The sequence below is a fragment of the Orcinus orca genome, chromosome 4 (assembly GCF_937001465.1).
Source record: "Orcinus orca chromosome 4, mOrcOrc1.1, whole genome shotgun sequence".
In the NCBI taxonomy this organism is placed as follows: Eukaryota; Metazoa; Chordata; class Mammalia; order Artiodactyla; family Delphinidae; genus Orcinus; species Orcinus orca.
Genome location: NC_064562.1, coordinates 68,032,406 through 68,104,494, shown reverse-complemented (window position 1 = coordinate 68,104,494; position 72,089 = coordinate 68,032,406). Strand labels below are relative to the sequence as shown.

The 72,089-nt window shown below is 35.1% G+C and overlaps 2 protein-coding genes across 2 annotated transcripts; one reads left to right on the top strand and one right to left on the bottom strand.

The window, feature by feature from the left end:
* Positions 1–4,565: 4,565 nt before the first annotated feature.
* On the bottom strand, positions 4,566–13,010 carry CSN2 (casein beta). The gene is made up of 9 exons (XM_004268341.3): positions 12,923–13,010; positions 10,204–10,266; positions 9,438–9,464; positions 9,304–9,330; positions 8,246–8,269; positions 8,108–8,149; positions 6,247–6,744; positions 5,609–5,650; positions 4,566–4,886 (listed from the first exon to the last, which is right to left on the bottom strand). Exons 2-8 carry the CDS (start codon positions 10,252–10,254, stop codon positions 5,645–5,647), a joined length of 675 nt encoding a protein of 224 aa, XP_004268389.1. The 5' UTR covers positions 10,255–10,266; positions 12,923–13,010; the 3' UTR covers positions 4,566–4,886; positions 5,609–5,644.
* A 22,789-nt stretch (positions 13,011–35,799) lies between these two features.
* PRR27 (proline rich 27) lies at positions 35,800–63,831 on the top strand. Its single transcript, XM_012532496.2, has 17 exons — positions 35,800–35,850; positions 37,291–37,317; positions 38,085–38,108; positions 38,192–38,233; positions 38,625–38,651; positions 40,184–40,207; positions 40,305–40,349; positions 41,931–42,053; positions 42,553–42,585; positions 43,585–43,612; positions 43,658–43,674; positions 43,999–44,025; positions 45,484–45,507; positions 45,596–45,640; positions 46,519–46,638; positions 59,303–59,782; positions 63,826–63,831. The coding sequence occupies exons 1-17, from the start codon at positions 35,800–35,802 to the stop codon at positions 63,829–63,831; spliced, it is 1,143 nt and encodes a 380-aa protein (XP_012387950.2).
* Positions 63,832–72,089: the final 8,258 nt, after the last annotated feature.

Below are 72,089 nucleotides of genomic sequence, written 5' to 3'. Positions count from 1 at the left end.
TGATATTCTTGGCTTGGAACATATAGTCACTTCTTCATCCAAAAGCAATTAAAATATTCTAGCTACATTTTAAGATATACCAAATTGCAATTGTAGAAGTTCAAAATTAAATTTTGTATGTTATTTGCGATTTCATTATTTCAAAAAAATTTCTTCCATGGGGAATAAATTTCAATGTCTTCCCATTTGCAAGCTTTGCTCTTAATAATTTTAGTAAGGCAGAACTTTTTTGGTTCTCTACTTGTTAAATAATTTGATCAAAGATTTTCAGCTGATTTTTGAACAAAATATAACCAAATTTTTACATTTCATTGTATTTGTTTCCTAGGATTGCTATAACTCAAAAACATAAACTGGGTAGCTTAAAACAACAGAAATTTATTTTCTCAAAGTCTGGAGGCTAGAAGACAGAAATCAATGTATTGGTTAGGGCCATCTCCCCTCTGAAGGCTCTAGAGATCCTTCCTTGCCTCTTCGGAGCTTCTGGTGGTTGCCAAGAATTCTTGGCATCCATAATTTGTGGTTGTATCTTATAATTACATCATTCCATTTTCTGCTTCTGCCTTCTCATGGCTATCCTTCCTCTGTGTATATCTGTGTATGTCTCTGTCCAAATTTCCCTTTTCTTATAAGAACCACAGTCATTGGATTTAGGTCCCATACTCTAAACCAGTATGACCTTATCTTAACTTGATTACACCTACAAACAACCTATTTCCAAAAAACGTCACATTCACAGGTACCAGGGCTTAGGACTTGAACATAACTTTTGAGGGGAAAAAGTTCCATACACTATAGTCACTGATACAGAAAATTCAGTATTTTTGTAGTATAGTTAGATCAGTTTTCATATTGGTTCTCTCAAAGACTCAGGCATTTCTTCAATCTAACTGGTACTTATTAAAGAGAAAATACATTCTGTCATGTTAAAGTATTTCTTTAAATTCAGTATCAACTTTGTTACAATATTTTATGTTTATTCATTTTGTGTTTATATAATAAACATTTATAAATGTCTACAACTTCTGCTTCTATTTAGATTGATTGTTTACTGAAATTTGTTTGGAAGCAATTATAAATTATGTATATGCCTGTACCCTATGTAAATGGAGGTAAGGAAAGATGAAAGCAATGCAAGAACAACTTCACTACAAGTTGAAGGATAATCAGCAGGTGTGCTTTATCAGCACATAAGATTTTTCCAGAAAGGCTGTGCATACCGTGGGTTAATCTCAGCTGGTCTGGATTGGCTGTATGTTTGTCTTCAGAGTTACTGACCCTTGGCCAACACTATGATATTTAATAACTGAAAGTAAATTGTATTCTGTAACCATATGTCTGTGAGTTGCTTCCAGCAGGATATATCGGCCTGTCAACATTGTTTAGTAATAGTTGAATATGGTTTGCACCAGATTTCAGTGGAATCTAGGATTGGAGGAGCAAATTGGGGTTTGGCTTTCAACGGTTAAAACTAGTCATGTAGCTAGAATATGCCTGTATGACTAGCTTATTGTAAGAGATCCTCACAACAAATATTTTTGAGCTTCCTGGTATTGAGGTACTTTGCACACCCTCGATTATGGTTTAACATGTGAATATGAAACATATCTTTTGATACCAAGCAGTGGAAGGATAAATAAAGTTTGCTCCTTAGATTTCAGTGCATATCCTTCTACTGTTGTTGTACTCTATCTTCTGCCTGTAATAAAGCTGTTCTGTTAATATAAACTGTTTGGGTCCTCTGAATTGTTTTAGCTATTAAAAATGGAAGGTGATTATTGTGTAATGACCACCTCTGAATAATATACAGAAAATAAAAGAAGAGAGAATTAATGTGCAAGTTCTCTCTTACCTCCTGCTTCTCATTTTAAAAATTTCAGCCCAGTGGGGGCTAAAACTATGCATTTCACAGCAGCATTAACCAACTATTCCACAGCTTCTGAGGAAACCAGGTTTTATGCCCTAGTATGTAATTACATTCAAGTCCAAAAGCAAATAATTGATTCTGCATTGGTGAGGCCCCAACCACAGGGAAAAGGAAGAAGGTAGGCAATGTACTGAGTGCCCACATCTAAATGAATTACCACAGAGTACTCATCTTACAGGCTAAGGGAAAGAATTTCACTAATACCTGAGAGCACTTTCTCACATTCCCTATCAAGTACTACCTTCCCTCAGATAACCAATAGTCTAGTTTATCTCATCAGATATTAATTGCTCATAGATTCTAATAGATTCTATTTATGGGGTTGTACATTCCACTATATTTTGTGTCCAGTTACTGTCATTCAGTGTTATTTATATAAAATTCATCCACGTTGTTTTGTGTAACAGTAACTCATTCATGTTAATTACAGTATAATATCCCTTTGCATTGTATACCACAATTTATTTATACAAAATACTGTTAATTCACACTTATGTTGATTTTAGTTTGGGATATTAATAATAACGTTGCTAAGAATATTGGTTAAATGTTTTACAGCATATATGTGTATATGTATATATGTATAAATGTCTTTAGAGCAAACATATATAAATATATTTTATATTTATTTATTTATTTATTTTGGTTATATACCTAAGAGTGAAACTGCTAGTCATAAGATAAGCACATGCTGATCTTCGACAAAGACTAATGCAGGTTTCCAAGTTGCTTGTACCAGTTAACATTTATTTTAGCTCTGCTTTTCATTCCTTTTGTTTGCTTGTTTTTGCAAATACTTGGTATTACCAATTCTTATCATTTCAGTCATTCTGGTGGTTGTGTCATGATATTATTCAGTGTCTTTAATTTGCATTTTTTTCTGAGGACTAATGATGTTGAGCACTTTTTATATATTTATTGACCATTAAGATAACCTCTTTTGGTGAAGTGCCTATTCAGGTCTATTGCCTACATACTACTACATCAGTTGCCCTTGTTATTGAAATATGCCCAATTAAATTTTGAGCAAGTTGGGGACTGGATTCAGACAAAAATTTGTGCTTAGCCATATCACATTTGGGATATTAATTAGGTACTCAGATGTGGAGGCAAAGAATGCAGTTGAGTACGTGAGTTTGGGGTTCAGAAAAGAAGTAAGTTTGGAGACATACATGTGGAAGCTCTGAGCTCATGAATGGACTTAAAGCCTTGGAACTGAACAACATCAACAAAAGTAAGGCTAACTTCTAGGGTAGTCCAACCTTTAAAGTTTTGAAAAAGGAGAAAATGCCAAAAGGGAGACTGCAAACAAGCGGCTAGTGAGTTAAGAGAGAAACCAAGGGCTTATCAGGTTTAGGATTTCAAACGAAAAGAAGTGTGATATTTCAAAAAAGAAGGAATGGTCAACTCTACGAAATAGCACTGAGAGGCTGGGTAAAATGAACACAGATTAGTAAGATAAAAGTTATTGGTAATCTTCAAAAAAGTGGTTTCCATAGGAATAAAATCTTGATTGGAGCAAGCTAATGAGAGAATAACAAGTGAAAAAATGGACACAGCAGTTTGGATACTTCTTTTATGATAGCCGTCATAGAGTAACCAAAAAAACTGTCAAGGATGGAATTTTTCTTTAAAAATAGGAGATATTATGCCTAAGTACAGCTTGGACTTGATCCTGTGGTGAGGAAAATATTGAGGATGCAGGAAAGATGAAATTAGACAAGTCACTGTGTAAACTCAAGGGGATGGAATTGTGTATAAAAATGTAGGATTTGGTAGACAGATAATTCATCACGATGAAATAATTACTCCACAGACAGAGACAATGGATATCAGAGCTTCACATAAGTCTGCTCTCTTGTGTATTAATTGCTAAAATCACATAACTCAGCTCATTCTGATTGTGATACTGGCTCTTGCTGCTCTGGTGTAAGTGAAGTCAGGGACATGGGGCAACCAGGAACACCTATCATGTACCGTGTAGTGCACTATTCACATTACAACTTCAATAAAACCCCTTAAATTGACTATTTTATAGATGTAGAAATGGAACCTCTTAGAGACTAACATGCAGCACCATTTAGCTACCACATTATAGAGCTGTGATTCAGATATCACATTTGAAGCTTTTTTTTTTTTTAACATCTTTATTGGGGTATAATTGCTTTACAAGGGTGTGTTAGTTTCTGCTTTATAACAAAGTGAATCAGTTATACATATACATATGTTCCCATATCTCTTCCCTCTTGCATCTCCCTCCCTCCCACCCTCCCTATCCCATCCCTCCAGGCTGTCACAAAGCCTATTTATTAGGTCATAAATAAATTAGGTCATAAATTCCTAATTTATGACCATAAAATTTAACAGCTAATGCTGAATACTTCTGAAAGTGAAAGGCACAAGTGTAATAGTTCAACTGAAATAATAGGTATAAACCAAGACTTTCTAGAGTATATGCAGCATATGATCACCCTATCTTTTCCTCCACCTTTTGATATCCTCTGGTATTCAATTCAAAGCATTCTATTCAATTTCAATTTTTCCACGGCTATTTTTAATGCCAATAATAACTTTAAGTTAAAAATAAAGAGGCCAATTACATCTGAAAAATTATAATAAAGACAGGAAAGCTTAAATATGCCTAAGGATTAATTTATTGAAATGACTGGTTAGGAAAGAGATTCTTAAAGAAATAATAAACACAAATCCAGAAATTATTTTTATACATATTTTTGATATGTTTATGGTATTTCCCACTTAAAGTTGAAATTTTGTTGAATTAAACTTTTGAAAATATAGAGTTTATAAGTCAAATTCAAATTAAGATGAATGCCATATAAAGCATAAAATAAATAAAGGAATAAAGTTGCATATTTTTCCATGTTGATTCATTTAAAAACTATTTTGGTAGCATGATGCAAGGATTGAAATGTTGCCACATTTCCAGTCGCAGTCAATTCTGTGGAATAGAGAACAAATATAGAATTGGTTATATGGTATAACTCTTCATCTCTCCCCATTTGTAATTTTGGTGGGACTAATTCATAAGAGAAATTTTATTACAAATGCACCATGTTGTGCCCTATCTTGGAGGCATATAAAAGTTCCTCTAGGACCAAATATCAGCTCACTTGGAATTGTTTTATGTCTACTGGATCATGATCACAAGAGTATTCACATCTTAAGAATCTCAAAACTATATTCTATTCCCTTTTTAAGCCTTATGTCTGGAATAAGAAACTGTATTTTTACTCATAAATTAAAAGACAATATATAAATTTTAACTGATAACTAATTGAAGTTCATAAAGCCTAAGTTAGAAATGTGAATGCAGTTGGTCTTTAGAATAAGCTCTAACATGTTTACATAAAAGTAGAAGAAATTATTTTCAGTTTTTCCTAAAAATGATGATAATCAAGCATAAGGATATAGGCAATTGAAAGAAAAATAATCAAATCTGTCAACAGCACATACATACAATTTTGAATTATTTGAAATATAAAAGATACAAAATTTCAGGTGCATAATTAATAGTCAGTCATTGAGAATAAATTGATAATTAACAACTAAGTTGGTATATTGATGGAAGTTGCCACTATTTGGGGCTTATCCAGGAAAATGAAATGTAATAAGATATTAACTATAAAAATGATCAGTCTATCTGAAACTCCTAAAGCTTACCAAAAGTGAGGAGGGGGCATTAATTTTGAAATCCTCTTAGACCTTAACAATTAAAAAATAAATGAATAAATATACACTTCACCTTTTGGCAAGAACACTTTCCCTAAGAATTTCATGAGTATTGAAATAAACACCTCAGTATTTTGCCCTCATATGCTCATACATCAAAAACAAGATGTGAAATGAGGCATGTGGGGAAATAATTGTGCACAAGCAAAACTTCAAAATTGTAGAAAATAACAAACTTTCTTAGGTTTGTTATTCCCAACCAAATGAGGTTATCAAATTTAATTCTGGCTTTAGTACACCTTAATCCTCTTTATCTAAATTATCAACAGACCAGTTAAATCATAGTCCCTGAAATTATTTCTTCCCAATATTCAGTTTCTTCTACATAGAAAGAACAATTATATCAGAATCTCCATGGGTAAGCCTAGACATTGAGATTTAGGTGTGTGTGGGGGGGAAGTTCTCCAGGTTATTCTATTTGTAGCTAATGTTGAGAACCACTGATCTAAACTATACGCATTTTGGAACCATTCATTATTCATTTTCTCTTTTATTCTAGAGCTTTCAATTACTCTAACATCATAGAAACATCATAAGTGAAACAGCACAATTAGTAAATTTGGACTTACAATAACAGGGTAGAGCCCCCGGATAGGACCAAGTACAGGATCCTGGTACAGCAGAAGGGCCTGGATGGGCATATCTCTCTGGAGGTAGGGCACCACTTGCTGGGGAATAGGCAGGACTTTGGGCTGAGAAAGGGACTGCAGTGGCTGAGGAGGAAACATGGGGGTAGGAGGAAGACGATGGGGAGGCTGGTGCATCAAGGACTTGAGCAGAGGCAGAGGAAGGTGCAGATTTTCAAGATCAGTGAGAGTCAGGCTCTGGCTTTCAATAAAGGGCTCTACTGGAGATTTAGGGAAGCGCATTTCTTTATGCTTAGGAAGGATAGTCTCCTTAGCTTTGGGGACTTCCATTATTTCAGGCTGAGGGAAAGGCACCACCACAGGGGGCTGAGCAAGAGGCAGGATGTTTTGTGTAAGAATAGGGTAAGGGATTGGCCCAGTGTAGGAATAGACTAGAGGCTGTGGCTGGGAAAAGTGGTGGATTTTATCCTGGCGTTCATCCTGGAAAGAAGGAAAAATAGTCTTTGCGTCTGTAATTCAGTTATAATTGTCATTCATGATGAATTAACCTCCTCTCTTTTGAACAATAATTCAGTGAAAAGAGAGAAAGAAAATCTTTCCCTTACTTTGGTTAAGAAACTATTTGGGGTCCTGTGAAGATTAATGAGTAAAATGCCCACTAAGGGATTTCTCATTAAGCCACTTCCTTCATAGGTAAATCCACAGAGCCAAAAGAAATCAATGTTTGGAGATTTCAAGACTTGTTTCACCTTTTCCTGAGTTGCCTGCAGAGCTGTAGCTATATACTTTGGTCTTCAGAGGGTACAGACTTTTCAACAATGTGTTGATAATAGTCAAAATTGTTTTCATATAATGAATGAAGATCTATTTTAAAAAGACTTAAAGGGATAACGCCAAGGTTTATTTTTTTTGTTTTAATGAAAAGTAAGTCTTAGTTTGTTTTTTTAATTCAAGGAATTATTTAACAACAGCAAACTTCTAGCACTACTTCCCTTGGTAGAAGGTGGTAATCTTGAGTCTTTAAAGAGGCATCAATTTGTAAATTCATTTTGATTTAGCAAATATTTGGTGTAAGTTCCAGACAATCTAACTTCATTAGTAAAACAGGAAAGCTTAAATATCACAATAGAGTAAGTATGTTACCACAAAAGTAATTTATTTACATAATTTTATGCTGGTCCCAATCCTTATTTTTAAGCAAGCTCTGCTATTTAATAATTATGTGATATTGCCACACAACTGTGTACTCAATTGTTCTGTACCTCACTTCTCTCATCTGTGTAATGGAAATACTTTTAGGAACTTCACACATTCATAAATGTGAGTATAAAAGCTACAGAATGCTAATGTAAAATCACTGAATATTCACTGTGTGCCAGCTCATCAATCCTGGGGATTTATGAATATTCTCAATTTACAGGTGAAGAAATTGAGGTACAGATAAACTTGGAGCCAAGGTTATACAGCTGATAAATTAGGATTTTTGCCACATTCCTTCCCTCCTCTCTTTCCTCACCATACCCATCTTGAGAATAAGGGGATCACAGTCCCAGATCCAGAAATGTTCCTACCAATGTGCACTTATTGAATACAGGTATACTATTAGTAAAATGAATAAACCAATAGTTATTCTTAGGAATTTATTCTAAATTCTGGAAGCTGATTATGTGTTTAAAAATGTGTTTAAGTCTTTAAAAATATTTTCACCTTCTCAAAGTTTAATTTCTTCCACTGATGTTTATATTATTACCATTCTTTAGACTAGACATAATTATTATAAGTATGTTTTCATGTATTATATTTCATTATAATTTTAAAAATATACTAATCATTAAAAAATTACCTCTGTTTGCAGCTGTTCCTCATGTTTAAACTTCTCAATTTTCTGCTAAAAAACAATTACACATAAAGAATTGTTATTATTTGTAAAAACCAAACAGGAAATTTTGAATATATGTACATTTAAATATGACGGTTTTACCTCATTGATGTGCATAACAGATTCCTTTGGAAGAAAAAAATAAAATCACGTTTAGTTTTAATGAACTATTCTTAGTTGTCAACATACATCAGAAAATGAAGACATTTAATAGGTTAATGCAGACATATTGTTTGATAATATCATTATTTTAATTACTGAAACTTTATGTTACACTATTCTGAATAAATCTGTGTATAAAAGAACAGATGATGCAGTCAAGAAAGAAAAGAAAATTAGTGAGCATAATACCAAAAGAGGCATTTAACAGAAGCTAATTTCTCTTTATCACCCTGTTCCCTTCTTATGACAACAAATGATCTCTAATGCCCTCATCTAGTTCTAGAAGAATAGTCATTGAATATATATGATAATAACCATTGATGCATTTGTTAATCATTCTTAGTTCCCTTGTTATGTTTAGGTTTCAAATGAATTGTAAGAAATACATACCCTCCCCTAAGGACCTTATAACCTTTGCAAAGAGACAAAGTATATTGATGTACCATTTAACTAACAGGTGATAACAGACCCAAAAAAGAGTGGTGCAAGCATTAATTTCTACATGACTCCCCCAGGCAGATTTAGGACTACACTAATTCTCACTGCCTCTTATTTACTAGATTGCTATTACAATAACAAAATATGTCCATTTGCATGTCTCTCCACTCTTTACTAAGGGCATCCCTCTTTCCAGTTTGTACCACAGCTCCTAGTCAAAGTCTGATACAGAAAGTGCTCAATAAATGTCAAAACAGGGAAAGAGGTTAACATAGAGTTCAAGATAGAAAAGAGGACTGTATGTATAGTTCATCAAAAAAAAAAAAAAAAAGCAAGGCACAGTGACACAATTTAAGTAGCAGGCAAACTTAGAAACTGCTAGAATACTAAATCTTCTAGACATTTATTCTGTCTTTAAACATATACAGTGGAAATTTACATTAGTTACCTGTCAGAACATAGCTACATTGGCTTAACTGCCCTAATGTAATACAAAAAGAAAGTACAGTATTTTTTTGTTCTAAATTTGGGAAATTGCCTCCGAATGAAGGTTGTCTTACCTCACTGCTTGAAAGGCTTTTCACAGTCTGTAAAGGAAAAAAGAAATCAATAATCAGTTGAGTCTTCTACTAGATCATCAGAAAGTGTTATTACTTTATGGTTGGAAATTTTTCTCTGAAGAAAAATATCTTACCTCACTGGATACAATGAGTTCTTCTTTCTATAGAGAAAAAACAACACCATTTTAGTTCCCATAGCTAACCCATTATTAAACATTTTTCCTACTTAATTTTTACCTTCCTTATGGAGAGCTATTTCACAAATTTGAGAAATAAAAAATGTTATATGTCTTTTGAAAGACTTGTAATTGCTTTTACGGCTTTCAAATTTAGTACCTTTTTATTGGTAGATTTTTATTTTACCTTAATGAAGAGTCTTTTTTATGGGTAACAGAAAAGGAGTTATTTTAATTTGTATTGAACACTTTTTTATTATGATTATGAATATGTTTATGATTATTCATCTTCTGGAGTACCATCCTCTGTTGAATATACACAGGTAAGAATCAGCCCAGTTCCCTAGAGTAAGAGATATGTATATTTCATCACTGGAATAAGATATATTTATCAAGATTGCACATGCATGCAATTGTATTTGTGCAATATTACTCATGTTTTTGTTCTTATGTGTGTTTCTTCTTGTTTGTCTGCTGCTTATTGGTCTGTTTGCTTTTCCTTTAGGTACTGGTGGCACAATACTGTAGAAGAATTTGACCCAGATTTGTGGTCCTATAGGATTCTGTTGAGATAGTGGGTGAATGTAAATGATTTTCTTAGAAGTCAAAAAAAAATCTGGGATCCTGCATTATTTATACATTTAAAATGTTGGTAATACTACATTCTGCAAATAGGCAGATAGTACTATTTCTTAGTTATTTCAAGATATTTTTCTGTACTTACCTCTCTTGCAAGGGCAAGAGCCAACAAGCAGGCAAGGATGAGGACCTTCATGGCTATTAAGTCCTGTGAATGGGGAAATGAGGAAATGGTATATTACTTGTCAATCTAATGCATTTTCTTATTTAGGTAGGATTACTTTCCTTTAAAAGAAACCAAAGATAATGTAAAACAAAAATGTCTGGGGACTTCCCTGGTGGTCCCGTGGTTAAGAGTCCATGCTTCCACTGCAGGGGGTGTGGTTCAATCACTGGTTGGTGAATTAGGATGCCGCATGCCACATGGCATGACCAAAAAAAGAAAAAAAAAAGAAGAAGAAAATGTCTGTATTGTAGAAAAAATACTAATAGAAGTTTTATCGTATGACCAAGGTCAAAATCTACTATGGCTCCTTAATCTTACATACCAAGTTTATATTTCATTGCCAGCCATTCAGATATTTTCAGCTAACAGCCCTATCCTACTTTATTCGTTTTCATCTCATTCATGGTACTTATGAGGGCTTTTTAGAAAGACAGAAAAAAAGTTACATATATTTACAGAAAGATTAATTAGTTGATTCATTTATTCAAAAATATTTATTTAGGGGCTTCCCTGGTGGTGCAGTGGTTAAGAATTCGCCTGCCAATGCAGGGGAGATGGGTTCGAGCCCTGACCCGGGAAGATCCCACATGCCACAGAGCAACTAAGCCTATGCACCACAACTACTGAGCCTGCGCTCTAGACCTGCGAGCCACAACTACTGAGCCCACGTGCCACAACTACTGAAGCCCACACGCCTAGAGCCTATGCTCCACAACAAGAGAGGCCACCACAATGAGAAGCCTGCACACTGCAACGAAGACCCAATGCAGCCAAAAATAAATAAAAATAAAATTTTAAAATATATATATTTATTTAGCACCTTTTATTGTCAGACATTGCTTAGGTGCTGGGATTTTAGCAGTGAGCAAAATATTAAGGTCTCAGTCCTGTTGGAGCTTCAGTTCTATTGAGAGGCAACTGATCAAAGAAAATGTATACAAAGAAGAAGATCATATTTTATTTTTATATTATTCATATCTTATTCATATCTTTATTTCCAATAAGACCACCATTTTCATTTTAGCATTTCTTTTATTTGCTCCACTTATCCAGACATTTTCTTGGACTGATTGGACTATCTCTTCTCCATGTATATCCACCTCTCAATCTTCATCCCCACATGCCTAATGCCATCTCTTCTCATTTGTCGCACATAATTTTAGAGATCATACACTCTGTTTATTTTCTCTCCATAAAAATGTGTACTTATCCCTTGATGATTTACCAAGGTGTCAGGTTCTTTGGTCCAATCCCCACTCTAGGCTACTTCTCCTTGGAGCATAACATAAAATATGTTATCACTTTTCACCAAAATGTACTAAATGGTTGGTCTTGTTGCATTTCTATAAGTTCTTGTAAAAAATAATGTTTGTGTCACCAATATCCCTTGACACACAATCTTCAATCCCAGATTTTCAAACTAAATTAAAAAATTTTTTCTAGATTTTTCTCATGGGTGCTAATTCTATATTAGTTTTACTTTACCTAACACTTCTATAAATTTCTAAATAATTTTTTATTGTCATGACTCAAAAAAGAGTATGGTACTATACTAGAATTCATTACAAGTAGGAGAATATTATTACATTTTCTTTATTTTATAATTAACATTTTATATACAGATTTTCAAGCAAGAATTTTATTATTGACTAATATACTTTGAGCTATTCTTTCTTTCAGATCATATATTTCCTTAATTTTTGTTTCCTGGTCATCTCTGTCAGATCTAGAATTTTTGTACAAAGTAAAACACTTTGTTTCTTTTTAACTTAATTCTGTGTTTCATGTATCTATTTTAATATTTTTAAATAGTATAAACTAAATGATAAACTGGGAATTTGGATGTTCTAAACAATTTTGATAAATACACTCTTCTTCTAAAAATATTGTCCATTTCTTGACTACTCTATTTCTTGACTCAGTATGCTACTTCTATAAACTATTTGTTGGCTAACACTTTCTCAGTGAAGAACCTAGGGGTAAGACGAGAATAAAGACACAGACCTACTAGAGAATGGACTTGAGGATATGTGGAGGGGGAAGGGTAAGCTGTGACAAAGTGAGAGAGTGGCATGGACATATATACACTACCAAACGTAAAATAGATAGCTAGTGGGAAGCAGCCGCATAGCACAGGGAGATCAGCTTGGTGCTTTGTGATCTCCTAGAGGGGTGGGATAGAGAGGGTGGGAGAGAGGGAGACGCAAGAGGGAAGAGATATGGGAACATATGTATATGTATAGCTGATTCACTTTGTTATAAAGCAGAAACTACCACACCATTGTAAAGCAATTATACTCCAATAAAGATGTTTAAAAAAATTAAAAAATAAAAAATATTTACTTCAAGAAATAGATCTTTTAATATAGCCTGTTAACTAGTCATGTACTAAAGAAAATAGCAATCACTGTTACTACATTTTGTTAGACTCAAAAAACATATGCTGTCATTATAATTTTTATCAAATCTTTATAGGTACTTCTATTTTTTCAAGCTAAGTGCTAAAAATATTGTTAGAACTATCTTAAATACTCTAACGTTTAAAGATATATTTTAAGTAATTATATTCTTTCTATATCTCAACTTAGTTTGAAATAAATATGAGGAGAGGATATATTGAATTATCTGAAATTCTTACCTTTTTTCTGAAGTAGAGGAAAAGAAGTGAAGAAGGAGCTGAGTGGATAATGGTCTGCTTTTGTGGCTCTTTATATACAGTATTTAATGGCATGCTAATTTTGTGGTTGAAATAAAATCAATAGTGAGTTTGAATTCCAAGAAGTCTGCATGATTAGAAAATGAATTCTTCCTCTTATCTGTCCCCAGAAATTCTGGGGATCATTTTAACAAGGGAATAATTCACAATCTGATAAAGGAAGTGAAACTGTCCAGTATTTACAGACATTGGCTGGGGGACAGTGATGTTCTGGCCCAGTCCCCAAGTTACTGTAACCACAATAAAGTCTCTTAGTACTTGGTGGGTCTTCAAGATCTTAATTGTGGGGAAATCCTAATAGACACCAGAGAGACACAAGCCACACAAAGGACACAATTTCGTGCTAACGAGAATAGCTGTAGTGTTTTATGCTATAATGCAGAAAATGAAAAGCTAACAAGTCCATGACGGCAGCTTAGACCCAAAGAGGGAAGAGAGTTATAGGCTAAAAAGAAAGGAAGAATAGGGTCTTGAATATGAGAAAGAAGACACTACAATTAAATCAAGTAGCGAATCTGGGTCATGAATTGCAAGGAGTAGGGAGTAAATGGAGATGAGAAGAGAGAAAGAGGAAGGGGTCAGATAATGATGGGCAAAGCATACAATGATCCTAAGGAACCTAAATTTTATTCTCTAGATAGTGCGGATTTGTTGAAGGGTATTAAGACAGAAAGTAACATTTAGAGAATACTTCTACAAAATGAATGATAGTGGTACAAATTTATTAAAATGGGGCAGCCCAGGTTTGGCCTCATATCTTTTACAGTGAGTCAATATTTATCAGCTAGTATACATGGAAGGACAAATGAGGGAAGGAAGGAAGAAAGAAAATGAAAACCCAAACAGGAGGAGGGTCTTACCCAAAGTACTACAATAGAGTCTGAGCCAGACCTCAAAAGTACTTTTTAGGTGCCCATTTACAAAAGCAGTCTTCAAGTTTCTTTGCCTCTTTAGCAATTGATGTTCATAAATGTAGTTGTATTTGACACTACTCATTTTTAGAAGGTTTGTTTCTTCTATTCATTGCCTGTAATAGATATATTCAGGGCTTCAGGACAGATAGATGCCCTTCTAAAGTAAGCACTTTAGCATAATTAATAATTTTTCTTCACAATATACTTCGCATTCATATCATGCTAGATGTGTGTGGGAGAGGAACACACCTGACTGTCATACAAGTTTTGTATTGCTTAGAAAACCCAAGTCAGTGTCTGCTATGTATTTGAATTATTCAGCTAATCTTCATTTTAAGACTGTTCATAGGGAGCCAGGAGGAAGCCATGAAAAGAAATGATGAAATGACTTCAGTGTCATAGGTATAACTAAAAAAGGCCTTGGCTGCTCCATGTGCCTTTATGTGTTAGCTCTTGGTTGCCAAGGCCACAGCCAAAAAAGTGTGATTTCTGAGAAAAGGAATACAAAAGCAAGCATGCCCTACTCATTCAACACTTCCTTTTTATTTTCTCAGCAAGATAGTTTACATATTGTGCAATAAACACAGCATTGCCTTATGACTGTCTCTCACCAAGTTTGAATTATATTAATTGTTATATTTATGGACTCAATTGGGTCAGAAAAGTAGGTTAAAACCTTGATCAAGGAAATCACTAACAATACACTAGAGAAAGGAGCTTGTCCAAGGGAACATTAAAAAGACTGAGATTTAAGATGACATCAGGTACCACTGGCCAGGTAAGCTTCAGAACACAAAGACCAATAAGAAGCAAAGTGCCATGTGGGCAACTCAAGCTTTTGCAATGTATAACTTAAGAGTTACCATTTTTATAAGGCAAAATGAGAATTTCGTACAGGGAAATTTTATAAGATAATCCTGGGTGAGGAGCAAGATATAATCTAAGCAAGATGTTCTATTACTATTTGTTATAAGCAGAATTTGTTCAGCCAATGCTTTTTCCCATATTGAATGATGGATCTGAAATATGCAGTCATTCGTTTTGGATATATTCTAGCTGAAACCATGTAAGTAATACCCTCAAGAAAGAGAGCAATAGAAAAGTTGGATAAAGAGTACAATAAAGGGACCAAAAAATGTTCAGAAAATAAGAACTAGAAGAGATATCAGGAATTCCCTAGTGGTCCAGTGATTAGGACTCTGCGTTCCCATTGTGGCGGGCATGGGTTTGATCCCTGGTCAGGAAACTAAGATCCTGCAAGCTGTGTGGCATCGCCAAAAAAAAAAAAGTTAAGAGATATCATCCATATGATGTCTTAAATATATTTTAGAGAAGAGGAAAATGAGGACCTGGGAATTTGTATTATTTTTTCAGGATACTATAGCTATTTAGAGATAGAGCTGTTAACTAAAAACTTCAGTTTCCTAAAAAATATTTGAGGTACTGTTTAATAACTTCTAAAACATGGGGGCAGGGAGAAGGAAAATAAATAGGATTTATATAATAATTTAGACTTAGGAACAACAGAACACAGAATTACTTAATTCTGACAAATTATTAGGTAGGGATAGATAGTTTAGCTTAGCATTATTTATATAGTTGGAGTATTTTAATTCTTTCCATTTGATTATCCAAATATAATAAAATAACATCTTGTCTATGTGAAATATAGCTATTAAGATTAATTTATAAAGTTAATCAAGAATCAGGGAATAAGAAATATGTTCTGTGAGCAAGCAGACACCATGAAAGCATAAAACCCAGAACCCTGATTCATAGGACACACTCTTAATCCTAATTACTCTCCCTTTACATATGAATCACCACTCAAGTTCAAGATACATTTATTGAGCACATACTAGACCAGTATTTTTCAACCTTCATGCTATTGATATTTTGGGCAGGAGAATTCTTTGTTGTGGGGGTTATCCTGTGTGTTGTAGGATGTTTAGCAACTTCCCTGGCCTCTACCCATAAGAAGCCAGTAACACCAACCACATAGCTATTAGAACCCAAAATGTCTCAAGAAATTTCCAAATGTCTCCTGGGGCAGGACAGTGAAAAATCATCTCACATTTAGAAGCACTGTACTGGATGACTTGAAAAGTCACACAAAGAAAAAAGACAAAGATGGTGTGGTTCCATCCTGTCAGTGTTTCAGTGCCTTTGAATTCCTTATGTCTATATGCCCCTCTTTTCCCACTTTGAATTTCAAGGGAATTGCTATTATCACACTTGTATACAGATATTCAAATCCCCTACTTGTCTCTGATTTTACTATACTGTCTTACCTAAATCATATCCCAGGTTAATCCAAATTCTACCTTCTGCCCCTGTGAATGTAGCTGACAAAACATATTCAACCATGGCAATTGTTCTCACTATAAAATGAAGTGCAGCAGTCACATATTCTCCCCAACTTTCTTAGACTATTTAACATTCAAAGCAACAACACCTCTACATACTGCCTTTCATTGGTTTCCTGACACTCCCAGATTAAAATCCAAAAGTCATTACAATGACCTAAAATACCTTACATCATCAGGCCCCCTGTTGCCTCTTTGACCTCATGTTCTGTATATTCTCAGTCTAGTTCCTGCTCTGTCCTGCTGGCCTCTTTGCTATTCCTTGAGCACAGTAGGTGAGCTGCCACCTGATAGCTTTCCATTAGTCTTTTCCTCAGTCCGGAATTCTTTCCCCAGGTAAATGCATGGACCACTCCCCACTCTTCTCTTATGTCTCTACTTAATTTTTCTGTGAGGCTTTTCCTGGCCATCTTCCCCAGTACTCCTCCTGACATTTCCTACCCCACTTCCTTTACCTATTTTTCTTCTTTTCATATAATATAATGTAAATACTATACATTTTACTTTTTATCGTGATTTTTTTTTGCTACTTGTCCTCAATTGTTTGTGTTTCTGTAGCTCTGTACACTTATAAAACTGTTTCCCTTAAAAGAATGTAAGTTTCATGAGGGCTATATCCCAGGAGCCTAGAATAATACATCTAGTTACTTGTAAATAAGTCTAAGTAGCTTATGTAATAAAATTAAATTCATTTATTTACATAGTTTAAATAACTGTTGACTGAGTAAATGAATTAATTAACATGTGACTGACTAAAATACAGCATCAGTGTAAATACTCTCTTAAAGAACACACCAAATAAGCAAGCACTAGACCTACCCGAGGCTTGGAGGATATTGTCACAGAAATGTTCAAATTTCAACTTTGTCTTGGAAAATACATAGGAGTTTGTAAGTCAGAGAATGTGAAGAGAGAGCATTCTCTGTCAGAAGGAAAGACATGAAGACATGAAATTATGGAATGGAAAAGTTGTATATGAGACATAAGGAGAGGCAAGAAGTAAGGCCAGAAATATCTCCCCAGAAAGCTGTGAAATGGTCTTGAATGCTGTGTTAAGACCTTGGATATTATTCCATATATAATATGAAACAATTAAAATAGTTTTTGCAGTAAAATGGCTTCTCACAACAGTTTTTGCAAAATAATTCTGAGAATAATGTGGATAATGACCTAGAAAACTGTTAGGTTAGAAGTGGAAAGACCAATTAGGAAACAAATTACAATTACCTAAGAAAGAACAAAAGATGTGAATGAGGTGAAAGTTGAATGTACAAGTTATGGAGCAAAATCTACAAATGTAAATCTTTTCGGTTGCTCATCTAAGTATTTGATGGTAACTGGTAGGAGAAAACTGGTGATGTAGCTGAAGAAACAGGAAATTATGAGACAGTATTTGTAGAATATAGAATGGGGCAAAACTGATGGTTTGTCTAGGCTAAAGAAAGACCACTGGAAATGAAGCAAAGATGTAAGAGAGAAAAGGGATAAAATAGAATGGTGATGATCATGTAGGAGGTATTAAGAGCCGATCTACCCAAGACAAATGATTGATTCAGAGCTTCTCTGGAGAGTTAGAGAAATGAACAGGCATGGTTGTGAAGCCCCCAAACTAATGGATGGAGATGCAAAAATGATTAAAACAGATCAGATATCTTGCCCTCAGGAAACAAATCTTTTTAAAATAGATCCATACAAAACATTATGACTGATAAGCAGTCATAAAAATGCATAAGCAAAACAATATGGTTAATAGGAGACATAAAAATCAGAAACAGGAAAAAAAGCAATTTCAGGAAAATAATTTTATGGTGCTGAACTACTTTAAATTTGTCAATGACTGTAAATAACATATATATATATATAAATTCATTATATTTAGTGTTTCAGAATGTAGTAAGGTGTGGTAAATTTTAAAAATTCTTCTACATAAAATAATTAGGAAATTAAAAAATATCATTATGCTTAAAAGTTAATTTTTAACTTGATTCCACTTAGCTTGCCAGAATGATTCATTCTCCAGTAACACAGAATCACATTTGTGATCTCTTTATTTTAGCAAACCCAGCCCTTCAATGTGTTTTTTTGGCAAAGAAGATATTTTAAGGCATGTTTCAAATTTGTTGATAGGCTGTAAATATCAGAAGAATTCACATTTAAAAAACTCCAGACTTCTGATTTATCTCCTAAAATAATTTGCAGAATCTCGTAATACAGAGTAATAATTTTTCCATGTCAAAAACTGGCTGGAGCTGAATATTGACTGCTTTCTTTGACCCAGGCTCGAACTTTCTAGGAGGCCATAATCCATATTTTATCTTACCTTTTTTTTTTTTTTTTGTGCTACGCGGGCCTCTCACTGTTGTGGCCTCTCCCATTGCGGAGCACAGGCTCCAGACACGCAGGTCCAGCGACCATGGCTAATGGGCCTAGCCGCTCTGCCGCATGTGGGATCTTCTGGACCGGGGCACGAATCCGTGTCCCCTGCACGGACCCCCCCACCACTGTGCCACCAGGGAAGCCCTATCTTACCTTTTTTATGTCTAGTGCTGTTTTATTCATTTAAATCACTTGGTTGGTCTCTATGGTTATTTGAATTTGTAAATATTTTCTGATTTAGCATCTTCCACCTAAAAAATAATATTTTCTATTACATACACTATTGCTAAACTTTGCAATAATACACACACACACATATATTTAATTGACACCACCTTACAGATGAAAAACCTGAAGACAAAACTTATCTACTCAGTTTATAGTGCTAATAAGTAGTGGATACAAGTCATTACATTGTGTGGCTTGTCATTTAGGTAGACCAAGTTTTTATATTTGATAGATGGCTACCAAGCTTCAGTTCTTCATTCATTCAAATAATGAAGCACATTTATTTTTATAATAATGAAATTTTATTACATATCCAAATGTTTTTCAGATACGTGTTCAAAGAAAATAGAAAACAGATCTGCGAAATTCTTTTTGCCTGTAGCCAACTAAATTTATACAAATGAGAAAATGAGACTAGGAAAGACTTATGAACTTCCTTGAACCAAAAAACTAGACCATGGCAGAGGTGAGGCTACATAAAAACAGAATGTTAATAATCAATGAACGTAATAACGTCTTCATTTCCTCTAATCATGTTCTAAATCATCCTGTATGAAATACTCCTTAGAATATGTGGGTACAAAAATTGGTCAGAAAAACAACATGTGATCGTAGTGAGTTCTTCTTAGAATTCAAGTAGGTTACTTGTATTTTAAACCACAGAATTACCACATGATAGAGAAACAAGGTTTAAATAGTATTAAGATAAACTATCTTAGCACATTCACTGTCTGGACTTCTTTTCTTTGTTTTACAAAACAAGGTAATATTTTCATATATCCTTTCTCTCATACTTCTTACCTATGAAGAATATCTGTACAACAAATACTATTATTTAGAAAAAAATACAAACAGTATTTTAAAAGATAATAAAATGTTTTAAAGAAGGTTTCTTCTAATTAGCCCAAGACTCTTATTTATCATTCTTTACCAGGTTTTTCTTGATGAAACTGACATTTAGACACTAGAAACAGTTTATTGTATTTTTTTTATTATTATGTGCTCAGACCTTGCTTTTGATGCAGGTAATTCAAAATAAAGATTACAGAAACTCAGGAAAATCTTCATCTGTAAAATAGAAAAAAAATTATTCACCTTACATTACTCTGGTGCAGAAAATACACATAATATGACTAGCAGAGTGAAAATAGCAGATGCTGAGTGATTAGTAGATCTTTTGTTTTATTTTTTAAACCTACATTTTAAGAAAATTTGTTTCTCATTTAATTTTTTATGATACAATTTATTTCATTAATCTAAAGAAAATTCCTAACTATAACATATTGGGAACAGCTGTGGTGAATAAGCTTATTTCACATCATTAAATGTCACATAATATTAAAGATGTTCTAATGAAAATGTCCTTTGTTATATGAAATTTAACTTTAATGTGCAATGTTAGGGAAAATACAATTTTAATCTGTCTACCTAAATATAAGTAAATTTATTTATTTATATCAAAACTATGCAACAAATATACTATATGAAAAAGAGAAATTATGCAGCTTACTACTTGGAAATTATTTATTAATGCAAATCTTAAGATAGAAAATTGAGGGAAGGAGCTTCAAGATGGCTGAAGAGTAAGACGTGGAGATCACCTTCCTCCACACAAGTACATCAAAAATACATCTACGTGTGGAACAACTCCTACAGAACACCTACTGAACGCTGGCAGAAGATCTCAGACCTCCCTAAAGGCAAGAAACTCCCCACGTACCTGGGTAGGGCAAAAGAAAAAAGAAAAGACAAAAGAATAGGCACGGGACCTTGCACCAGTGGGAGGGAGCTGTGAAGGAGGAAAGGTTTCCACACACTAGAAGCCCCTTCGTGGGGCGGAGACTGTCGGGGGGCGGAGGGGGAAGCTTCAGAGCTATGGAGGAGAGCGCAGCAACAGGGGTGCAGAGGGCGAAGTGGAGAGATTCTCGCACAGAACATCGCTGCTGACCAGCACTCACCAGCCCGAGAGGCTTGTCTGCTCACCGGCTGGGACAAGTGGGGGCTGGGAGCTGAGGCACGGCCTTCAGAGGTCGGATCCCAAGGAGAGGACTGGGGTTGGCTGTGTGAACACAGCCTGAAGGGGGCTAGTGCACCACAGCTAGCCGGGAGGGCGTCCAGGAAAAGGTCTGGAGCTGCTGAACAGGCAAGAGACTTTTTCTTGCCTCTTTGTTTCCTGGTGTGAGAGGAGAGGGGATTCAGAACACCGCTTAAAGGAGCTCCAGAGATGGGTGCGAGCTGCGGCTATCAGCGCGGATCTCAGAGACGAGCATGAGCCGCTAAGGTTGCTGCTGCTGCAGCCACCAAGAACCCTGTGTGCGAGCACAGGTCACTATCCACACCGTCCCTCCTGGGAGCCTGTGCAGCCTGCCACTGCCAGGGTCCTGTGATTCAGGCAGAGGTGAGGCTTACCCAGGAGAACAAACAGCAGGCCTCAGGCTGCTGCAACATCAAGCCGGCCTCTGCCACCGCAGGCTCACCCTGAACTCTGTACACCTCCCTCCCCCCAGCCTGAGGGAGCCAGAGCCCACGAACCAGCTACTCCTTTAACCCCATCCTGTCTGAGTGAAAAACAGATGCCCTCAGGCGACCTACATGCAGAGGTGGGTCCAAATCCAAAGCTGAACCCCGGGAGCTGTGAGAAAAAGAAGAGAAAAGGAAATTTCTCCCAGCAGCCTCAGGAGGAGCGGATTAAATCTCCACAGTCAACTCGATGTACCCTGCATCTGTGGAATACCTGAAGAGACAACGAATCATCCAAAATTGAGGAGGTGGACTTTGGGAGCAACGATATACTTTTTTTTTTCTCTCTCTCTCTTTTTCTCTTTTTGTGAGTGTGTACTTGTATGCTTCTGTGTGTGATTTTGTCTGTATAGCTTTGCTTTTACCATTTGTCCCAGGGTTCTTCTGTCCGTTTTTTGTTTTGTTTTGTTTTTTAGTACAGTTCTTAGTACTTGTAATCATTGGTGGATTTGTTTTCTGGTTTGGTTACACTCTTCTTTTGTTCTTTCTTTTTTGTTACTTCTTAAATTTTTTTTAATAATTATTTTTTGTTTTAATTATTTTATTTTACTTTATGTCATTTTACATTATTTTATTTTATCTTCTTCTTTCTTTCCTTCTTTATTTCCTCCCTTTTATTCTGAGCTGTGGGGATGACAGGTTCCTGGCGCTCCAGCCAGGCATCAGTGGTGGGAAAGCCAAGTTCAGGACACTGGACCACAAGAGACCTCCCAGCTCCATGTAATATCAAATGGTGAAAACCTCCCAGAGATCTCCATCTCAACGCCAAGACCCAGCTCCACTCAATGACCAGCAAGCTATAGTGCTGGACACCCTATGCCAAACAAGTAGCAAGACAGGAAAAAAACACCATCCATTGGCAGAGAGGCTGACTAAAATCATAATAAGGCCACAGACACCACAAAACACACCACCAGACATGGACCTGCCCATGAGAAAGAAAAGATCTGGCCTCATCCACCAGAACACAGGCACTAGTACCCTCCACCAGGAAGCTTACACAACACACTGAACCAACCTTAGCCACTGGGGACATACAGCCTGCGAAAAGGAGACCCCAAACAGAGTAAGTGAAGCAAAATGAGAAGACAAAGAAACACACCGCAGATGAAGGAGCAAGGCAAAAACTCACCAGACCTGAAAAATGAAGAGGAAATAAACAGTCTACCTGAAAAATAATTCAGAATAATAATAGTAAAGATGATCCAAAATCTTGGAAATAAAATGGAGAACATACATGAAAAGCTTAACAGGAACCTAGAAGAACTAAAGAGCAAACAAACAGTGATGAACAACACAATAAATGAAATTAAAAATTCTCTAGAAGAGATCAATAGCAGAATAACTGAGGCAGAAGAACGGATAAGTGACCTGGAAGATAAAATAGTGGAAATAACTACTGCAGAGCAGAATAAAGAAAAAGGAATGAAAAGAATTGAGGACAGTCTCAGAGACTTCAGAGACAACATTAAACACGCCAACAGTCGAATTATATGGGTCCCAGAAGAATAAGAGAAAAAGAAAGGGACTGAGAAAATATTTGAAGATATTATAGTTGAAAACTTCCCTAATATGGGAAAGGAAATAGTTAATCAAGTCCAGGAAGCACAGAGAGTCCCATACAGGATAAATCCAAGGAGAAACACACCAAGACACATATTATTCAAGCTATCAAAAATTAAATACAAAGAAAAACTATTAAAAGCAGCAAGGGAAAAACAACAAGTAACACATAAGGGAATCTCCATAAGGTTAACAGCTGATCTTTCAGCAGAAACTCTGCAAGCCAGAAGGGCATGCCAGGACATATTTAAAGTGATGAAGGAGAAAAACCTACAACCAAGATTACTCTACCCAGCAAGGACCTAATTCAGACTTGATGAAGAAATTTAAAGCTTTACAGACAAGCAAAACATAAGAGAATTCAGCACCACTACACCAGCTTTACAAGTGCAAAGGAACTTCTCTAGGCAGAAAACACAAAAGAAGGAAAAGACTTACAATAATAAACCCAAAACAATTAAGAAAATGGTAATAGGAACACACATATCGATAATTACCTTAAATGTAAATGGATTAAATGTTCCAACCGAAAGACATAGACTGGCTGAATGGATACAAAAATAAGACCTGTGTATATGCTGTCTACAAGAGACCCACTTCAGACCTAGGGACACATACAGACTGAAAGTGAGGGGATGGAAAAAGATATTGCATGCAAAGGGAAATCAAAAGAAAGCTAGAGGGCTTCCCTGGTGGTGCAGTGGTTGAGAGTCTGCCTGCCAATGCAGGGGACACGGGTTCGTGCCCCGGTCCGGGAAGATCCCACATGCCGTGGAGCGGCTGGGCCCGTGAGCCATGGCTGCTGAGCCTGCGCATCTGGAGCCTGTGCTCCACAACGGGAGAGGTCACAACAGTGAGGGGCCCGCATACCACCCCCCCCAAAATAAAAAGCTATAGTAGCAATTCTCATAACAGACAAAATAGACTTTAAAACAAAGACTATTACAAGACACAAAGAAGAACACTACATAATGATCAAGGGATCAATCCAAGAAGAAGATATAACAATTGTAAATATTCATGCACCAAACATAGCAGCACCTCAATACATAAGGCAAATACTAACAGGCATAAAACGGGAAATCGACAGTAACACAATCATAGTAGGGGACTTTAACACCACACTTTCACCAATGCACAGATCAACCAAAATGAAAATAAATAAGGAAACACAAGCTTTAAATGATACATTATACAGGATGGAATTCATTGATATTTATAGGACATTCCTTCCAAAAACAATAGAATACACATTCTTCTCAAGTGCTTATGGAACATTCTTCAGGATAGATCATATCTTGGGTCACAAATCAAGCTTTGGTAAATTTAAGAAAATTGAAATCATATCACGTATCTTTTCCAACCACAATGCTATGCAACTAGATATCAATTACAGGAAAAAATTTGTAAGCAATACAAACACATGGAGGCTAAACAACACACTACTTAATAACCAAGAGATCACTGAAGAAATCAAAGAGGAAATCAAAAAATTCTTAGAAAAAAATGACAATGAAAACACAATGACCCAAAACCTATGAGATGCAGCAAAAGCAGTTCTAAGAGGGACTTTTATAGCAATACAATCCTACCTCAAGAAACAAGAAACATCTCAAATAAACAACCTAAAGCAAGTAGAGAAAGAAAAACAATAAAAACAAGAGTTAGCAGAAGGAAAGAAATCATATAGATCAGATCAGAAATAAATGAAAAAGAAATGAATGAAATGATAGCAAAGATCAATAAAAATGAAAGCTGGTTCTTTGAGAAGATAAACTCAATTGATAAGCCATTAGCCAGACTGATCAAGAAAAAAAGGGAGGGCTTCCCTGGTGATGCAGTGGTTGGGAATCTTCCTGCCAATGCAGGGGACACGGGGTCGAACCCTGGTCTGGGAAGATCCCACATGCCATGAAGCAACTAGGCCCGTGAGCCACAACTGCTGAGCCTGCGTGTCTGGAGCCTGTGCCCTGCAACAAGAGAGGCTGCGACAGTGAAAGGCCCGTGCACCGTGATGAAGAGTGGCCCCCGCTTGCCACAACTAGAAAAAGCCCTCACACAGAAATGAAGACCCAACACAGCCAAAAATAAAAATAAATAAATACAAATTAAAAGAAAAATGTATAGCATTGTCTAGAGTCTGTGCCTGTACTTTATTTCTAAAAAAAAGAAAAAAAAGGGAGAAGATTAAAATCAGCAGAATTAGAAATGAAAAAGGAAAAGTACCAAATGACACTGCAGAAATACAAAGAATCATGAGAGGTTACTATAAGCGACTATATGCCAATAAAATGGACAACCTGGACTAAATGGACAAATTCTTAGAAATGCACAACCTTCAGAGACTTAACCAGGAAGAAATAGAAAATATGAACAGACCAATGACAAGCACTGAAATCGAAACTGTGATTAAAAATCTTCCAACAAACAAAAGCCCAGGACCAGATGGCTTCACAGGGGAATTCTATCAAACATTTAGAGAAGAGCTAACACCTATCCTTCTCAAACTCTTCCAAAATATAGCAGAGATAAGAACACTCCCAAACTCATTCTACGAGGCCACCATCACCCTGATTCCAAAACCAGACAAAGATGTCACAAAGAAAGAAAACTACAGGCCAATATCACTGATGAACATAGATGCAAAAATCCTCAACAAAATACTTGCAAAAAGAATCCAACAGAACATTAAAAGGATCATACACCATGAATAAGCGGGGTTTATCCCAGGAATGCCAGGATTCTTCAATATATGCAAATCAATCAATGTGATACACCATATTAACAAATTGAAGGAGAAAAAACATATGATTATCTCAATAGATGCAGAGAAAACTTTTGACAAAATTCAACACCGATTTATGACAAAAACCCTCCAGAAAGTAGGCATAGAGGGAAATTTCCTCAACATAATAAAGGCTATATATGACAAACCCACAGCCAACATCGTCCTCAATGGTGAAAAAATGAAACAATTTCCACTAAGATCAGGAACAAGACAAGGTTGCCCACTCTCACCACTATTATTCAACATAGTTTTGGAAGCTGTAGCCACAGTAATCAGAGAGGAAAAGAAATAAAAGGAATCCAAATTAGAAAAGAAGTAAAGCTGTCACTGTTTGCAGGTGACTTGATTCTATACATAGAGAATCCTAAAGATGCCACCAGAAAACTACTAGAGCTAATCAATGAATTTAGTAAAGTAGCAGGATACAAAATTAATGTACAGATTTCTTGCATTCCTATACATTAATGATGAAAAATCTGAAAGTGAAATAAAGAAAACACTCCCATTTACCATTGCAACAAAAGGAATAAAATATCTAGGAATAAACGTACCTAAGGAGACAAAAGACTATGCAGAAAATTACAAGACACTGATGAAAGAAATTAAAGATGATACAAAGAGATGGAGAGATATACTATGTTCTTGGATTGGAAGAATCAACACACTGAAAATTACTATGCTACCCAAAGCAATCAGTAGATTCAATGAAATCCCTATCAAACTACCACTGGCATTTTTCACAGAACCAGAACAAAAATTTTCACAATTTGTATGGAAACATAAAAGACCCTGAAGAGCAAAAGCAATATTGAGAAATTAACACAGAGCTGGAGGAATCAGGCTCCCTGACTTCAGACTATACTACAAAGCTACAGTAATCAAGACAGTATGGTACTGGCACATAAAAAAGAAATATAGATCAATGGAACAGGATAGAAAGCCCAGAGATAAACCAACACACCTATGGTCACCTTATATTTGCAAAAGTAGGCAAGAATATACAGTGGAGAAAAGACAGCCTCTTCAATAAGTGGTGCTGGGAAAACTGGACAGGATGTAAAAGAATGAAATTAGAACACTCCCTAACACCGTACACAAAAATAAACTCAAAATAGATTAAAGACTTAAATGTAAGCCAGACACCATGAAACTGTTAGAGGAAAACATAGGCAGAACACTCTATGACATAAATCAAAGCAAGATCCTTTTTGACCCACCTCCTAGAGAAATGGAAATAAAAACAAAACTAAACAAATGGGACCTAATGAAACAAATGCTTTTGCAAAGCAAAGGAAACCATAAACAAGACCAAAAGACAACCCTCAGAATGGGAGAAAATATTTGCAAATGAAGCAACTGACAAATGATTAATCTCCAAAATTTACAAGTAGACCATGCAGCTCAATATCAAAAAAAAAAACAACCCAATCCAAAAATGGGCAGAAGACCTAAATAGACATTTCTCCAAAGAAGATATACAGATTGCCAACAAACACAGAAAGAATGCTCAACATCATTAATCATTAGTGAAATCCAAATCAAAACTACAATGAGATATCATCTCACACCAGTCAGAATGGCCATTATCAAAAAATCTAGAAACAATAAATGCTGGAGAGGGTGTGGAGAAAAGGGAACACTCTTGCACTTTTGGTGGGAATGTAAATTGATACAGCCACTATGGAGAACAGTATGAAAATTCCTTAAAAAACTAAAAATAGAACTACCTTACAACCCAGCAATCCCACTACTGGGCATACACACTGAGAAAACCATAATTCAAAAAGAGTCATGTACGAAAATATTCATTGCAGCTCTATTTACAATAGCCAGGACATGGAAACAACCGAAGTGTCCATCAAAAGTTGAATGGATAAAGAAGAAGTGGCACATATATACAATGGAATATTACTCAGCCATAAAAAGAAATGAAATTGAGTTATTTGTAGTGAGGTGGATGGACCTAGAGTCTGTCGTACAGAGTGAAGCAAGTCAGAAAGAGATAAACAAATATCATATGCTAACACGTATATATGGAATCTAAAAAAAAAAAAAAAAAATGGTCATGAAGAACCTAGGGGCAACACGGGAATAAAGACCCAGACCTACTAGAGAAAGGACTTGAGGATACAGGGAGGGGTAAGGGTAAGCTGGGACAAAATGAGTGGCATGGACATATATACACTACCAAACGTAAAATAGATAGCTAGTGGGAAGCAGCCGCATAGCACAGGGAGATCAGCTCGGTGCTTTTTGACCACCTAGAGGGGTGGGATAGGGAGGGTGGGAGGGAGAGAGACACAAGAGGGAAGAGATTTGGGAACATATGTATATGTATAACTGATTCACTTTGTTATAAAGCAGAAACTAACACACCATTGTAAAGCAATTATAGTCCAATAGAGATGTTAAAATAAATAAATAAATAAATAAATAAATAAATAAATAAATAAATAAATAAAATAAAGATACAGTTTTGTAAAAAAAAAAAAAAAAAAAGAAAAAGATTGCTCAGTAAAGAAGTGGGGTGACAGAATACTCTTGAATATAAAAATCATTGGAATAAAAGTCAGTGTTTCCTTGCATGAGTCCAACTGTGTCTTTATACTCATCAGAAGACTTCCCTGGACCTCACTTCCACTTCTGGTAAAATTAGAGAACCTTCCACCTCAGGTATTCCTCGTATCTAATTACTGGGAACATCATACACAATTAGTGGCAATACTCCAAATACTAACACATGCTGCATTCTGAGTTTAAAATTACAAATGAATTATGAAACTATCATTTACTACCACCTCATATGGCATGGAAAAGAAAGGGGGGGAAAACAGAAAAGAAGAAAAATAAGCAGTTTAATGAGCCTATCAGTAAAGCAAATATTTGAATTTAAGAAATTCTTGTTTTTTGAAACTGGGAAACATCTTTATTTTAATATGTCATCACTAGTTATATAATGTCTTTAAATAGAATTTGTTTGTTTAATATACAAATTATCGAACGATCTGTATCAATTCTATGTTTAATCATGATAGTGGCACTGTGGTCATTTTAATTTTACCTTAGGAAATTATTTGACAGTCTATGTAAATATTCAATGTGCATATACCATATGACACAGCCATACCATTCCTATGCCTTATCAGAGATTAAAAAAAAAGTCTTCAAAAATCCTTGTACAAATAATATTATAATATCTTTATTCATGATAGTCCCAAACTAGAAATAGCCATGGTGTCCTTCTAGAGGAGAGGCATAAACAAAGTGCATTCATTCTTACAATAGACAACTCAGCAATAATTACCCTGGATAAATCTCAAAAACATTATGTCATGAGACAAAAGCTAGATACCACAAAGTATATGCTTTATGATTACATACAAAAGATGCTCTAAAACAGAAAAAATGAATTATTGATCAATTCAGATGAGTGATGGTTTCTGAGAGGGGTGATCAAGTGGGAAAGGGTAGGAGGAAACTTCATGGGGTAATAGGAAAGTAACATACTTTGACCATGGTAACTGATCCACCTATACACTTAAAATATGTGCATTTCATCACTCATAAATAATACTTTATTAAAAGACTTTAGTTAATGAAAAGAAAATAAATTTTGTCACTACAACTGAAGCTTCATTGTCCCCACTCAATTCCATTCCCATCCCTAACTCCTCAGAGGTAATCAGGATTTTGAAATTAGTATGTATGTTTCCCAGGCATTATATTACGCCTGTACTACACATGCATATAGCTCTTCCAATAGATAGCAGACATTTCATTTAAAAGGGTTTTTTTCTGTGTAATAAAGTAACATTTTGACATTAAAAATAGAAATAACTGGGCTTCCCTGGTGGCGCAGTGGTTGAGAGTCCGCCTGCTGATGCAGAGGACACGGGTTCGTGCCCCGGTCCGGGAAGATCCCACATGCCGTGGAGCAGCTAGGCCCGTGAGCCATGGCCACTGAACCTACGCGTCTGGAGCCTGTGTTCCGCAACGGGAGAGGCCATAACAGTGAGAGGCCCGCATAACGCAAAAAAAAAAAAAAAAAAAAAAAAAAAAGAAAGAACTGTATATGTTTTAAGTTTTCATAAGACTACATTCATGGATTTCTCAAAGTGTATAAAATATATTGAATTAAACTTCTTTTTAGAAAAAATGGTTAGATACATTTCCCATAAGTCATTCTTCACAGCTTACATAGCTAATGTATTTTTCTGCCAGAGACCATTTCATTTTAGACTTAGAAACTAACGAAAGTTTCCACGTTTTCAATGAGCCAATATTCACTAATCAAGTAGTAACATTTTTTAATGATAATTAACATTTATTGAATTATTTCTAGCTCTTATGAACCTGTGTTCAAGTTTCATTTCCATCCTCAGAGGTCTGTTGGCCTTTTTGTTTGCTTATGACCTAACTCTCAATTCCCTCAACTTTGCACAAACTCCCTCCATTCATTATTTTCTTTCTGGACTACCTGATTCTTATACTTACGGACAGTTCTGTATATAAGTAAGTGTCTTGATGAACTATCGATATAGTCATTGTAATGTATTAAACATATGACCAGAGATATATACCCATTGAAATAATATGGGACTTCCTATATTTTAGGATTTCCTTTCTTTCTTTATTTACTTATATCCTACAGAACTTATCTACTCCAGGCCTTTTATTTCTAACTGGTGGTAAGATTTTCCTTTTCTTTATGTTCTCATATTAGTTGTACATCAGTAGCATCAGAAAAGGCTGAAATCATGATGGTTGGTAACACTGATAAGAGCTTTGTCTGTAGTCTGTTCTTTAATAATTTTCATCAATCCCGTTAGGTAGTTAAGTATTGTTGTACACTGTTTACTCTGTATTCCAACTAAATTTCTAACTGGAACTTCAAATTTAACTTTTATAAAACTAAGCTCCTAAAAGAATAGATATATGTGTATATATAACTGAATCACTTTGCTGTACACCTGAAATAACACAACATTGTAACTCCCATGTAAAATAAATATTTAAAAATTTAAAATTAAATACATAAATAAGGGGGGAAAAATATCTAAGCTCCTAATAGTTTTCCCCTAAACTAGCTCCTCTCTCAATATTTGTCATATCAGTAAGTAGTAACTACATTATTCCAGGTGATCAGAACAAAAACCTGGAGTAATTGTTGACCTTTTCCTTTCTCTCACACCTCACCTTTAATCTATTAAATTCTATCTTCTTTAAGTTTCAAAGTATATCTAGAATATTACAATTTCTCACCGTCCCCTCTGCTGGCATAAACACATCTAGATTATTACAATAGGCTCCAAATTGATCATATTTCTTCCTTTGACCCTTTCAGTCTACTTTTTAGTAGGTAATCCCAAGTTATCTTCTACTTGACATCACTTTCCAGTCAGTGTAACTGTTTCCTAAAGTCTTTTCAATACCTAAGAACCTTGCCTTATTGGTCCCATTTGCCCCTTTGACTTTGTTTCCACCAAATTCACTATTTTTCAACCATGCTGGTTTATCCAAAAATTTTCAAACTTGCCAGGAATACTCATAAATCAGGGCCTTTGCAGATGACTTCTTCCCGAACTATCTACAGTACAAGGTTTATTTCCTTTAAGTTTTTACTCTTTTGCTCATGGAGACATTTCCTGGCCACACTATCTAACAGTGACCACCCCATCCCTGCTAATACTTCCTATCCTCTTTCTCCAGTTTTCTCCTTAGCATGCATCATAATCAAACCAAGAATGTCTTACTTATCATGGGTCTATCTCTTTCAGCCAGTTGAAGTATAAGCCCCATGAAAGCAGAGATTTCTCTTTTGTTTATGGCTTTCTCCTAGATGCTTAGAATAATTCCTGGCACATACTCAAGAATTATTCACTGATTATATCTTAACTACATTTCCAACTTCAACAACTGTCCAAATATTTCATTCATAGCATATATTAACAAGTTCAAGTACATCGAAGATTTGGGAAATCTTTTCACAGATGGCTCAAATTTCAACTGTAACTGCAGGAACACTTGGGCATTTGCAAGGCAGGTAATGTGATAGAAGCGCATTCCCGGTCAGAAGGATCATGGGACATTTCATGGTGCCCTGGAAAGACTGTGAATGAGGAATACAACATGTCAAGAAATGAGGCCAGAAAAATCTCCTGGGAAGATTTTGAATGACCTTGAATTCTATGTTAAATATCTTGAACATTACCCTCCACAGTATAAAAAAAACATAGAAATGTTTTGATTCAGTAAAATTACTTGTTACATTGATTATAGAAAGAAAATATTTGTGGAATTTATGGAAAATGCATTTTGGAGATATCAGATGAGAGGTTACAAGATCTATTAGAAACTGTAGCTATCTAAACAGTGGAAGATAAATTGGCACAGAAACAATAGATTGAAGAGGTTAGGAGGAATAAGTCACAAGTATGAAGACTTCCAAGAAGTTTGGTGGTGAGTGAAAGGAAAAAAATGGGTGCGGTGTCCAGTTAGTGACAGAATGATGAAATGGTATCTGTAGAATGAAGGCAAATTCAGGATATTGTAAGCTAAGCAAAGGAGCAAGTACAAATGAAGCAAATAAAACTGTAAGAGGAAAAGGGGATAAACGTATAGGTAAGTGCTTAGAGGATGAGAGAGAAGCAGGTGGACCCACATCTCATAGAGAAGCTACTCATAAAACAGTTACTGGAAAGCCACAGAAATGAACAAGCATGGTTGTCTGATTTTCACACTCTCAAAAGTTGAAAGCAATGGAAAACTGTGGCTTCTAAAGGCAAGTAGTCCTGATTGTAAAGGGAAATTAAAGTGTTTACTAAGTATCCACCAAGTGTCAGGCCAACTTAAACAGCAAATATGGAAAGATGAAAAGCCAGATTTCTTCTGCTCCAGAGGACAAAGTGATTTAAATAATTCCATAAAAACAAGATGATTGCTAAGCAGAAGCAAAGGAGACATAGAAATCAGAAACAGATTTAAAAAGGGCAGTTTCATGAAACATAATCCTATGGGGGAAACAGCTTTAAGCTCTTAAATACCATGTGTAATAATTGGTTTTCTTTAGTTTTAAGAATGCAGTCACACTGTAGCAAATTTCACGAAGATTTCTATGGAAACTTAGGAATTTTAATAACTTGATGCCTAAACATTAATGCTTTGGTTAACCAGAATATGTGGTTTTCCAAAATGATTCATTTTTCAATAATTACATGCATCTAGAAACTAACATTCTCTCCAAAGATCTCAAATTGGCAGCACTTGGGCAAAATCTAACTGCGCATGGGTTCTGTCTTCAGACACAATATTTTAAAATAGTTTTAACATATTGACAATCAATATACAAAAATGTTCTGAATAAATAATAAGACACTTAGACTAGCCTAAAAAGTGGAAGATTTGGCAACAATGGGGCATATACATTACATGTCAAAATTGACTGGAGCTGAGTATTTCCAGGCTTGCACTTTCAGGAAGACCACATTACAGTCCCTGTGATACATTCTTTTTCTTAAACCTAGGCCTACTTCAGGAAATTACGTTACCTGCCTGGTTATTATAGCCATTTCCATTCTGTGATTTCTGAAAAAGTAGGTGCCATGTAGATACCAATTCACTTTACATAAATTATTTCTAATCATTACAATTTTATAAATTGGATTCAATATGAATATTATTATTTTAAAGATTCAGAAAATACTGAGAAAAGTTAAGAAAGTAAATGCTTATGAAAGTTACTGCTAACTAGTTGGAGCGCTGAGTTTTCCAGTATATCACATAGACTTGCATATGGCTAACCATATTTTTAGTGTTGGCAAATGATAAGCAATGAATATGAAAAATGTATTTTTTCACATATTAATGAAATTTTAGTTGAAATATCCAAAATTTCATGTGAGACATTTATTTAAAATGTTTTAGATTAGAAGAGGCACTGAGGTACTTCTAGGAAAACAAACAAACAAAAAGTTTATCCTGAACGACCCAACTAGTACATGGAAGAGGTGAGCTACACAAACATGAAATATAGATAATCACTATACATTATAAACTCCTCCTTACCTGTTATTATGTTCTAAATCAACCTGAGCGGAAGCACCCCTTGGACTATATGGTACAAAAATTGGATGGAAAAACAATTCTAATCTTCATGACTTCTTAGAATTTGAATTCTGTTTAGGAATTTCAAACCACAGAATTACCATGTTATGGAGGAACAAGGTTTATATAGCACTGTGATAACCCGTCATAGATCTCCCACTCTCTGGACTACTTGTCTTCCTTTTAGGAAACAAGGTAATATTTTCATTTATCTTTTTATTATTCTATATAACTTGTAATATTGTAAAACCTAATAACATTGTTCTAAAAAGTATTTTTAAAGAAACCAATGTCAGTGTACCTTAAGATTCTTTGAGAAATTGGTAACTAACATAGCTACTGATTTATCTCCTTTTCAGTGCTTCTGAATACAACCAACATATAGACACTGGAAACTATTATAGTGTTCTATCTTATGATGAAATGCCACAATCTTATTTTAAGGATGAGCTCATCATAATGAGGTTTTTGGAAATCCACGGTACTGTGTATTTGATGTATGACCTCCTGAATCATTTTCTTCATCTGTTAATCAGACTCATGTACCTAACAAAATTGTTCCAGAGACTAGAGAAAGAATTTACAACATACCTAGCACAATGTCTGGCAATAGCAGTTGCTTAGTAACTACAACTATTTCTATGGTTCTCATTTATCAACATGCTAAAAGCATTTCTTTAACTTTTAGTTAACGTTTGCCCATGTTCCAATTTCTTTCATCCATGGAAAATAAAATCTTAAGTAAAATTGAGGTAAATGGCTATATATAATAAATTTATTTCAGAATTTATATTATAAAATTTAATATATATCTAATCTTATTTTAAAACGTACTCATTATGAAATGCTTCTAAAGTGAGTGTCATATGCCTCACCCTGTAAGAGTAAACAAACATATCTGAGATTCTTTAGTAGGAATGAGAAATTAATAACAAAATCAGGCAATGCAAATCTTAAGATAGAGAATAATTCCCGTGCATACACATTCTCTAGATGTGCATAGGTAGAGATCACCAGTAAATTTAACAGTTTGAGTCAAATAAAATCTTGCCCTTTAAGAATAATTAATTTCATATATGTAGATCTACAGAGTAAAACACTGTTATATGTCAAAAAGGCATTAGAATAACTTTACTTCACTTTTCAGTTCTCTGTTTATCCACTGGAAAAGTTGAACTGATATGTGGTCAGCAAACCTGGGGGACTTATATGTAGTCACAGTATTAGAGATGGAGCTGGAGGGGGTCTTATTAATCAAATATTTTTAGTTAAACCTCTCTTTAGCTAGATATTCAAAGTGAGGTTCAGTGATGTTCAGTGACTTGCTCAAGGTTCAGCAGCCTGTCCCAGGCTGATCTGGGATCAGCAGGCCTCCTTGTACCCATCACAGTGTTATTTCTACCTGCTAATTCTTCCCCTTATGAGGGAGCCAGGCCCTTTTTGCCTCACCTGAAATCTGATTTCAAAATGATTTTGCATTTCTGATAGTGATTCTCTACAAGATTAAAGAAGAATTGTAAATAATGTGGCCTTATTAGTATAAGCATAACTTATTATTTTCACCACTGTATCTTCATGTCTAGAATGGTTCCTGACACAGGGTAGCAAGTATTCATTGAATAAGTGAGTAAATTAATAAATAAATTAACCATTTATACATAGGGTCAATTATTCTACTAACTTGCTAAGCCCCAAAGGAACTTCCACAATTTAGAAACTAAGATTTTTCATTATGTTGTGTTAATTTCTCCTTATAAAAAACTCATCATATTCATATCCATGTGTTTCTCGGTGAATCTGCTTTTATCAGTCTTCATTTCCCTTTCCTAATTAACTGGTACAAAGATAAATAACACATAATTAACAAGGAAATATGTGATTTTAAGGAGAGTAAAACTATTATTGATTAGCTCCCTATCTATTTCACAGGACCAAGTAAACATGAAGTTCTTCCTTTTTACCTGCCTTTTGGCTGTTGCTCTTGCAAAGCATGTAAGTATAATAAGATATTTATGAGTATCTATTACCTGAATATAAGAATAGTGAATCTTTTATGCAGACAACGGCAGGGGTAGGCAGCAAGGAAGTGTGACGTTTAAAACCTATAATCAAAGATGACGTTGGCCTCACCTTACACAAGATATCAAGGTGGACAAAAATACTTTTTATAAAATGTTCTCCTTGTAGGGTTGGAAAGATTTTAGTCTTAGGTTAAAAGGCATACACTTTCTTCCATATCTGTTTGAATTTACTGGGAAACTATTTTCACTCCAAGAACCACTTCCTAAAAGTTAGAAACATATTAAACCATAACACGGACATCGTTCAAAGTTCGGGAGAGCGACAGGTAAAATGTAGATTCCCAAACCATCTCTCAAGCACATGTCAGAATTCCATCATTCTTGACTACAGTACCTCAGCAGATATGATTCTTAGACAGGAAACAAGCATGTGTTGAAGAGTACTAACTTTGAAAATTACTTGCCAAATAACCTAATGCAAAGTCATCCCTTAACTTCTCAAAGCATCTTATTCTTCTAGTGAGAATGTAATAATAATATTCATATCACATGATGATAAAGAAGGACTAGATTCTTCATGTGAAGTGCTTCGAAGACACAGGCACACAATCTATTAACTTCCTCAGGAGTAACTCAGTTTTTCCCTTACCCTGCAGCCTGTGCTGCCAATCCCTCTCCCATACCCAGTGTCTCACTCCCTACAAATGCACTATATCATCAGGGTAACCAGAGTTCTTTGCCTCCTTTGCATTTCCATATCTCACATATCAATCTTGAAAGGTTTTTGTTATTAAGTTTACAGCCAATCCAAGAGCATAGCCAGAGTAAGAATTCTAGTTAGGCAAACAGAAAAATATAGTAATAATGCTTCAGTGATCAATCTTACACCAAGCTTCATTGTTTCTTTCTTCTGTTTGTAATCTCCTAGTCTTAACTACTCTTCTCCCTTTCTCTCTAAATCAGTAATTGTCAGTATTTTCCTTAAGATTAATTAAATCTATCAATTAACATAAATGAAATAAAACAAAATGTGATGGTATTATAATATTTTAAGATTCTGTAGCACATCTGCACATACATCATATTATATTTTAAAATGTGACATGATTAATATCAAATACTGAAAAACTAAGAACCCAACACTTCCTAAAAGCAATAAATACATTAAGCTATAAAAAGGATTCATTTGAAGTACAGAATGATTTGCTTATTAATATTAGAGCATAGAATATTACAATAATAATAAAAAAATCAACTAAACACTACACATTTCCAGAAACAAATTTCTAAAAGTCTCTTGCCATCAAAACAAGAACAATAAAAACAAAACAAAATAAAAATAGTGAGAGAGCTTGGCATTTAAAATCTACCATAAAACTGAAACTTGTATTTGTTTTTGTTTCTTTTATAGGAGATGGAACATGTCTCCTCCAGTGAGGTAAGACACTTTGGTGTCAACATAAAATCCTTTCACTTAGTAAAAACATAATATGCCCTAAACCCTTGTCCTTAAAATTTTTTTTCACAAGTGAGTCTAGAACTACAGTCAGAGACAATTAGAAGTGAAGCCATAAAAAAAAGTAGATATGGAGGAGTAAAGACCAAGAAATCTACACATTCAAATCACCAAGATTAGATTTGTGCATCTTTTCTGAAGACCTCTCAATATTAATGATGTTTGTTCACAAGTCGTGATGAACATTTTGTGAGTACAATGACAGGAATCCATTCTATGTTTCTGCAATGAGGACTCAAGCTTTTCTGGAACTATGTTAAATGCTGCTTTCCAAATGACTTCCTGGCCATAACAGATGCCGACAGACAACTTCAAGGTCACCTAAGCATTTTCTTGTTTTCTTGTGATGTATTTAATCTCTTTTAAAAAGACAAAACATGATAACAATAAAAAAAAAAAGAACATTGGAAATTGTACAGAGGAAATATTTTCTTTCTTCCCTGTGGCTGATATTTGGGAGAGATTTTGATTCAGTTATTCATAAACCAAAGCACAATGTGAAATTAGTTAGTTATCTGAAATATAATAATTATGTAGAGGGAGTGAAACTTTGGCTAACTTTGTTGTGTAATTCAGGTAAAAACTAATATGTTATCTACCCAATGGATAATGGTTGTAGATTGATATTGTATTAAGCTAGAATGAATTTAATTTAGGTAAATAAGTAATATTGTCTTTCTCTTTCTAAGGAATCTATCAACATATCCCAGGAAGTAAGTCTTAAATTCTTAAATTAAATATATTTTAACTTTCTTTTTTTAATCAAAGTTATAAAATAAATTTATTTAGTTCGTAGAAATATAAGCAGGGAAAGAATGTGATCCTTCATCCCAGCAAGGTACATCCTGATTACTTTAGTCTGTTAATCTTCGATTGATGAGACTGCTTTTTCTATCAAACATGGGTCACTTTCTCATTCAGCCAAAAAGATTATTATTTTTAATTATGATTGTGAAAATGGTGATGTTTTCATTGTTTCGCCAAAATGCTATGGACTAATATGAAAAGAATTCCAGGAAAAGACTTGTGAGCCATTTTTGAGCCACAATTTTAAAGCAGAATATCTTAGAAAGAATTTCTTGTTAAAAGTTCATCACCTTTACTTTTCTTCCTTAATTCTGTACCCTTTTGTTCAAAAAATTATATTTTCTTTGCTATCACTTTATGCTCAAGAATATTACCCTGGATTTCAGTAAATGTTATATCCTTTTGGTTTTGTTTTCTTTTAGGAGAACATTTGTTCCACAACCTGTGAGGTATATATTGATTTCACATCAGTAGTACAATGTGAAGTAAAATATAGTATTAGAACCACATTGAAATTAACCTGGATTTGGAAAATATATTTCAAGTCAATCAAATTTGAAAACCAAGATTATCTTTAAAGAATGAGACCAAAAGTATACCATCTTCTCTTAATTCTATGACTAATTCAAATGAAGAAAATATATCTTCCCATGAATCAACTAATACATTTCATTCCCAGATTCTATGAGGAATGAAGAACTTGTCTTTTAATGGTTTTCATTCTTGAAGTCTCAAACTTATTTTCTTCTTTTTAAAATTATTTTTCTATTGCAATATTTTCTTAAAATTGACTCAATCAATTTGTGTATCACAGAAACAATATATATTTACTTCCAAAGGCATGTTAGTTGGGTTAATGATTTATTTTTCCTAATACATAATAAAATAAGTAAGGACTATTACAATGAGAAAGAAAAGCTTATCCATGCCTTGCCTAAAATTATCTTGTGCATCCATTCATTCCCTTGACAAAGCATTTATTCAACAAGAACTATGTCCCCAACACTACCTTAGCCTCTAGGAGTACAATAATAAATATGATAGTCTCTGGAGATACAACAATAAATGCAATAAACAATGATAAATACCACTGGTTGTATGTTTATCAACAAATAGAAAATTCTACTATAATTCACACAAAACTCTTACAATGTATATTGGTGCTCTTTGACAGACATATCAGGTATCTGACTCCAGAGGAAAGTACATTTTAAATCAAGCCAGTGTCAAATCAAGAACCTATCATTCACCTTCAGTGTAGTTTTAGCCTGAAAAACCTCTCAATATTGCTTAGGGCAGTGTTTCTCAAAGCGCTACCTTTCAACTAGCAGCATCAGCATCACCTGGGCATGCTTATGCACTTTAAAATTTGAGAACCTCTTGTTTAAGCGGGGGTGAAAGAGGGAATGGTCACTAGTATAATAAAGACATGCTGTGGTAGAAATATCCAAGCAATGAGCACAGTGGGAAAAAGTGTCTGGAAAGGAAGAAGCATAGCCATGGCCCGGAGCTTTGTGTCCTGAGGCATAGCCTGAAGACTTCCTACTTAGTGTCTAGGAAGTCTGCTTTACGGTTTCTCTAAGCTTCAGGTCTGCCTCAAATGGAGAGCCAATGGCGGCCTCTCATAAATAACAATTGTGTCCTGTAGAAAGGGTTTGCAGGATTTAGTTTGTCACACACCTCACTAGTCCTACTTTGTAATATTTTTGTCACCTGTCTACACTCCCTAGGCATCTGATATTGTATGAATAACATAGAATTGATGAAAACTTTAAAATGAAACATACTTTCAGTCACATGTTATTAATTTGACATAGAGTGAGGGCTCTCAGTAATTTATTTAATCTGTAATAAATAACATAATTTCTCAGTAATAGTAGCTTGGGCCATAAATATATTTAAGTAACTGCCCCTTCTACTCTAGTACAACTTTAAGGCTAAATCATGCAAGTTAAGTTAATTCTTCTTTTCTTCCCCTAAGGAACCTGCTGAAGTTCCCAGGGAGGTAAGTAATTTTCATTCAAATAAAATGGAATTCATATCACCCAGCCCTGTTTTCTTTTTGTGTATTTTTATAGCAAGTGCTTTTATTTTCTTAACAGAAAGTTAAGGTTACTGTGGAAGATAAGCAATACCTGAAACAACTGGTAAATTTCTCGTACAAATTATAATTTCAAGTAAACCATGATAGTATTGCTGTTTCTTCTCCCAAATGTTCACACAACTCATTCCATCCCAATGAGTTATTTACCCCCAATTTATAGTAAGTAATATATTTTTTGTTACTTTAATTTCCAGCTATTATCTTATCAAACTTGTGGATTTATAGTTTAAGAAAAATGAGTGTTGAGCAATTATCCAACTGATTTTGAAGGAATTATGAACTTTAGAAAATGTGTTTCAAGTTTAAATGGTGTGAGTGAGATACCAGTGTAGTTGAGGTGTCACATTTTTGTCCACTCAACTTTTCTTTGACAACAGTGTCATAGAAAGACATCGCAAGTGTAAAGGTTTCCAAGCCATATATAGGAGGTCATGTAACCCATCCTCTGCGGATTAGAGAAGCTTGCTGTGTGCACAAGGAAAGAGCACCTGCTTTGGAGTTAGCAACTTGTATTCCAACCACAACTTCACAAATCATTACTTAACCTCTCCAAGCTACAGTTTCCTCAACTAAAAATGAAGATAGTTATATTGACCCTGAGGAATTACATTAGATGATATGTATTTCAATTATGCAAAAAATTGCTTGGAGCACAGTAGTTAGGTGCATCTAAAAAGAAGGTAACAATTATTGTTATCATATCCCTACACAGAGCAGACATACCTAAAACCTTTAGAACAGAAGCAGTCTTTCTTTGAATACTTAAAAATTGGGACTCCCCAGATAAGACCTCTCTTTTTAGGAAATTCTGACTGCTAGAAAGGCCATTCTTAACTTTATCAAAATGCTTCTAGTAGCATTTTCCTTTTGTACCACTCTTTTAAGGTAATTCTGAATTCATCCAATAATTATTCCCAGGCAATTCTAAAGACCAGTTGACATTCTACATGCCCATTTATTTTCAAATTTCTATGAAATTAAAATTCTCCTGAGTGAAGATGCCACTGTGGCTTTATATTTAGTCTCTAAAAAAATCATCAGAGTCAGATCAAAGGCTCTGGAATTTACTAGAATATTTATTGAGCCTGATAGATAGATAGATAGAAGATATATAGATAGATAGACATAGCAGGCACTATGAAAACTGCTATATATTTTAACAAATATAATCCTACATGGTAAATAATGCTCAGATAAATTAAGCAATATGAGCAGGGTCATGGATTCCAATACCCAGGATTAAGGGAATTAAAGTTCAGTTCTATCTGACTCCAAAGACCAGACTTCTTACATACATGGAAAAGAAAATGACAGACACTTACCTTCTAATTCAAGAAATGTTCCTTTCCTTTCTTATACATACCTTTGTTTTTTCCACATAGATATTGTTCTGGAGGCCTTAATAATCAGACAATTTCTTTAATTTTGCAATTTATTATAAATGTAGGAACAGTTACAATAAATGTTATGTTACTAAACTATTCTTGTTAGGTAAATTTGCCACCATTTATAAATTATCTAATTCAATAAAGTTCTAAGTAACTTGGTTCTTCCAAAATCTGCTTTTGACACAAGGAGGAAATTCAGCATTGGAGTAAATATTGATAATTTTCTTTCTCTCTAGAGCAAAATAAGTCAGTTTTATCAGAAGTTCCCCCAATATATCCAGGCTCTATATCAAGGTCCAACTCTTATGAACCCATGGGTTCAAGTTAAGAGAAGTGCTGAGCCCTTTATTCCCACTGTGGTGAGTGCTGCTTTTTTGTTTGTTGTTTGCTTGTTTGTTTTTCTGTTTGTTTTTGGTGAGGGATGAGATCAGGATAAATATATGTAAAATAGCTAGAGACAAAATGTCCCAATGAGTTGTAACTGAGAAAGCAGAACAAATGCAAATAAAATCTTGTAGTTCAGAAATTAAATAGCAAACAAAAAATAGCCCAAATGTAGTAACAAATAACAATAGTAACCATAGTGACAAATAAGAAATTTAATTTGAATTGTTCTAAGTGTATGTTCCTACATCATTTTGCTTGGCTCCTCAAACAAGTCTCTAATATATGAGGGGATAGTAATCATTAATTTCATGTAACAAAAATATTGTATTGTTAAGAAAATATGAGAAAGTGAAGTAACTTGCCCAAGGTCCAAGTACTGTCTACCATTTTGTTTCATAAAACAGTCTGTCTTAAGGAACTTTTTCTCATATGAGGAATAAATAACAAAAGTTTTCCTGACCCTTTTTTTGGTTACAAAGCAGACAGCAGCTCTCTACCAGTGAGGTAAGGCATTTTCCTACAAAGTCAATACCCTGGTAACTAGCAAGATATTATACACTAGGGCTTCCCTGGTGGCGCAGCGGTTGAGAGTCCGCCTGCCGATGCAGGGGACGCGGGTTCGTGCCCCGGTCCGGGAAGATCCCACATGCCGTGGAGCAGCTGGGCCCGTGAGCCATGGCCGCTGAGCCTGTGTGTCCGGAGCCTGTGCTCCGCAACGGGAGAGGCCACAACAGTGAGAGGCCCGCATACCAAAAAAAACAAAAAAGATATTATACACTTATTATACACTGTACTAGACAGTCTTTGGTGTAGTTTTTAAGCAATAAATCTAGATTTACATAATATAGGAAAATCGGATCTTCAGATCTCAAAGAAAAATCTGGGGAAGGCAGAACAAAAGTGTACACATCCAAGGATACAAAGATTAGATCTGTGCTAGTAGACCTTGCCAAAAATGTTAACACTACTTCTTTTTTAAAGGTCACCATTAATATTGCTATCACACCAGAAGACATGGTGTAGATATTACATTTTATAAACAGAGTGGGAGGAATCCAATGTATCATTCTGAAATAAGAACTCTAATTCATCCAGATCCATACAAAGTGCTGTTATCCAAACGTCTTCCAGCATATCACACATGATTAAATACATTTTCACGTTACACAAGAAATTGCCTAGTTTTTTTTTTTTCTTTTTTTTTTGTGGTACACGGGCCTCTCACTGTTGTGGCCTCTCCCGTTGCGGAGCACAGGCTCCGGACACGCAGGCTCAGCGGCCATGGTTCATGGGCCCAGCCGCTCCGCGGCATGTGGGATCTCCCCGGACCGGGGCACGAACCCGTGTCCCCTGCATCGGCAGGCGGACTCTCAACCTCTGCGCCTCCAGGGAAGTCCAAGAAATTGCCTAGTTTTATTCCTACTTAATAATGAATGAAAAAGTTCAGAAAAGAGAAATAATTTTACGAGTAAGATTAAATGCATCATTTCAATTTTTTTTAAGGAATCTGTCAGCTCCTCTCAGGAAATAAGTCAAAACCACTTATATTAAATATAGTTAAGAAATTACTTTTTAGTTTGTTATGGTTATAAAGTAAGTATTACTTATTTTGCATAAATATAAGCGGGAAACAATGTGGCTATGCATTCAGTCAGATAAAATATATTTATATATTTATTGGTTCATTGATGAGATATGTCATTCATCACTCACTTAAGAAATATGTATTTAGCAAGTATTATGTCCTTACATGATCTTAGATCTTTGGGATACAACAGCGATTGAAAACACAATAAAAATAAAATTAATTATTCTTCTTTATAAAAGAGGGGTTTTCTGCATATATTCAAGATGAAATTATGTATAACCAATACAGTGAGAATAAAATGTTTAATTCTTTTTTAAATTTTTTTTAAGGAAAATTCAAAGAAGACTGTTGATATGGTAAGGTATTATTTCTATATGAAACTATTTAATTCATATTTTCAAAAACTAATATGAATAGTTAGGTCTATCTGAAATGTTCTGCTTTTAATAAAATAGAGTTATATTTGTAAGTTACTTAAAAATATAATTTCTCTCCACCTTTTAATGTGTTTCTCTCAATTGCCCTGAATTCTTTCAATTAATCCTTCCATGTAAGCCAGACTTTCCACATAAGTTTTATATGGTTCCACTGCCTCTTTCTTTTTTTTAATCAAACTTTTACTATTTTTTGAACTGGAAATTTTACTTTTTCTTTTTTACCTTTCATACTAATATCCTTTTTGTAATATGAGAAATATCTTTAACTCCACAAATATCAAAAATATACTGCTAAGGATTCAATCATCCTGGTCCCCAGATTTTGATTACATTTTTATTTCTCAAGGAATCTTCTAGTAGCTCATATAGTGAGGAGAATGGTACTTTTAATATAAAACAATTAGTTTATTAAGAAATACTGTACTTTTCTGCTGTTAATTATTTTAAGTAAATTAGGTATTGATAATTTTTTAACAGAGCCACATCAAAATAGCCAGTAGACATAAAGAAAAACATGTGTAAGAAATATACACAGAGTCATTTTAGAGGTCTGAAATGACGAAGATACATAGCCAAGAGTAGCTGTTTTACCCCATGCTTTTGATAATGTTCAACTGGACTCTGGTTAATTGGTAATAGTAATTTTTAAAATAAGCCAAAGCCAAATCAACATCCTGTCAATTGCCTTCACCATAGTTCTACCCTGAGTCTCTCTCACTGTTTAAAGGGTTGAATACTGGATTGGGTTATGAGTTGTGTAAATCACAGGTTCAAGAACACTTGCTGTGTTACAATGAGCCAAATGTGTAAGCACAATGGGAAAACTTCCTGGGAGAGGAAGTTTTGGAGAGCATGGATTGTGGCCCACAGTCTTGTGGCCTGAGGCACAACCCAACATCTTCATCTTCACTGAAGGAGGAAGCATTCTTTACCCTTTCTTTCAAATTGGGGGTACCCAGGCACTAAAAAAAAGAAAACAATGATCTTCCCAGAAAGGGCATGCAGGCTCTGCCACATACCTCAACAGCCTGATTAGTTTTAGTTTTTCTCCTTTCTCTCTCTCTCTCTCTCTCCCCACCTTTGCATCTGCATATACTCCATGAGAATTTGACATTATATGAACAATATAGGTAAATGGAAAATTCAAAACATATTTTCAGTCAAATATCATATGGACACAGAGAATGCTCTGATAATGAATATTTAAACTCATTAAATCCATAATACATTCCTATAAAGTAGTACTTTGTTTTTTGGTAACAGTGGTTTTGCCTTGAATTATTAAAATAATTAGCTCTAGTTTTCTACTATAATGTTATAGACAAAATTACTCGTGAGCTATCTAAGTAAAGCTGATCCTCATTTTCTTTCCCTAAGGAATCAACTGAAGTACTCACTAAGGTAAGTAATTTCCATTCAAACAAAACTAATTACATATTATCCCATATTTTCTTTTGTATTTATCGCAGTTTATTTTTATTATTAACAGAAAACTACATTGACTGAAGAAGAAAAGAATTGCCTAAAATTTCTGGTAAATTTTCCATGCAAGCCTTTGTAGCACAACCAGTCTCAGCTTGGACACTGAACTGCGATCCTCTCAAAAAATAAAAAATAAAAACAAAAAAACGCTATTTTTAATACAGTCTAATTTCTATAAAAGTCTTCCCTAACTTTGTCAAAACTATTACAAAAACATTCTCCCATTGTACTAATTGGATCATTGCCATGTATCCACCCAACCATTATTCCCCAGTTATTCTAAAAACCCATTGATATTTCATTTTGTAAAAACAGGAAATTATCCTGAAGGCAGATGTCACTGTGTTTAATTCCAATTTTAATCTCTATAATAATCTATAGTTGGACCTATATAGATGGTTCAAACTACAACACAGAGGAGAGGGATATTTATTAATAGGTGACAGGCACTATACCAAGTGCTCTCTCTATATTAATTCATTTACTTCTACAAGGTAAGTGACACTCAGAGATTAACAATTGACTCAGTGTCACAGATTCTTCTAAGATAAATCACACATTCTATATGACTCTCAGGACAAGGGTGTTTCCACGAGACATGGAAAAGAAGCCACAATCTGAGACACTTATTTAGTAAATTAAGAAATTATCCCCTTGCCTTCTTACACACACCTTTTTTTTCTTTTCTCTTTTTTTTCTGCTTAAGCATTTTGGCATTGGGGTCTGAAATAACCAAAGAATATTCTTAATCCTACAGTTTATTTTATGAATGTAAGCATAGAGTTAATTTTATATGAATAACCTCTCCTTTGCTTAAGTCTGTTTGGTATCATTTAGAATGTATCCAAATAAATAAAGCTTTAGTTTATTTGGTTATGTCCAAGAGTGCTCTGACGCATTGGATAACGGAAAAATTATATTTTTTTCTAGGACAAAATCAACCAATATTATCAGAAATTAACCTGGCCCCAGTATCTCAAGACTATTTCTCAGTATCAGAAAACTATGAAGCCGTGGAATCACGTTAAGACAAATGTTATCCCCTATCTGGTGAGTTCTCCCTTTTATTTTTAATTTTAAAAACCGAGTTATCTTTTATAGTAAAAATAAGATAGGGAAATTAAATTCCAACAAGCTCTCAAGTAGAAGCTGAAACAAAATTAAGTAAAAATTCTAGGCTGGAAATTAAATTAAATTAATCATATAGTACCAATATAGTTACAATAAGCAGAAATAATTATAATGATAAATTGTGTTTACATTGGATTTAAATTTCTTAAGTGTTTGCTTATAATATTTCAGTTTATTCCTACAGCAATTTTTCAAGGTGGGTCAGCATAGAGAATATGACTTCCATTTCACAAAAGTATCTGAAATTCCAAAAAGTAGCCTGACAAAACTCTAATTAACATTTCTCCTTTATTTCATTTTTTTAAAAATGTGACTTAGGAAACTTTTTAAACATTAGGAATAAGTGGGAGAGCAGGAAATTGCACCCAGAGAACTGACAGTTTAACATAAAAATATAGGATTGGAATCAGAAGCCCTGACATAAATAAGCTTTTGACTTTGGTCAAGTCACTTCATTTTTTCAGGATTTTTAAAATATGATTTAATTTATTAGATATACATGTAGCATTTAAAGATATCTGTCCCATGATTAGAGGAAATAAGAATTTAGCATCTGTAGTTTGAATATGAGATGCCAAAATGATGCTCTAAATATTTCCATGGGGTGGTAAATATTCTTTTTGTTTTTTATTATAAGCACATAGCTAAAATATATTATTCCTTTCTCTTTTAAAGAGATACCTTTAAGATTCTTGAATTAACTGCTTCCACTTGATTATGGTAAGTATCTTTAGGCTTATAATTTAAACAATAAAGAGGATTTTTGTGTGAAGAATGCATAATGTTAATAGAGTTTCAACTTTAATTAAGTCATACTTGGTTTATGAAATATTTTAAATTTTGCTTACACCTTTTTGATTCACAAATGTAAGTGATCTGTGTATTTGCATGCATTTTATAAATATTTTGAAAATAAATTATAGGAAAGTTTCTCTATAGCTGATAACACATTCAGCCAGAAGCAACAGCTCTGGGTGGAAATTGTCACAAGCTTAATGGTCACAGGGATGTTAACTTATCACCTTTGAGTTCAGACTCAGAATTTCAGTTTGGTGGAAGAGAGTTTTCCTACACAAGCTAGTTTAAAACAAATTCTTTGCATTATTTTCTCTGGAAAAATCACCACTGTTTTAAATACACAAAATCTACTTTTCTTAGTGTCTCTCTTTGACATTTTAACCATTGCTTTAAAGCCATGATGAAGGGCCAAGGAAACGAATAAACATCAGTGTTGCTTTTTTGTGCAGTCACCTTTTCTTTTTCTTATGTTGTCCTTGCAGTATATAGGTCATCTCCAATCTTGGAATTCTGTCTCACTCAAGTTATCTTCTTGTTCCTTTTATATGTCCTGCAATGAGACAAAGTAGGTTTCAGAGAAATGAGTAATAACAGTGGTAGTAATTTATTGAGGCCTTACAATGCTAGTCACAATTCTAAGCCCTTTGCCTATATTAAAAAATTTCATATTCACAAAAAACCAAGGAGGTGGTTAATATTATCAGCCAATTTGAGATAAGGAAACTGAGGCCCATGGAAGTTAAAAAAACTTGTTCATAATCACCCTGCAAAAGTGGAAGAGCCAAGACTCTAACACAGATTTCCAGCTCTAGGACTCCAACACACAACTACTGATGCCAAACTACACCTAAAGTCCACCTAGGGGATTTTTTGGCTTTAAGTACATTGTCACAAACATGATTTGCTTTGTCATGTCATTTTGGCTCTCCAAATGATGAAAAGGATCAGACAACTTCAAAAAATGATTTTATGTGAGAAAAATAATAACTATTGTGAATAAGAGCTGAAATCACAGCTGTATTTTATAAATAGCAATATTTCCATTGCTATAGTTATTTATACATTTATTTTACACTTTTAAAAAGCTTATCACGTATTCTATACTGTGAGAGACATGAGGGAGACAGAAATAAGGTACCAAACTTATCCTCATTAAGCTCTATTCTAGACAAAGATACAGGAATGGCAATATGAGGTGCCAGATGCTAAATTAGAGGCATGAGAAGTAGCTGGTAGTACAAAAAGGTCGTGATGCATCAGACTTAAGTCATAAACTAAGTCTTTCAGATAATTAGAACTAGACTAAGCAAAGCAATGGCAGAGAAAAAACAAAGTCAAAAGGTATTGAATTGGCAGAAAAATTACAAAAGAAATAGAGAAACAAAAAAATGCACATAGATTTTAAAGATTTTAATAATTTTAAGCAATTTCTTAAAGTATCAACCCAAGGTCATTTTGCATAATGATTTTTTTTCCTAAAACCTAGATTTCAATTAGATAAAAGGGTTTTAAATGTAGAAAGCATTTTATGTCTAATAAACTATTTAGAAAATAAGAATAAATTTTCCTTCAAAATTGGCTAAAAATGTAAATATTTACCACTTAATGAATAAATATAAATATTACTTTTATATGCAGGATTGAAGAACCTGGCTATCAATTTTCACTCATTCATTAAATTGCTCCACAAATAGTTATTAAAACCTTACTATGGGGCTTCCCTGGTGGCTCAGTGGTTGACAGTCCACCTGCCGATGCAGGGGACACGGGTTCGTGCCCTGGTCCGGGAAGATCCCACATGTCGCGAAGTGGCTGGACCCATGAGCCATGGCCGCTGAGCCTGCGCGTCCGGAGCCTGTGCTCCGCAACGGGAGAGGCCACAAGAGTGAGAGGCCCGCGTACCGCAAAAACAAACAAACAAACAAACAAAAACCTACTATGTGCTAGGTATCATGTTGGACACTAAAATATATTAACTAATAATCATTATAAATAACAACATTCTGCTAGAATAGGATGGATGGGTGTGTGTTCTGTATACAAGCATACATTGTTTCTTGAATATAAATCTAATAGATAATATAGTATTATCTTTTTCTTTTTAGGCTTGCCTGGAAAATCTATCTTCTACATTTTCTTATCTACCACTTCACTTCATACTACCAACATGTTTGGAGAGGCCCACTAATAAGACAGAAATGTTGAGGGAAAGGACGACTGTGCAGAATATTTCCTGAATTATTTATACTCTTCCTTTAGTTCATGTTGAATATACTGGGTTTGTATGGTGGTTTCATAAAACTTAGCTGATGATTATTTAAAATCCTTTCCCTACTCTTTCTGAGTTGCAGAACTACATTTCTTTTCCTCTGAAAATAAAATTTCAAGTGCATTCTTTGGTGTGTAATCATCATTTCCATTGTTCATACTGGCCCACTAGGCTATGGATGATAATATAAACAGTCCTTTAACAATCACTTTAAACCAGCTTGATTACCACCAAAATAACTGTACACTTTCTGGGTAATGCAATTTTACTTCTCATAATGGATAACCTTGAACACTACAAATTATATTCTCCAAACACAGCTAGGTTTACAGTACTATTCAACCATTGTTTTACCAATTTTTGATTTATTTGTGCTCATAATCTGCCACAGCATTAATCCCAAATCTTCACCAGATCCCTCAATCCTCCTCTCCCGGGTCACATTGTCACACTAAAGTAGGGAGTCAGGCATTGAGAACATAAACCTTCCAAGGCCCCCCATTAATGGTATCAACAAATGGAGAAACAGGAAAAGCAAATAAGTGGATTCATGCATGGAATGTAAGGGAAAACTCTAAGGGGGTGACACGTCCAAGAAGACAAAAGGATAGGGAAAGATAAAGGAAAGTGGATTTAGGAGGAAGGGATAAAGATGAAAATTATTTGAGCTTAGAAATTTGTGTTAAGCATCTGCTTATGATGGGAAGACATTGGAGGAGTTTTCACAGGGGAGTGAAAGTTTTCACAGGGGAGTGAAGGTACATGATATGTACCTTTGGTGAAAAGATTTGAAAATTGGAGACTTTTTCTTAGACACGGTAGAATACTCCAATCCTTTAACCCTCTCATTGTATTCCATTCTGTCCAAGCCCTCTTAGGCTCGCTTCTTATTCAAGCTGAACACTGAAGTGTTTTTCAGAAGGAGGTAACATATGCCATATATTTTGAAAGGGTAAGAGGTAGAAGCTAAGATAATTTTTCTTTGCCTTCGTAGAACACTCCATCCCTTTTATCTTTGTCTTCGTAGAACACTCCATCCCTTAACACTCTTATTACATTCCATTTTCTCTATTTCTTATTCGCCTCACTTCCTTTCTTGCACAGCTCAGAATTCACCCTTGATTTTTTAAAATATCATCTTGATAACTCATGTAACTCTTTGCACCTCTGTACTTAATCCTACTGGAAAACACCCAACCAGGAACTAAATTTCTATTGCCACTCCATGCAAGGAGCTGAGCACTAAAGTAAGTTTGTTTTTTAACATTGTTGGTCACCAAAGACTACTTATCAAACTTTGTCTTGTTGGCATTAGAGTTAGCAGCCTTCTTCAACACTCCCTGGAAAAAATCTCACTGGAAAAATATTTGCCTTTCTACTTTATTGACAAGTATTTTGTCCATCAAGCCTAAACACTATCCACCTCCCTAGTATGACACTTCAATAACTTGATCTAACTCTGAACGTAACTTTAACTGTCTCCTTCAAGTCTCAAGGGATGTGGTGATCTTCCTCTAGTTCAAAGCTAACAGCTCTTTTGGTGCTTTTTAAAATTTACTCTGTGGGCTTTCCTGGTGGCGCAGTGGTTGAGAGTCCACCTGCCGATGGAGGGGACACGGGATCGTGCCCCGGTCCTGGAGGATACCACATGCCATGGAGCGGCTGGGCCCGTGAGCCATGGCCGGTGAGCCTGTGCGTCTAGAGCCTGCGCGTCCAGAGCCTGTGCTCCGAAATGGGAGAGACCACAACAGCGAGAGGCCCGCGTACCACACACAAAAAAAAAAAATTTCCTCTGTAATCTATCCTTTTCAATGATGTTCAGTGGGGCAAAGTAATAATGATGATTATCATATCTAAAACAATTTGAACAGCTATGTGCAGGGTAATTTATATATTTGTCTCAATTATCCTTACAATTATTAATATTACTCATATTTCTTTTTTTTTAGAATAGATTAATGTTTATTACGTCTGCCATATTAATTTAATATAGGCCACATTTATGATCCAGTAAAGGTTTTTTATGTGTTATGTGCGGCCTTTAGTGTACATATAAGGGTCATTAAAATTATTGTGCTCAATACATTTAAATATATATATATTTTTTAACATCTTTATTGGGGTATAATTGCTTTACAATGGTGTGTTAGTTTCTGCTTTATAACAAAGTGAATCAGTTATACATGTACATATGTTCCCATATCTCTTCCCTCTTGCATCTCCCTCCCTCCCACCCTCCCTATCCCACTCCTCCAGGCGGTCACAAAGCACCGAGCTGATCTCCCTGTGCTATGCGGCTGCTTCCCACTAGCTATCTACCTTACCTTTGGTAGTGTATATATGTCCATGCCTCTCGCTTTGTCGCAGCTCACCCTTCCCCCTCCCCATATACTCAAGTCCGTTCTCTAGTAGGTCTGTGTCTTTATTCCTGTCTTACCCCTAGGTTCTTCATGACATTTTTTTTTCTTAAATTCCATATATATGTGTTAGCATACGGTACTTGTCTTTCTCTTTCTGACTTACTTCACTCTGTATGACAGACTCTAGGTCTATCCACCTCATTACAAATAGCTCAATTTCGTTTCTTTTTATGGCTGAGTAATATTCCATTGTATATATGTGCCACATCTTCTTTATCCATTCATCTGATGATGGGCACTTAGGTTGTTTCCATCTCCAGGTTATTGTAAATAGAGCTGCAATGAACATTTTGGTGTATGACTCTTTTTGAATTATGGTTTTCTCAGGGTATATGCCCAGTAGTGAGATTGCTGGGTTATATGGTAGTTCTATTTGTAGTTTTTTAAGGAACCTCCATACTGTTCTCCCACCAGCAGTGCAAGAGTGTTCCCTCTTCTCCACACCCTTTCCAGCATTTATTGTTTCTAGATTTTTTGATGATGGCCATTCTGACTGGTGTGAGATGATATCTCATTGTAGTTTTGATTTGCATTTCTCTAATGATTAATGATGTTGAGCATTCTTTCATATGTTTGTTGGCAGTCTGTATATCTTCTTTGGAGAAATGTCTATTTAGGTCTTCTGCCCATTTTTGGATTGGGTTGTTTGTTTTTTTGTTATTGAGCTACATGAGCTACTTGTAAATTTTGGAAATTAATCCTTTGTCAGTTGCTTTATTTGCAAATATTTTCTCCCATTCTGGGGGTTGTCTTTTGGTCTTGTTTATGGTTTCCTTTGCTGTGCAAAAGCCTTTAAGTTTCATTAGGTCCCATTTGTTTATTTTTGTTTTTATTTCCATTTCTCTAGGATGTGGGTCAAAAAGGATCTTGCTGTGATTTATGTCATGGAGTGTTCTGCCTATGTTTTCCTCTAAGAGTTTGATAGTTTCTGGCCTTATATTTAGGTCTTTAATCCATTTTGAGCTTATTTTTGTGTATGGTGTTAGGGAGTGATCTAATCTCATACTTTTACATGTACCTTTTACATATACATGTCCAGTTTTCCCAGAACCACTTATTGATGAGCTGTCCTTTTTCCACTGTACATTCCTGCCTCCTTTATCAAAGATAAGGTGACAATATGTGCGTGGGTTTATCTCTGGGCTTTCTATCCTGACTTCAGACTATACTACAAAGCTACAGTAATCAAGACAGTATGGTACTGGTACTCTTATATTTCTAATAGCTATTAATATTATAACTTGCAGATGAGGAAATTTTAGTAGAAGAAGAATAAGTTGTCCCTAGGGGCATCATTCTATTTGGACCTGTTGATATTTACTTCCTGGTAATTTTTCCGTTGTGGAGCACAGGCTCCGGACACGCAGGCTCAGCGGTCATGGCTCACGGGCCCAGCCACTCTGCGACATGTGGGATCTTCCCAGACGGGGGCACGAACCCGGTGCATCGGCAGGCGGCAGGCATCGGCATTCTCTGCATTGGCAGGCGGACTCTCAACCACTGCACCACCAGGGAAGCCCCCTGGTAATTCTTATAACGGTCTTTATCTAGCTACTTTTTATAGGTATTTTGCAGGACTTCTTTTCTTTCTCCTGCACAAACATTGATGTTCTCTAGGGCTCTGACCTCAGCCACTTCTTTTCAAATTCAACATATTTTTTCCAAAATATGTTATCCACTTTAAACATTTTAATTGCCACATAACAATCAGCTGATAAAATCAACTCCTAATTATCTAGATAACTTCAGCTCTAAATTTCTGTCCCCCAATATTAGACAGACATACTCAATTGACTTCTGAAACTCTCTCTATATGGTTAGCTTCCCAAGTTAAAATGTAAGCAATATTAGGGGTAACGTGTAAGCAGAGCTTCACTTGAGTCCCCAGTGTTAAAACATTATCTGGTATTTGGATGAATTCCATATATTCCATATATTTCAGACCTAATATTTTATTACAATAGATTAAGCTGGAGCATAGCATTTATCATAGCTCCTAAATTTTTATGTCATAGCACATGGTGAAAACACCTTTAGGACCTGAAATGTTTCCCAGTAGGTGATACCAATCTCCCAGTGAAGCTATAAAAAGAAAATCTCAATAAAGCACCCATAGAATGGCTACTTTTAAGCAATTTTATTTCCTGGTAAGCCCTCCAAGACAAATTAATTGCAAAGTGTATCCCTAGGTAAGTAAATGAGGTGACTTCCACTTAAGGAAGTTTAGCCAGAAGCCAATTAGTTGTTGAAAGACATCTGCCAAAAAACATAGTTTGGGCTTTGATGTCATTTATGTTAGGTAATGCTGACAATAGTTAAATAGCGGGACCAGATTTTATGTGAAGGGTCTTCCTAGTCAGACTAATAAAGCCATACATTCTTTTGTAACTCTCTAGAAGAGAAGCACAAAATACATTGTATATTTTCTGAAACAAACAATTTATAATATTAATGTTCATAGGGTCAATCAAAATGAAGCTTTTATTTTGGGCCTGCATTGTGTGTGTCGCTTCTGCAAGGGTGAGCAAATGGACTTTTTAAATTACAGCAATAATATACCCATCAAGTAATTATAGACAGGGATTCGTGTTAATGGTATAAATTATTATAGTGTTGATAATGATGCAGCAGAGAGATATGTTAATGGACATGTGGTTTGCTGTGCCAAACTTTTCAAAAGAAATTTTTAAAAATCTGAATTTAAAAAGTTGTGTAATCTGAAAATGAATAAACAACAAGGAGAAGAAGTGAATTCAGAAATGCAGTGGGCTGGAGAAAGATAAAATTAAAGGGAACCAGAATTCCATGAAGATGATCTTCACTGGTTATGTCTTCAAATTATAGAAAACTGGATTAGGCTTCCTCTGGCAGTGAAGTCCCACTGCTGGAGGTATTTATGTAGAGTCACAAGGAATACTTGATGGAGTTAAAGTAAATGGACATAATGACTACCAGTGTATTATAAATAGATGAGCCTCTAATGTAAGAAATAGCTGGTGGAAAATTCTTAATCCTAGCCAACAAGTGAGCTAAATATCCTCTTTTGGAAAAAGAGAAAATTATGACATCTACTCCATAGGATGGCTTTGAAGATTAAATATGATAATTATGTAAAGTACTTAACAGAGCACCTATGATATAGTAGGAGCTCAAATGCTACTTGATATTATTAACTATTATTATCAGATTATTGACTGATACTACTAATTATCACCCTGTGAAAATTTCAAGATATTTTCCAATCTCCTAAAATCACCTGACTTAAACTCTAATTGTTAAAATAGTAAATGATGAGTTTCCTACACTATCTTGTCATTCTTATCTCATACTCTGTTGTATAATCTGTGAGAAATTCATAAAAGATATTGAAGCTTAACTGGAAAACAACTGGACATATGTTCCTTCTGCAACTGTTAAGAGGTGGCTATGAACCACATACATACAGACAAACACAAACACAAATGCAAACAAAACCTGAAAGGTGAAAGAGAACAGCAAAACAAGATATATGAAAAAGACTGAATGATTTTTCAGATGGTAAGATTTATGTACATGTAGAAAATTACAAACCGAAATCTATCAGCCAATATAAAATTTCCTGAGACAATGGTCTATGTTAAAAAAATATAATGATGATAACAATAATAAACAACTAATTTATACTAGCGATTTATATTTCAAGAAGAAATTAACTATATTAATAATACAGTTGTACAAATTCTTCAGTAATAAAATCCGGGTACAGATGTTTTCAAATGAATAACCATAGTCAATTAATATTTTTCCTTTTGTTTTAGAAGTGTTTCTACTTCATTGATGAGGTAAAACTTTTTTTTCATCTGTGTATAAATGTATTTGTTTTTACCTTAAAGTATATTTTACATTTTAAAACTCTCTGATTTTTTACAAGGCAATTTTGTGACAACTATTGCTGTTAAAATATTAATGCTATTAATCTCTTCTTATTTGATAGAAAAATATTTGTGGAGTATAAATATATTTGTGTTAAACATATTTACTGTAAGGTCTTTATTTCTTTTAAATGAGCAGAAGCATTAAGTAAGTGTACTCCCTTTAGAGTGTGATAAAATTTTTGCTATACCCAGGTTTCCTCCTCATGCCTCTATGAAATTTTATGACAATACTGTACTAAGTTTACTTCAGCAAACTAAGAGATTAATCTGGGAAGGCTTTGCCTGTATTAAAGATTAGAGCAGAAGAAAGCATGACCTAGGAATTACCAGCAGGAGGAGTATGTCCCAAAATGCTAAATGACTTCTGTGCAGCAAATACTCATAAATTATCATGACGCAGGACACTAAAACATTCATCACTTGACATATATTAGAATTTTTTTAGTTCTTTGTCATTTTTGCCTCAATTCTGATGACAGGAGCATGCTAAGAAAATGATACTGGTATCTATCCACAAGCATGCAGTAGATAAACATGACAATCTAGCAAGGAAAGGCCAAGAGATATGATCTGGATGTGTGCAGTTTGAACCAAATACCATTAGATATATGGAGAAGAAGTAGAAAGGTTTTGAAAATAATTTTTTAAATGAAAACAATGAGATACTACTTTGAATTTCTTATAAGAGTTAAGATTTTAATCATAAGAATCTAGGGCTCTCTGGTCACAGTATGAATCATTGACATTTGTCTCTGTGAACACTCTGGAACATCTATCACTTGTGTATTATGCATCATACCTTCAGGTGACAATATGATCCAGGAGCAAATATTTTATCTCAGTAATTCAGGAAACCAACCTAAAATTGGAAAGAATATGATACACAATATTAAATTTTAATGAAGAAGCTTGATAGCTGGGAAACAGTAACCCAAACACAAGCAAAGAAACCTTCTCTGTTCTTTCCAATACCTAAGATCTAGCATGTGGACAGCACAGAGGAGGCACTCTTTTTCTTTTTTTAATTCTTGAAAATCTATCAAGAAAAACAAAATATCCCAAAGCTACTGAGGAAAAATCTATATTCATTGAGAAGTTATATTGCAAAGCCTTGTTTAGTCCCTAGGGATTTTGTGATAAACCTAAATGATGATCTAATGTAAATATCTGGTGTAAATAAGTCACTAGCCAAAGAATTAATCAAAACACTTGGTTCCCTGTACCTAAGTATTTGTAAACAGTTATGAACAAGAAAATTTAAAGAGAGTGTAGAAACACTGGAACCAGTAGGACATTAAAATCAGTCATTGCCGATCTACTTTGTAATAAGGTATTTAGAATAACAGGACTGGGTCTACACAGTCATAGGTAAGCAAGGTAAACAACTATATTGCTTAAGAAAGAAAATTCTACATTACTCACAGAGTTTTGGCAGTTATAGTCACTCTGAATGCCAGTAGAGATCTAAAGAAAGATTTTTTTCAGGGGTCTGAAACTTAAAACCAACTTTGTTTTCTTTGTTGTTTTAGAATTTTGTCTCATCCAGTGGAGAGGTAAAATATATCTATATTTGTTTATATTTTAAGAAATATAAATATATTTTAAGAAATATATTTTATATTATTAATTTTCTTTTTAAAATAGCATTTTCTGTCTAATAACATTAAATAATTCAGTATTATTAAGTTTTTCCATGAAAAGCTAAATAATTTCATAACATGTTATCTTTTCTTGCTGTGATGGTCTCATTTAAAAATGCATCTATAAGGATGAGCATATTTATATTCACACATATTGTAATTTTTTATTCATATTGATATCCTGCCCAATTTCACTGCCACTTCATTAGGTAAATACTTTTAAATGAAAATTATATAAATAAAGTTTTATATCATAGAAATGTATTGCTGATTAAAAAAAGGCAGTAATTTCCAACAAATATGAAAATTGGGTCTATGTTTATCAATAGTGCATGTTACTGACAGGTTAACTTGGAATACATGAAAAGAAAATAGCTCCATCAACCAGTTACCATTAAAATAAACATATGATAAGAAATATTAAATATGGCTTATTATATTTTAAATGATATTTATGTTATATAAATTTTTACTTTCTTGGATTATAATTGGGCTATGCAATGAATCAAAGAATCTAGAGTCTTAATATATAAACAAATGCATACCAAATTTGCTCAGAAAACTGACAAAGTTATAATAGGAAATAAAACTTCATGTGTGTGAGACTAAGAAATGTCTTAATTTTCTATAAATTCTTACATAATGTTGTGACCTTGGAGCTCCCTGACAGTTTTACATACATGTAATAGACAAAGCTAGAGAAATTAAAGGAAAATGAGGAGGTCCTTCTACCAAAAAATAATCATGTGAAATGTAATAGTAAATGCATTAGTAATATTTAGAATTTTCTCATTTAAAACACTATCGGGAAAATTAAATATGAAAAGCCCATAATACATATTGTGAAATGATCATCACAATTAGTTAACATCCATCACCACGTACAGTTACACTTTTTTCTCATGATGAGAACTTTTAAGATCTGCTCTCTTAGCAACTGTTAAACACACAATATGGTATTGTTAACCATAGCCAATTATATCTCAATTGGAAAAAAAAAAAAAGCCAACAGTCATCATCCACATCCAGTCTGCTTTCCTTCTTAATAACAATTTAAGATGCCTAGCCTTGAAGGAGTAGAAGCTTTGAGGAAGGGTGGGAGGAATTCAGAAGGACAGCTAGAAAAGATATAACTAAGTGAATGCACCCTTGGGGGCACTTTAGAGACTCAGCGGGTCCTGAAGGTATCCAGCTAGGCGTGCTGTGCAGATAAAGAGGCTTGGAAGGACTGATCCTACACTGTGCATCTTCTTTTCTTCTATTGTTGTCCTGGCCTAGCTGGCATATTGTTTAGTTTATAACACTCCAGTTCACTGACACACAAAATATTTCCTTTTACATTGAAGTTTATTCCATTTTCTTCAGAAATGATTAGTTCTTATTTTGTAAGTGATGCAAGCACATTAGCCTTGAGAATGAGACTAAATTGGAATTCTTTAAAAAATAACCTTTACTCATTGTACATCATCACAGTCATAACATAAGTAATGTAGCGATAAGATAGAGGTAATAACTTTAACTGACTTCTTTGCTCTCGTTTAGGATTACAGCGGCAATCCTGACAGTCCTTACCCAGTTAACCCAACTCTGAATATTCCTTATCCCATACCAGACAGTGATTTCACTCCTCCTGTCTATCCTACAAGGAATAAGTTCCCCAATTACCCTGGGAATCCTGACCGTGATGCCGGGGTACCCTCATATCCCTGGGTTCTCACTGCTCCTGGAGCCCTCCTCTACCACATTTCTAGTTTTCCCATACCTTCTTGGTTGTCCCATCATCCGCCCCCTCCTTGGGCTTTCCGCCTTCTTCCTCCCTCAAAAAGACCTATGGGACCTTATTTCCCACCTGATACAGCTGCACCTACTGCAGCCGATCCATATGTACTTAAGTCTCTTGCCCCACCTACTACAAACCCACCTTCTATCCCAGAGACTGAGCCACCTGCTGTGACAGAGCCTGATGAAGCAGAAATTGCAGCAGCTGCCCCAGGACCTCAGTCCTCTATTTCTCTTGACCAGGTGGGTTGCCTCAGTCTTACTCCTGTGATGCATGAGAGGTGTAGGAGCAGGAAAGAAACAGTCTCTCCACAAGCAAATATATACTGTATCAGCTGAAATATTTTGTACAGCTTTACTGAGACACAATGTCATACCAATATTGAAAGTGTATACTTTGGTAAGTTTTTACATATATATACACACCCATGAAAAAAATCACCAGGATAATGAATATATCCACCACAGCCAGAAGGTTCCTCCTGTTTTTTTTTTAATATTCCCACCCTCCCCTTTTTTCCTGTCCTTGATCTATTTTCTGTCAGTACAGATTGGTTTGCATTTTCCAGAATTTTATATAGGTAGAATCATACTGTATATACTTTTTTGTGTCTGGTTTCTTTCACTCAGCACAATTATTTTGAGATTTATCCATGTAGTTATGCATATCAATAGTTCAGTTTTTTTATTTTTTTGGAAAGTAGTATTAGATTATATAGATGTATCATAAATTTTTACCCATTTATTTGCTGATGAACATTTTAATTTCCAAACTTGATGCCATTTATTTATATCCAATTATATATTGAATACTGTACTGGCTTAAATTGCAATATTCAATAAAAAGGATTAGATGGACAGCCCTGCCTTGTTTCTGACATTAGGAGAAAGTTTTATTTTAGGATACCATTAGGTTACTGTGATTTTCACATTTAGTAAACAGGAACAGAGAAACATTTTGATCTAAGGTTAATTTTTCCCATTGCAGAGATCAAGCTATTCTGAGTGCCCTGTGAAATCTGAGCTTTTTTTACTCTGGCTTGTGTGATCAAAAACTTTTTCCTGCTCTGTGCGAGCACTAGATATTGTTTCATTTTGTCCTTTCAGGTGGTTCTTTACCTGACCTGAGGTAGTATCTTCATGTGAATAATATATACTTGGTTGAAAACCTTAGGATAACATATTTATTTATTTATTATTTAATTTATTTATATTAAAGTATAGTTGATTTACGATATATTAGTTTTAGGTATACATCATAGTGATTTGATATTTTTATAGATTATACTCCATATACACTAATATGTATAAAATAGATAACTAATAAGAAAAAAAAGTTGAAAGAAAAAAAGTTATTACAAAACAGTGGCTATATTTCCCTGTGCTGTACAATATATTTTTGTTGCTTATCTATTTTATACATAGGAGTTTATATCTCCTAATACCATACCCCTATCTTTTTTTTTTCCATACCCCTATCTTGTCCCTCCTAGCTTCCTTCTCCCCACTGATAACCACTAGTTTGTTCTCTATAATTGTAAGTCTTTTTCTGTTTTGTTATATACATTCGTTTTAATTTTTAGATCCCATATATAAGTGATAACACAGATATTTGTCTTTCTCTGTCTGACTTATTTCACTAAGCATAATACTCCTACATCCATTCACGTTGTTGCAGATGGGAGAATTTCATTCTTGATTATGCCTGAGTAATATTCAATTGTGTGTGTGTATATGTATCACATCTTTATCCATTCATCTATTGATGGACATGTGCATTGTTTCCATATCTTGGCTATTGTAAATAATGCTGCTATGGACATAGGCTAACCTTTTTAGATCTTTGTATCTATGTCTTTGTCCCCCGTTTTCCTTCAGATTCTCTGCCCTGTGAATTTCAGCTATCTTGGTCTTCCTGGGCACCCAGGTCCATCTCCCTTCACTAAGTCCTGGAAACAATCCAGGCAGTAAGATAGGACAATCATAGGGTTCATCTCCTTTGCTTCCTGTCTCTTAGGGATTGGTGTCCTTCATAACTTGATGTTTAGATCTTGAGAAACTGTTGCTTCTCATATTTTTGTTATTTTTAAAATTTGTTTCAGGCAGTTTCTCTTACTCATATTGACCTAAAGAACAGTTCTCTGAACTTTTTTAAAACAATGATTTTTTGAAAAATATTTAGAAGCACTTTGTCCCCAAGTTTTAGTAAATGTGCCTATTTTATAAAGGGGAAAGTGGGATTCCAAAGTACTTCAAAGATACTCTGAACCCTGGGCACAGGCTGAAAACAAATGAGAGCTTAAACCCAACAGTGAATAATTTCTAAAGTATATTGTTACTAATTGAATACTCCTAGTAGTTGTTTCCTAGAAGGGGGTACCAACTTTTCTTCTTGTTCCCTTGTTCTGATAGGGATGAGAATCAAGTTAAATGGTTGCTTGGAACTGCTCCAGAGAAGTCTGAAGAGCCATCATTATTCTCCAATATTCCACACATTAACATGTTTCTTCAGTAGGTTTCTTTGACACAAAACACTCTCCTTCTACCAGTATATACATACTTGTAGTTCTTCATGACTCACACGAAGGTAGAGAGAAATTTAAGAAAGTATGGATAAAAAGAAATTGATAAAAAAGGGCCTTGAAAACACTGTTAAATATCTTAGACTGTTTCCTGTAGCCAAAGGAATTTATAAAGGACCTTCATTGAGTAATTTGACCAGTTCTTTGTTTCCAAAAGCTAAGTCTGATGGCTTAGAGTATTCTAAATATGAGTTATGAAGAAATCACCAGGGCACAACTTCTTAAGGAATAAAGATTACCCAGAAAAGATAGGTCTAATACTAGGAAATGAAGTACATTTTATCATTTTGTTGTTTGTTTTGTTTTGTTTTTTAGGTAAAAAAATGAAATTTTCAAGAGAAAAGAGTACCATGCATTTGTTTCTGTAAGTCATACATGATCATGAGATTTTAAAATGATGAATTATATAGATGTCATCTTCTGAACCCACTTTTGAATATATTTTTACTATATGAAATTCAGAAAGTGGGGTATGGAGAGGTACTGCCAGTCTGTGCCTAAGATCTCTGAAATTAGGAACACATACCCTGTGTAAGAAACTCAGGCAACTTTTGGACAGTTCTTCCTGACATTGATCCATATGGCTTATGACTTGAATATCCTAAAATAATAGAGGTCAATATAGGGAAGAAACTTCCATAGGGGGAAAGGGGTTGAGTTATGGGTGAAAGAAACCATTGTTAAAGTTCTCACAGATCATTTTCTATGTTATTTATTCAACTGCCATTCTTACCCCACACTGAGAACCACTGCTTTAGAAAACAAATAAACAAAGAGACAATTTAGATCTCAAATCTCCTGTCCCCACCTCCTCCCCTGCACCAGCCTTGCCCCCCACTTGTCATTACACACTGTCCTGGGAAGAAAGGCACTGGTCAACTAGCTCATTGGTTACACTCATTCCAAGCTCTTATTCCTTTATCCCTTTGTAAAGCTGTTCCAATTTTACTGTTATAAACATTCACTGGACAGGAAAATGGCAAGGCTTTATTTGACTGTCAGCCAAATCAGAATTTCTACTGAGGTGACATCAGTACTTAAAGTAGAATTGAAGACCAAACTTGATAGCCTTTAGTATTGTTGATGATGCCTCTTAACAGCAGCTTTGCCAAGGAAATTAAAAGGCTTAAATGTTGAGTTAAACCCTGTCTACTGCTATATTCTTTGGGTTTTTTATTTGTTTTACTCTTATATAAGATAAAAGGATATTAATTAGGGAATTAGTTCAAGATATTATGTAAATTTAACAATTTTCAATAAGTATTTGCATTTCATTCCTTATTATATTAATTACTTAATTCACAACAGATAAAGGAAAGAGTACTACTTTTCTGGAAAAGTCTCTTAAGGCAGAGAAGGAATTCTACTTCAAGTCATTCAGTATTAGGAGACTGTTGATCTGAACCCAACACTCATACACAAAAAAGTTCTGTATAATATATACATATGTGCAAATAAATCATAGCAATGAATTAACATTGCACTTTTAAATTGTTACAAGAATGCATAATATCTACAAGAAGATAGAGGAAAACAAGCTTGATTCTCTTAAATGTGCCGTTGAATTGTAGCATGAATTTGTACATGAGCATTCAATATAGTCCCTTAACATTAAAATCATAAAGCAGCAAAAGAAATTCTCTATAATACAAGTCATTTGGTACGTTTTACACAAAACTAATATGTTTTTTTTTCCCTTTTCAGGAATAACTGGTGGAGAAATCAGTAAAAGCTAGAAAAATTTATTTTCCTTTCCAAAGACTACCATTCTGTTATATTAAAAATATACTTCAATAAAAAAAATAAAATTTTAAAAAATCAGTCTGACCATATTGGTTGGTTTGTGATATTTTTTCATTGGACTGAATTCATAGAGAAATGAAGTTTATGGTGTATTATTTTTCCAATTCACAGTTTTAAAAGGTTACTTCCTAAATATCTACATAATAATTGTCAGAGATTTAAACATGTGATGGCAATATGCGCCTTTCTTTTGAACAAACCCCATCTAAAAAATACAACACAGAAGAGCTTCAAGATGGCGGAAGAGTTAGATACGGAGATCACCTTCCTCTCCACAAAAACATCTACACGTGGAACAACTCCTACAGAACACCTACTGAACACTGGCAGAAGATCTCAGACCTCCCCAAAGGCAAGAAACTCCCCACGTACCTGGGTAGGGCAAAAGAAAAAAAGAAAAAACACAGACAAAAGAATAGGGACAGGACCTGCACCAGTGGGAGGGAGCCATGAAGGAGGAAAGGTTTCCACACACTAGGAAGCCCCTTCATGGGCGGAGACTGTGGGTGGCGGAGGGGGAAAGCTTCGGAGCCATGGAGGAGAGCACAGCAACAAGGGTGCGGAGGGCAAAGCGGAGAGATTCCCGCACAGAGGATCGGTGCCGACCAGCACTCACCAGCCCGAGAGACTTGTCAGCTCACCCGCTGGGACAGGTGGGGGCTGGGAGCTGAGGCTCAGGCTTTGGAGGTCAGATCCCAGGGAGAGGACTGGGGCTGGCTGCGTGAACACAGCCTGAAGGGGGCTAGTGTGCTACGGTTAGCCGGGAGGGAGTCCGGGGAAAAGTGTGGCGCTGCCGAAGAGGCAAGAGACTTTTTCTTGCCTCGTTGTTTCCTGGTGCGTGAGGAGAGGGGATTAAGAGCACTGCTTAAAGGAGCTCCAGAGAAGGGTGCGAGCCGCGGCTATCAGCGCAGACCCCAGAGACAGGCATGAGACGCTAAAGCTGCTGCCACAGTCACCAAGAAGCCTGTGTGTGAGCATAGGTCACTATACGCACCTCCCCTCCTGGAAGCCTGTGCAGCCCGCCACTGCCAGGGTCCTGAGATCCAGGGACAACTTCCCCGGGACAACGCACGGTGCGCCTCAGGCTGGTGCAACGTCATGCCGGCCTCTGCTGCCGCAGGCTCACCCCGCATCCGTACCCCTCCCTCCCCCAGGCCAGAGTGAGCCAGAGCCCCCGAAACAGCTGCTCCTTTAACCCCATCCTGTCTGAGCGAAGAACAGACGCCCTCAGGCAACCTACATGCAGAAGCGGGTCCAAATCCAAAGCTGAACCCCAGGAGCTGTGCAAACAAAGAAGAGAAAGGGAAATCTTGCCCAGCGGCCTCAGGAGCAGCAGATTAAATCTCCACAATCAACTTGATGTACCCTGCATCTGTGGAATACCTGAATAGACAATGAATCATCCCAAATTGAGGAGGTGGACTTTGGGAGTGACGATATATATATATTTTTCACTTTTTCTCTTTTTGTGAGTGTGTATGTATATGCTTCTGTGTGTGGTTTACTCTGTATAGCTTTGCTTTTATCATTTGTCCTAGGGTTCTGTCTGTCCGTTTTTTTTGTTTGTTTGTTTTTTAATTACTTTAAAAAAATTGTTTTCTTAATAATTATTTTTTATTTTAAAACTTTATTTTGTTTTACTTTATTTTATTTTATCTTCTTTCTTTCTTTCTTTCTTTCTTTCTTTCTATCTTTCTTTCTTTCTTTTTCTCCCTTTTCTTCTGAGCTGTGTGGAGGACAGGCTCTTGGTTCTCCAGCCAGGCATCAGGGCTGTGTCACTGAGATGGGAGAGCCAAGTTCAGGAAACTGGTCCACAAGAGACCTCCCAGCTCCATGTAATATCAAATGGCGAAAATCTCCCAGACATCTCCACCTCAATGCCAAGACCCTGCTCCACTCAACGACCAGCAAGCTACAATACTGGACACCCTATGCAAAACAACTAGCAAGACAGGAACACACACCATCCATTAGCACAGAGGCTGCCTAAAATCATAATAAGGCCACAGACACCCCAAAACATACCACCAGATGTGGACTTGCCCAACAGAAAGACAAGATCCAGCCTCATCTACCAAAACACAGGCATTAGTCCCCTCCACCAGGAAGCCTACACAACCCATTGAACGAACCTTAGCCACTGGGGACAGACACCAAAAACAACAGAAACTACGAACCTGCAGCCTGCAAAAAGGAGACACCAAATACAGTAAGTGAAGCAAAATGAGAAACAGAAACACACAGCAGATGAAGGAGCAAGGCAAAAACCCACCAGACATAAAAAATAAAGAGGAAATAGGCAGTCTACCTGAAAGGGATTTCAGAATAATGATAGTAAAGATGATCCAAAATCTTGGAAATAGAATGGGGAAAATACATGAAAAGTTTAACAGGAACCTAGAAGAACTAAAGAACAAACAAACAGTGATGAACAAAACAATAAATGAAATTAAAAATTCTCTAGAAGGGATCAATAGCAGAAAAACTGAGGCAGAAGAACGGATAAGTGACCTGGAAGATAAAATAGTGGAAATAACTACTGCAGAGCAGAATAAAGAAAAAAGAATGAAAGGAATTTGAGGACAGTCTCAGAGACCTCTGGGATGACAGTCAATGCACCAACATTCGAATTATAGGAGTCCCAGAAGAAGAGAAAAAGAAAGGGACTGAGAAAATATTTGAAGAGATTATAGCTGAAAACTTCCCTAATATGGGAAAGGAAATAGTTAATCAAGTCCAAGAAGCAGAGAGAGTTCCATACAGGGTAGATTCAGGGAGAAACACACCAAGACACATATTAATCAAACTATCAAAATTTAAATACAAAGAACAAATATTAAAAGCAGCAAGGAAAAAACAACAAGTAACACATAAGGGAATCCCCATAAGGTTAACAGCTGATCTTTCAGCAGAAACTCTGCAAGCCAGAAGGGAGTGTCAGGACATATTTAAAGTGATGAAGGAGAAAAACCTACAACCAAGATTACTCTACCCAGCAAAGATCTCATTCAGATTTGACAGAGAGATTAAAAGCTTTACATGCAAGCAAAAGCTAAGAGAATTCAGCACCACAAAACCAGCTTTACAACAAATGCTAAAGGAAGTTCTCTAGGCAGGAAACACAAGAGAAGGAAAAGACCTACAATAATAGCCCCAAAACAATTAAGAAAATGGTAATAGGAACATATATATCGATAATTACCTTAAATGTAAATGGATTAAATGCTCCAACCAAAAGACATAGACTGGTTGAATGGATACAAAAACAAGACCCGTATATATGCTGTCTACAAGAGACCCACTTCAGACCTAGGGACACATACAGACTGAAAGTGAGGGGATGGAAAAAGATATACCATGCAAATGAAAATCAAAAGAAAGCTGGAGTAGCAATTCTCTTATCAGAAAAAATACACTTTAAAACAAAGACTATTACAAGAGACAAACAAGGACACTATATAATGATCAAGGGATCAATCCAAGAAGAAGATATAACAATTGTAAATATTCATGCACCCAATATAGCAGCACCTCAATATATAAGGCAAATACTAACAGCCATAAAAGGGGAAATCAACAGTAACACAATCATAGTAGGGGACTTTAACACCACACTTTCACCAATGCACAGATCATCCAAAATGAAAATAAATAAGGAAACACAAGCTTTAATGATACATTAAACAATATGGACTTAATTGATATTTATAGAACATTCCATCCATAAACAACAGAATACACATCCTTCCAAAGTGCTCATGGAACATTCTCCAGGATAGATCATATCTTGGGTCACAAATCAAGCCTTGGTAAATTTAAGAAAATTGAAATTATATCAAATATCCTTTCAAACACAATGCTATGAGACTAGATATCAATTACAGGAAAAAATTAGTAAGAAATACAAACACATGGAAGCTAAACAACACACTACTTAATAACCAAGAGATCACTGAAGAAATCAAAGAGGAAATCAAAAAATACCTAGAAACAAATGACAATGAAAACACAATGACCCAAAACCTATGGGATGCAGCAAAAGCAGTTCTAAGAAGGTCGTTTATAGCAATACAATCCTACCTCAAGAAACAAGAAACATCTCAAATAAACAACCTAACCTTACACCTAAAGCAAGTAGAGAAAGAAGAACAAAAATACCAAGAGTTAGCAGAAGGAAAGAAGTCATAAAACTCAGATCAGAAATAAATGAAAAATAAATGAATGAAATGATAGCAAAGATCAATAAAACCGAAAGCTGGTTCTTTGAGAAGATAAACTCAATTGATAAACCATTAGCCAGACTCATCTAGAAAAAATGGGAGAAGATTAAAATCAGCAAAATTAGAAATGAAAAAGGAAAAGTACCAAATGACACTGCAGAAATACAAAGGATCATGAGAAATTACTACAAGCAACTGTATGCCAATAAAATGGACAACCTGGAAGAAATGGACAAATTCTTAGAAAAACACATCTTCTGAGACTGAACTGGAAAGAAATAGAAAATATAAACAGACCAATCACAAGCACTGAACTTGAAACAGTGATTTAAAATCTTCCAACAAACAAATAGGTGAATTCTATCAAACATTTAGAGAAGAGCTAACACTTATCCTTCTCAAACTCTTCTCAATGGTGAAAACCTGAAACCATTTTTTCGAAGATCAGGAACAAGACAAGTTTGTCCGCTCACACCACTATTATTCAACATAGTTTTGGAAGTTTTAGCCACAGCAATCAGAGAAGAAAAAGAAATAAAAGGAATCCAAACCAGAAAAGAAGTAAATCAGTCACTGTTTACGGATGACATGATACTATACATAGAGAATCGTAAAGATGCTACCAGAAAACTACTAGAGCTAATCAGTGAATTTGGTATAGTAGTAGGATACAAAATTAATGCACAGAAATTTCTTGTATTCTTATACACTAATGATGTAAAATATGAAAGAGGAATTAGGGAAACACTCCCATTTACCACTGCAATAATAAAGAATAAGATACCTAGGAATAAACCTACCTATGGAGACAAAAAACCTGTATGCAGAAAACTATAACACACTGATGAAAGAAATTAAAGATGATACAAACAGATGGAGAGATATACCATGTTCTTGGATTGGAAGAATCAACATTGTGAAAGTGACTATACCACTTAAAGCAATCTACAGATTCAATGGAATCCTTATCAAACTCCCAATGACATTTTTCACAGAACTAGAACAAAAAAATTCACAATTTGTATGGAAACACAAAAGACCCCGAATAGCAGAAGCAATCCTGAGAAAGAAAAACAGAGCTGGAGGAATCAGGCTCCCTGACTTCAGACTATAATACAAAGCTACCGTAATCAAGACAGTATGGTACTGGCACAAAAATAGAAATAGAGATCGATGGAACAGCATAGAAAGCTCATAGATAAACCCACACACATATGGTCACCTTATTTTGGATAAAGGAGGCAAGAATATACAATGGAGAAAAGATAACCTCTTCAATAAGTGGTGCTGGGAAAACTCGACAGCTACATGTAAAAGAATGAAATTAGAACACTCTCTAACACCATACACAAAAATAAACTCAAAATGGATTGAAGACCTAAATGTAAGGCCAGACACCATAAAACCATTAGAGGAAAAAATAGACAGAACACTTTATGACATAAATCACAGCAAGATCCTTTTTGATCCACCTCCTAGAGAAATGGAAATAAAAACAAAAATAAACAAATGGGACCTAATGAAACTTAAAACCTTTTGCACACGAGAGGATGAGAGGAAAGCAGAAACAAGACTAAAAGACAACCCTCAGAACAGGAGAAAGTATTTGCAAATGAAGCAACTGACAAATCTCCAAAATTTACAAGCAGCTCATGCAGCTCAACACCAAAAAAAAAAAAAAAAAAAAAAAAAACGAATCCAGAAATGGGCAGAAGTCCTAAATAGACATTTCTCCAAAGAGGACATACAGGTGGCCAAGAAGCACATGAAAATCTGCTCAACATCACTAATTATTAGAGAAATGCAAATCAAAACTACAGTGAGGTATCACCTCACACCAGTTAGAATGGGCATCATCAGAAAATCTACAAACCACAAATGCTGGAGAGGGTGTGGAGGAAAGGGAACCCTCTTGCACTGTTGGTGGGAATGTAAATTGATACAGCCACTATGGAGAACACTATGGAAGTTCCTTAAAAAACTAAAAATAGAACTACCATATGATCCAGCAATCCCACTACTGGGCATATACCCTGAGAAAACCATAATTCAAAAATAAACATGTACCAAAATGTTCATTGCAGTACTATTTACAATAGCCAAGACATGAAAGCAACCTAAGTGTCCATGGACAGATGAATGGATAAACAAGATGTGGCACATATATACAATGGAATATTACTCAGCCATGAAAAGAAATGAAATTGAGTTATTTGTAGTGAGGTGTATGTGCCTAGAGTCTGTCATCCAGAGTGAAGTAAGTCAGAAAGAGAAAAACAAATACCGTATGCTAACACATATATATGGAATCTAAAAATATATATATATATCTATATATATATATATATGGTTCTGAAGAACCCATGGGCAGGACAGGAATAAAGACACAGGCATAGAGAATGGACTTGAGGACACGGGGAGGGGGAAGTGTAAGCTAGGCCGAAGTGAGAGAGTGGCATGGACATATATACACTACCAAATGTAAAATAGATAGCTAGTGGGAAGCAGCCGCATAGCACAGGGAGATCAGCTCGGTGCTTTGTGACCACCTAGAGGGGTGGGATAGGGAGGGTGGGAGGGAGACACAAGAGGGAGGAGATTTGGGGATATATGTATACATATTGCTGATTCACTTTGTTATAAAGCGGAAACTAACACACCATTGTAAAGCAATTTTACTCTAATAAAGCTGTTTAAAAAAAAAGGATACAACGATTATTAATCTTCTTGTTATATTTTAATAATTATATGTGTTTGTGTGTGCCTGTGTGTGTGTGTATTGAATGTACAATTATTTAGATATTAATCAAGAGTCACGGTATTACTTGTAATAGGCTCAGCATGCTGTGGTAATAAATAGTCCCCCAAATAGTCCCCCAAATTGTACAAAATACAATTTTGTCTTATGTAATAGAAGACTATTTCTTACATGGCTTTACATTCTGATACAGGTGTGATATATGACTTTCATGTGCTATCTCTGGACCTCAAGGCATCCAAAGTCCCAGCATCAGGATAAGAGAGAGTAAGGGGACACATGAAACTTCTTGTGGTTAATTGCCATAACCAGATAATGGCACACATGATACTTCTCACTGTCCATTTGTCAGAATTAGACATGTGGCTCCATCCTACCTTCATATAAAGGAGAGAATGGAGACTTTACTCTCTCAGGAACCATAACACTATGTCTAACTGTGATATAGTAGCATTGGTATGTGTGTTTGGGGGGCAGAAAGAATTTGGAGAACAGTCAAATGGAATTAATACAACTTTTGGTTTAAATTTTGAGTGACTAGATTCAAATTTTATGTCTTCTGATATGAACCTCTGAAACGTCTTCCTCCTAGAACATTGATTTGTATACGTCTTCAAATGAATCAAAATTTTATTCCATGTTCTTTTACTCAAGTGTTTGGTTCTACTATGATGGCATCTGTGGATTATATCATGTACACTAAAGAAAATGTATAGCAACAGTAATACCTTTGGAATTTGAATTTCTTTACTTTTCCTATTAAATCTCTTTTACAGGCATATAATTTATTGTTGTATTTTATTTCATTTCCTGAGGCAGTAAAGGCCATTATTTTTTGCTTGCTTTTCCTAACTTTTATGTCTCTGTTTTTACTAGTATCACATATGCTATCACACCCTTTACCACTCATCTAAACATAGCCAATTCTTTCTGTGAAAGACCCAAGAACAGCAAATCATAGACTAAGTAACATAGCTAAAGTAAAAGAACTTACCTTGCTATTCCCTGAACTCTGCTCCAAAGATATTCATTCAAAGAATAGCTTTTTAATCTCCTTCGTGCCAGGAATTGTTCTAGGTATTAGGAACATAGGTGTGAACAAAAATAAAAATAGCAAGAGACCTACTCTCATTGAAATTACATTACAGTGAAACTAGGCAGAAAATAAATAAATGAAAATTTATTTC

Bases quoted from the DNA above. Each gene is read 5' to 3' on its own strand.
- CSN2 (XM_004268341.3), bottom strand. From the start codon at position 10,254: ATGAAGGTCCTCATCCTTGCCTGCTTGTTGGCTCTTGCCCTTGCAAGA. The intron at 9,465-10,203 runs GTAAGTACAGAA...TTTTCTCTATAG, and splicing joins CTCTTGCCCTTGCAAGAGAG to AAAGAAGAACTCATTGTATC. The intron at 8,150-8,245 runs GTAAAACCGTCA...GTTTTTTAGCAG, and splicing joins CTGTTATGCACATCAATGAG to AAAATTGAGAAGTTTAAACA.
- PRR27 (XM_012532496.2), top strand. From the start codon at position 35,800: ATGAAGTTCTTCCTTTTTACCTGCCTTTTGGCTGTTGCTCTTGCAAAG. The intron at 37,318-38,084 runs GTAAGACACTTT...TCTCTTTCTAAG, and splicing joins AACATGTCTCCTCCAGTGAG to GAATCTATCAACATATCCCA. The intron at 38,652-40,183 runs GTATATATTGAT...TCTTCCCCTAAG, and splicing joins TTTGTTCCACAACCTGTGAG to GAACCTGCTGAAGTTCCCAG.